General features: G+C 46.5%; 4 protein-coding genes across 4 annotated transcripts; 3 read left to right on the forward strand and 1 right to left on the reverse strand.

Annotated features, from left to right (window-relative positions):
- Positions 1-13157: 13157 nt before the first annotated feature.
- LOC117840189 (endo-1,4-beta-xylanase 1) lies at positions 13158-15314 on the reverse strand. Its single transcript, XM_034720647.1, has 2 exons — positions 15179-15314; positions 13158-15049 (listed from the first exon to the last, which is right to left on the reverse strand). Exons 1-2 carry the CDS (start codon positions 15194-15196, stop codon positions 13403-13405), a joined length of 1665 nt encoding a protein of 554 aa, XP_034576538.1. The 5' UTR covers positions 15197-15314; the 3' UTR covers positions 13158-13402.
- Positions 15315-25295: 9981 nt separating this feature from the next.
- On the forward strand, positions 25296-30746 carry LOC117839502 (uncharacterized). The gene is made up of 3 exons (XM_072290883.1): positions 25296-25477; positions 27593-29046; positions 30385-30746. Exons 2-3 carry the CDS (start codon positions 27960-27962, stop codon positions 30423-30425), a joined length of 1128 nt encoding a protein of 375 aa, XP_072146984.1. The 5' UTR covers positions 25296-25477; positions 27593-27959; the 3' UTR covers positions 30426-30746.
- A 1187-nt stretch (positions 30747-31933) lies between these two features.
- On the forward strand, positions 31934-33543 carry LOC140221174 (uncharacterized). Its single transcript, XM_072290491.1, has one exon. It carries the CDS (start codon positions 32203-32205, stop codon positions 33541-33543), a length of 1341 nt encoding a protein of 446 aa, XP_072146592.1. The 5' UTR covers positions 31934-32202.
- A 15232-nt stretch (positions 33544-48775) lies between these two features.
- Positions 48776-53092, forward strand: LOC117835053 (uncharacterized). Its single transcript, XM_034714403.2, has 10 exons — positions 48776-49337; positions 49472-49646; positions 49730-49888; positions 50149-50245; positions 50401-50471; positions 51019-51070; positions 51450-51498; positions 51582-51719; positions 52496-52615; positions 52702-53092. Exons 1-10 carry the CDS (start codon positions 49141-49143, stop codon positions 52829-52831), a joined length of 1188 nt encoding a protein of 395 aa, XP_034570294.1. The 5' UTR covers positions 48776-49140; the 3' UTR covers positions 52832-53092.
- The last annotated feature ends 5660 nt before the right edge of the window (positions 53093-58752 follow it).

Below are 58752 nucleotides of genomic sequence, written 5' to 3' on the forward strand. Positions count from 1 at the left end.
GTTCTGGCTGGCCTCGCCCGGACGTCCGACCCCGACGAAGTCTTCCGCTAGCTTTCTCTGTTGATCTTTGTTTGTAAACCCTAATGTTGGATTTTATGGTGGAACCAAAATGAGTAAAACTTGTTTAAAATCCGTGGACTCGTTGTATTCTCTGTAACCGCTCTCCTTGTGTGGGTTGCTGAACTCGATCCTGTTTAAGTGGTTAAATCGGATGAAGTCCGACGGCGCTTCGTATTGGCTCGAGTTAACCAGGGGTGTCGCATGTTAGGCGGCTAAACTCTGATTAATCAAGCTAATCCGAGGTGGTTCCGCCACAGCTGGTACCAGAGCCGAGTTTAGCATATCAGAGAACCCAATGAGCCCTAAACACTTCTTTGAAAATATAAAAGTTGCAATAACCTTTCGAAAATCTCGTACAAACGTTAAGGATGACTTAGTGCGAGAGGCCCTAGGGGATTTTGGGGTTGTTTCAGGTGACTAATAAGTATCTGGTTATGTTGCTAACTCCTCCAGCACTTCGCCACGTCTATTATACGTGTGTCGAGTTCCGCATCACGAGTATGCGAGGGTTGATAGGGAGTTCCATTCAAAGGACCCTATCTTCGCGGTTGTTTTCGCCCACGTCTATTATACGTGCGCCGGTTCCGTATGTGATCCATACGAAGGTTGATATGGTTCGATTCCAACGAACCTATTGGCACGGTTGTTTCGCCACGTTTGTCATACGTGTGCCGATGCCGCATCACGTGTATGCGAAGGGTTATGTGGTTCTATTCGTAAGGAACCTATTTCCACGGTTGAGTGCTGTCCATGCAGCCTGAAACGCATGGGTGCCGTTCCTATAGTGAACGGTAATGTTTGGGAACGCTTTCGTGAGTGCTGGCACGAAAGGTTCGTGTGTGTGTTTTCTGCAGGTTGCTAACCGCGCTCGTTAAGACGTTGCTAGAACCGACTAGTTAATATAGGGAGAGACGTATTGTTGCCTTGTCACCGGCGCTGACCGCGTAAGACCCAAGGTTCGGGCAGTTGTTTTTGGTTAAGAGTACGGTAGGTCGTGCATGCGTCATACCGAAAATCTGTAATGTTCTCTTCTCAACAGCAACCCTGTCCGACAGAGTTCTTTTGGATCTAAGGATTTCTAGCTCCTCTTAGTTGCTCTCGGTTAAGCCCTTCTGCTTCTCTATCCGATCCCTGATCCTCGGAGTTATCTCACGTGGCTTCGGTTTTCTTGGTTCCAGATGGCTGCTCCCGGGCATGTGGTGTTTGGAGCGGACGGTACCTTCCAATCAACATGCCTACATTTCGAGGGGTTTCCCGCGATCTTGTGGGATACGTTGAGATGGTTTGGGTATCAGTCCCCACCCCTGTATTCTGGGCGGCTGTATGTGGAGCAGGGCATCCAGACGTGCCAGGTGCAAGCACTGGTGCCACCCCCTTTTGCGCGGCCCGACTGGCCCTCTCTGGGCATCATAGCCTACGGTCTTTCTCCGGAAGATACGTGGGAATCCGCCGCTCTTCAGTTGCTCACGCAGTTCTGTCAGTTCCACCCTGTGGAGATCACCCTGGACCCGATCGGTCTTTTTCCCGTCAGGAGTCGGTTGGACCCGGCCTGGCTGGACCGCATCGGAAACCTCGAGGTGTTGGCCACTACCTTGTGTGGGTTGCTGAACTCGATCCTGTTTAAGTGGTTAAATCGGATGAAGTCCGACGGCGCTTCGTATTGGCTCGAGTTAACCAGGGGTGTCGCATGTTAGGCGGCTAAACTCTGATTAATCAAGCTAATCCGAGGTGGTTCCGCCACACCCCTCTGCAACCCTTTCTGCCTCGCCTCGTCTCGCTCGCGCCCTCGCCGGCCGCGCCAAGGTGCCCCGTCGCCACCGTGGCAGAGTTTTGCCTCTGCTACCTCAGACCGCCTCGCGACCCGCACCCATCATCTCGCCAGATCCCCGGCTGCAAGAACTGATGCCTTCCGGTTTTCCCGCCTCTCCACAGTCGCGCCACCAACGAGCTCACTCCACGACGATACCTCCCTCGCCAACCCCAACTCCGGCTACGACAGCTCCTTTTCTCGCCCCACCAGTGACGTGCTCCGGCAATGCCGCTGTTTCGCGCTCGCCCACGCCGCCGCTCGCCCTGTCACTTCGCCTGTTGCAACCTCGCTTGTAGCGCCTTTCTCCCTGTCACACCAGTCAAATCCGCTGCTTGACACGACCAGACCACGCGCGCCTCCCCCAAATCTAAATCCTGGCAAAACCGTCGAAGACCCTGTCTCCGAAGCTCTGTTCTGCCGCCCATTGCTGCTCAATCGCCGCCATGGCAGCGCACTCCATCGTTTTCTTCCCGGTCTTCGTGCTGCTCGAAATCTATCTCTTCCGCGCCGCTATAAAAAGGGAATACCAGAGTCCCACTGGAGTTCCTTTGCCATTGTTGTTTCACCACCCCTACTCTGAGCGCACTTGAGCAATCCCGCAAAAACTCCTGAGATGTTCCCCTCTCCGCTCAAGTCCACTTCTCCCCAATCCACCCAGCCGTCTGCTCCTCCGCGTTGTGCTAGAGCTCTCTTATCGCTCACAAGAAGCTCCTCCGCCGCCGGAGCACCGTCAACCTCGCCGCCGCCTAAGCCTTAGTGCTTAAGTCCTTCCATCCAAGTCTGTTCCTTCCCGACTCCAAGCTGCACCTATAAACCTGAAGGTAAACTGCCGACCCCTTTCCGGTTCGCTCGATCCCTTTTCCCCTCTCGCCCGACCCTGTCTGTTTCGCCAACCCTTATCACCTCGCCCGAGGACTCGGCTGTATCCTTTTCCTTGACCCGAGGGTATCTGTGCAAAATATCGGGGACTCCCCGGTGTTAAGTCTGAGGACCCCGGCACAGTTATTCCTTAACTTTAAGGGTCAGATCCTCAGTATATCCCCATCCGACCCTTTTATCTTGTTCTTCCCCAACTAAAGTGAACTTCCCCCACCATTTCTGTAGCCTTGCTACAAGTGTCCGAGCTTTAACTTGCAAGTGTTGTTGACATAACCGTGAAGTTGCAACTCAGCCTTGTTTGTGGCTTATTTTTTCAGGTGAAGTTGCAACTTCAGAGCTTGCTGCTGGCACTTGGCCACCCCAGCTCCCTCCGAGTTGGACGGTCGAGTGGGATCCTTCCTCGGACGGCAGGGAATGGGATCATTGATGTCCTGGCTGGCCTCACCAGGGATGTCCGACCCCGACGAGTAGCTTCCGCGATGTATCTACCTCCTGTTGTTTTCTTCAAAACTTGTAAAACTCTAATTTTTAACTAAGGTGTCATGAATTGTTAATTAATTAGTGGATCTGCTGTATTCTCTAGAACCACTCACCTTCGTGTGGGTTATGCTAACTTGGTCCTGTCAAGTGGTTAAATAGGATGAAATCCGACAGCACATCGAGTTAACTTGATTAAGGCATGAGGATCGCATGTCAGGCAACTTAACCGTGCTTTAGTTAAGTTAATCCGAGGTGGTTCCGCCACAGCTGGTACTAGAGCTGGTTTAGCAGGATAGAGAACACAATGGATCCTAAAACACGTTCTTTCTGAATAAAATTTGCAAGAAAACTGTTGAAAAATCTCGTACGATCGTTAAGGATGACTTTAGTACGAGAGGCCCTAGAGGATTTTGGGTTTGTTTTAGGTGGCTATTACTTATTGGTTATTTTGCTAACCCCCATCACTTCGCCACGTGTATCATACGTGTGCTGAGTTCCGCATCACGAGTATGCGAGGGTTGATAGGGAGTTCTATTCAAGGGACCCTATCATCGCGATTGTTTTGCCCACGTCTATCATACGTGCACAGGTTCCATGTGTTGATTCATACGAAGGGTGGTATGGTTCGATTCCAACGAGCCTATCATCACGGTTGTTCGCCCACATCTATTATACATGCGCAGATTCCGCATCTCGAGTATGGGAAGGGTTATACGGTTCTATTCAAAGGGGACCTATTTCCACGGTTGTTGTGCTGTCCATGCAGCCCTAAACGCATGGGTGCCATTTCTATAGTGAACGGTAATGCTTGGGGATGCTTTCGTGGGTGCTGGCACGAAAGGTTCAGGTGGCTGTGTTTTCTGCAGGTACACTAACCGCGTTCGCTTAGGAAACGCTGCTAGAAATCGACTAGCTACTAAGGGAGAGACGTACTTATTGCCTTGCCACCGGGACTGACTACGTAAGACCAAAGTTTTGGCACTTATTTTGGTTAAGAGGACGAAGTAGGTCGTGCATGCGTCATGAACAAAAAAAAATCTGTGAAATCACCTCTCTAAAATGACTTTGCCGTGGAAAAGCTCTTCTTCGGTTTAAGGATTTCTAGCTTCCTTTCCAGCTTACGCTCTGGTTTGAATTACGAGTGCTTTTCTTACCCGATCTGTCCTTCTTCTTAGAGTCTCTATCTCATGTTGTTTTGGTTCTTGGTTCCAGATGGCTGCCCCCGGACATGTGTTTTACGGCACTGAGGACATTTCCCACTCTACGTGCCTACACTTTGAGGGTTTTCCTGCTATTCTATGGGATACCTTAAGATGGTTTGGGTACCGATCCCCACCTCTGTACGTGGGACGGGAGTACCAGGAGCACGAAGTGCAGAGGTGCAACGTGCAGGTGGTTGTACCTCCACCCCCTGTGCAGCCCGAGTGGCCCCCGCTCGAGGTCTTGACCTATGGTCATGCTCTGGAGGACACCTAGGAGTTGGCTGCCCTGCAGGCCCTCACCCAGTTCTGCTAGCTACATCCGATTGAGGTCACCTTAGACCCAATCAGCTTGTTTCCCGTCAGGGATCGGCTGGACCCGGCTTGGCTTGACCACATCAACAACATGGAGGTGTTGGCAACCTCCCATTCGCTGGTCACCATCTCTACCACCACCCGGTGCATGTCAGCACTATACCGGCTGATTGAGCTTCAAGGCCGAGCTATGGCTGTCTTGGCTCAGATAGCTGTGGATACCCAAGGGCATTTCAACGCCGCCAAGAGAGGCTTGGTGGAACGGTCATATCAACTCATCCAGAGAGGCATACAGATCCATGACATGCAAGCCAGGATCTCTGAGCTCGAAGAAGAAGTGACAGACATGGAGGATGGCATGATCCAGCTTGCCGAAGAAAAGATGGAAGTTAAGATGGAGCTCGCAGTTGCTAATGCTCATTTTGACGAGCACCACGCCGAGCTCGATGCTATCCATGCCCTGGAGATGCAGCTGGACGAACAAGAAGACCTTGCTGAGGTAGTAGGAGTGTCCAGCATGGACATTGAGGATGGCGACGCCCCTTCTCCGACTCACAGTGTTCCCTCATAGGTTGAGAGCTGTAGGAATCTAATCTTTTGTTGTACTCCTCAGTAACCTAGATTTTGGATAGTGATGTAATAGGTTAGCCTTGAGTTGAGTGTTCCTCCTATGTTTGGAATAACCGCAATGAAATGATCATAGTGGAAGCAGTTCTTGTTCTTGACCCTTTGCGACACGCCTTGGATGCCACGTTGTGCGAGTTTTGTGCTGTAACCACACGGGAAGGTTCTGTGGGTCTGTCCCAAAGTTGGCCGACCCAAATCGCAAGGTCGGATGTGCTCGACCCCTGGCGGCACGGTTTCGTTTCGCCCGACCCGAGTGCCTAAGGTCGGATATAGAGGAACCCATGGGATACGGTTGGACTCGTCCGAGGTTGTGTGCAGAACCGAGCTAGTTGCTAGCTGAGATGGCAAGGAGAAGTGTATATCTCCTTAATGAGAAATGTTGTTGTGTTGCACTATCGGCAGGAGTCGTATTTGAGGATTTAACATATACGTTCCCGCATAATTGGAATACCTCTGAGCTTATGGAATTAATGGAACGTTGACTCTTGCAGATGGCGCACCGCACCCGATCTGGCTCTGTGCCCAGCGGTAGCGAGCAGAGGCAGGATCTTCCTCCACCTCTGCCCCCACCTTCGCTGGAAGCCATCCTAGCGGCTCAAACTGAGCTGCTAAGGCACATTGTACAAGGGCAGCAATAGCAGCCCCATGGAGGGAGAGCTCATCAACAACCTCAATTTGCTCGTTATGAGGACTTCTTGAGCACACAGCCCCCGACCTTCCACAAGACTGAAGACCCGCTCGATGCAGATGCATGGGTTCGTACAATCGAATCCAAGTTCGAACTCCTCACCGCCCCGTGCCCTGACCAGAACAAAGCTCGGTTCGCGGCTCAACAGCTGCGTGGTTCCGCCCAGCTTTGGTGGGATCACTACCATGCCATGCTACCGGCCGACCATGCTGTTAGCTGGAACGAGTTCAAAACCATCTTCAGAGGGCATCACATTCCAGAAGGTCTCCTGGAGCGCAAACTCAACGAGTTCTTGGCCCTTACCCAAGGAAGCCGTGACGTCCTACACTATGCACAAGCTTTCAACGACCTGTGCCGCTACGCCGGCTATCATGCGGACACCGACGCGAAGAAGAGGGATAGGTTCTGTAGAGGCTTGAGCCTGGAACTCAAGGAGAGGTTGAATCCCATAAAGGTGGATACCTACAATGAGTTGGTGAATCTGGCCATCTTTCAAGAGGACTGCATGCAGGCTCTCAAAGCCGACCAGAAGCGGAAGGCCTCAGTGGCGTTACCGAGCCCGCTCGCTCGACGGTTCAGGATGGTTCCCCCTCAAGTGCCCCACAGGCCCTAACAATCGGGATGATGGATTGCTCGCCCTCCACCTCCTGCGGCACCTCGTTTCCCCGGTTTCCAACCGCAGGCGCCCCGGCCGACCTTACCGCCGCCGCACCCTGTGAATAGCAACCGTAGTTTCACCTGCGGAAATGAAGGGCACTTTGCCAAGGACTGCCCCAGGAACAAGAATCAGCAGACTGGCCAAAATACCACGGCCAACAGAGGAAGAAGGCCCAAGGTGCAAGTTCGCCAAGGACGGCTCAACTACACCAGCCTGACCGAGCTCCCCGAAGGTGCGCCAGTGATGATGGGTACCTTCCTTATCCTCAATCAAACTGTTGTTGTTTTGTTTGATTCGGGAGCCTCCCATAGCTTCATCGGGAGTAAGACTAGTGAGAGATGTGAGCGTTGGTCACACTAAAGGATCATATGTAATCTCCACCCCGGGAAGGAAGATAGCCTCAGACAAGATAATTACCCTTGTACCTATCCAGCTAGGCCAAGCTCTTTTTAGGGAGAATCTCATCATCCTTAACCTAGAAGAAATAGATATCATCCTTGGGATGGATTTGATGACCCGACACCAAGTGGTCCTAGATGTAGCTGCCCGAGCTCTCCACAACAACTCACCCTTGCATGGCAGCTCTACCCTATCCTTGACCCACCCTGAGTACGCAATTCCTTGTATGTACCCTATATCAGAAGCCCGGATAGAAAACCTTCCTGTTGTCTGCGAGTACCCGGATGTGTTTCCAGATGACTTGCCCGGCATGCCGCTAGATAGAGATATCGAGTTCGCCATTGAACTGCAGCCTGGCACCACTCCGATATCCAAGAGACCCTATCGGATGCCACCCGCCGAGCTGGCCGAGTTAAAAACCCAACTACATGATCTGTTGGAGAAAGGTTTCATCCGACCCAGTACTTCACCCTGGGGTTGCCCAGCCTTGTTTGTGAAGAAGAAGGATGAGAGTCTACGCATGTGTGTGGACTACCGACCTCTCAATGCGGTGACTGTCAAGAACAAGTATCCACTTCCCCGCATTGATGTCTTGTTTGATCAATTAGCTGGAGCCAGAGTGTTCTCCAAGATTGATCTTCTTTCCAGTTATCACCAAATCAAGATCAGACCCTGTGACATTCCCAAAACTGCCTTTTCCACAAGATATGGACTCTACGAGTACCTGGTTATGTCTTTTGGACTCACCAATGCACCCGCCTATTTCATGTATCTCATGAATTCGGTGTTCATGCCCGAACTGGACAAGTTCATGGTAGTGTTCATTGATGATATTCTAGTGTACTCTAAGAGTGAAGAAGAACATGTCGAACATCTTCATGTGGTTCTTCAATGGTTGAGAGATCATCAGCTTTATGCCAAATTCTCCAAGTGTGAATTCTGGTTAGAGAGTGTCAAGTTCTTGGGACACACCATCTCTCGAGAGGGCATAGCAGTTGACCCCAGCAAAGTACAGGAAGTCATGGACTGGAAGCCGCCCATTTCAGTTCACCAGATCCGAAGTTTTCTTGGACTAGCAGGCTGTTGGAGGTATGCCCTAGAGGCAATCATAGAGATGATGATATTCCATTTGTATCCATGATTTGTATATTGTGTTCATTGAATATCCATTAAAGGCTACTTGAATTGATTTGCAATTATGTGAATTGTATGTGAAACTCTTTACTTGTATGGTTATTCTAAAGTTGTCCCTAGTCGGAGTTCATGTGAGGACACACATGAATATTAGACTAGCACATGTATTAGTTGATGACTATGTTTCACAAGTCATGGACATGGAGATGTTGAACTAATAATGTGGACACATGTGGAGACATGTGCTAGGACTGACCCAACACGAGAAGTAGTTCTCTCTTTAAACAACATATACACTTTGTCCTTAGACCTGAGATTGTCGCATGTATTCTAGATGTGGATCGACCTACTTAGGGGCTATCAAACGCTACGCCGTAACAGGGTAGTTATAAAGGTAGCTTTCGGGTTTGTCAAGAAGCATGCTATGAGACATGGTCAATCAAGATGGGATTTGCCCCTCTCTGATTGAGAGTGATATCTCTTGGCCCCTCGAGTGATCGGATCCAAAAATGCATGGCCATGCTACGTACGGTTAAGAGTTAACCTACAAAGGGATTCCGAATCACAAGATCGAGAAAGAGTGGTCGGCTTGAAGCTAGACCAAATATCGTGAGGCAAAGGGAATAGCATGTATATTATGTTGTGATGGTTCGTCTGATATGATCTTCGTGTGCGTATAGGAGTTGGCACGTCTTGCTAGAGGCCGCTACCGACTATTGGGCCGAGTAGGAGTACTCGGGCCATGTCTATACGTATCTGAACCCATAGGGTCACACACTTAAGGGGCTGGAAGCCCAATTCGGATCTGATCCGAGTTGGATTAGGTTTATAAGTACTAATGGGCCTCGGACCCAGAGGCCCGTTAGGAACCTCTATAAATAGAGGGGTGAGGGCGCCCTAGGGTTCACACCTTTTGGCGAAACACATCTGCCGCGCCTCCCACGCCCTCGCCTATTGCAACTCGTGGATCTAGCAGTCCGGCTTGCGACGCTTCCTCCCTGCACGTGTGGATACCTTGGAGGTGTTGCGCCTGCAGCACTTGGACGAGCCGCCGACGAGCCACGACGAGCCGCCGACGAGCGACGATTAGCCACGGCACGAGGGCGATCTTGCTGCACGTGGACGAGCTGCTGAGGAGTTGCTGGATGTGTGATCGACTACGTACGACTACGTTGATCGACTACGTATGACTACGTTGATCGTCTTCACTGCATCGACGCAAATCTACATCTTCCGCACTAGTAGTGCGTCGAGTGGTAATCCCATGATCCTTATACGGCAGTTCTTCCTAGTTTTACGCGGTAGAAATTTTGATTTGCACTAGTGTAGCCTACCTCGTAACCCGACACAGGCTACTATAGGTGCTTCATTCCGGATTTCTCCAAGATAGCTAAGCCGATGTGAACTGCTAAAGAAGGAGGTCAAATTTGTGTGGAGCAACAAGTGTGAAGAAGCCTTCAACATCTTGAAACACTTGCTGACCTCAGCCCTAGTTTTGGCTCAACCCGACCCTTCTAGGCCGTTTGACGTATACTGCGACGCCTCTAGCACTGGAGTTGGGTGTGTGCTTATGCAAGATAACCGAGTCATTGCCTATGCCTCGCGGGCGTTGCGACCTCATGAGCTCAACTATCCAACCTATGATCTTGAGTTGGCAGCAGTGATTCATGCCTTAAAGATATGGAGACACTATTTGATGGGCACCCACTGCAATATCTACACCGATCACAAGAGCCTCAAGTACATCTTCACTCAAGCCGACCTTAATATGCGCCAGAGAAGATGGTTGGAGTTAATAAAGGATTATGATTTGGAAGTGCACTATCACCCCGGCAAGGCCAACGTGGTGGCCGATGCTCTTAGCCGCAAGATTCATTGCAATTGCCTGATGGCAACCGACTTCACTGAAACCCTATGCTAGGAGATGGGAAAGCTCAGTTTGGAAATTGTTTTCCCTGGAACCCTCGGTCATATATCCCTTGAGTCTATTCTAGAGGATCAAATTGGGTCAGCACAATTAGAGGATGAGGAAGTAAGGCAAATCAAAAGGAAGATTTCATGGAAGGATGAAGGGTACAAGCAATTCCGACAGGATGAGAATGGGAGAGTGTATTATGGAAATTGACTTGTTGTACCATTCGACCTCAATCTGAGAAAGCAAATCCTAGATGAAGCTCATCTCTCCAAGTTCTCGATCCATCCTGGCAGCAATAAGATGTATCATGATCTCCGTCAAACTTTCTGGTGGAGTGGAATGAAGCCAGAGATCGCACGCTATGTTTCGGAATGTGACACTTGCCAACATGTCAAAGCCAGCCATTTGAAGGTAGCGGGTACCCTGCAGCCACTACCTATTCCCTCTTGGAAATGGGAAGACATCAGCATGGATTTCATTGTTGGACTGCCCCTTACATCGCAGCGACATGATTCCATCTGGGTTATTGTGGATCGTCTTACCAAGACTGCCCACTTTCTTCCTGTTCACACCACCTACCTGACCAAGAAATATGCGGAGTTGTATCTTGACCGCATTGTTTCTCTACACGGTGTGCCTAGGACGATCATATCTGATCGAGGTGTCCAGTTTGTAGCGCGTTTTTGGGAACAGCTACAAGCATCACTTGGCACCAAGCTCATTCGTAGCTCTACTTATCACCCTCAAACCGATGGTCAGACCGAAAGAGTAAATCAGATCCTTGAAGATATGTTGAGAGCATGTGTCATCCATTATGACAAGAATTGGGATCAGTGCTTACCCTTAGCAGAGTTTTCCTATAACAACAGCTAACAGACCAGCTTGAATATGGCACCGTTTGAAGCCCTATATGGTTGGAAATGTCGGACGCTGTTGAATTGGTCACAAGTTGGCGAAAGGCAGACCTATGGCCCTGATTTAGTAGTGGACGCAGAAGAGCAAGTGAAGGTAATTCAAGCAAACCTCAAGGTCGCTCAATCTCGACAGAAGGGTTACTCCGACAAGAGAAGAAGACCCCTACAGTTTGACATTGGTGATCACGTATACCTTCGAGTCTCCCCGATCAAAGGAGTGCAACGGTTCAGAATAAAAGGAAAATTGGCTCCCCGTTATTGGTCCTTATGAGATTGTGGAAATCTGTGGATCCGTTGCTTACCGGATCCAACTCCCAGAACAGCTTTCGGCAATACATGATGTTTTCCATGTATCCCAACTGAAGAAGTGTGTCCAAGTTCCAACTGAGGCCTTGGAACAGCAGCAACTTCAAATCGAATCCGACTTGACCGACACCGAGTATCCAGCCAAGGTCCTCGACCGAAAAGAGAGACATACCCGACGACAGACTATGAAAATGTACAAGATACTATGGAACAACCACACAGAAGAAGAAGCAACCTGAGAAACAGAGGAGTATCTGAACAAACACTTCCGAGGTTTTCTTTCCACCCAAGGAGGTAAGGACTGCACACCCCCACTGGTTACCCTTACACCCGAATCTCGGGACGAGATTCTTTTTAAGGGGGGTAGGCTGTAACGACCTTGGTTGATCAGCCGAGTTAATCTTCAACCGAAAGTCCCTAATCCCTCTGTCTCAGGTCCCCTGAGCTTAAGCGCTCCAAAACCGGTTCTTAGTCCCGACCCCTGAGAACCCAACCAAAACCGCCGGTTCCTTCTGAGTCCCCAAAGGCAGTGTTCCTTTCAATCTTGGAGCTGTGGAACAACTGAGACTGACTGGTGGACCCGAAATCTTTCTCCCCGAATCTCCCGAGGCAGACGCGCCCGAGCAGCATGCGCCCGCTTGAGAGCCCCCCCACTGCGTGGCTTGATCTCTCCGACGCCCGCCGCTTCGCCCAGTCGCCGGCCGCGACAGGATGGATCCACGCGCCGTCCCCCCCAATCACAGCGGAAGCCCCTCTGCAACCCTTTCTGCCTCGCCTCGTCTCGCTCGCGCCCTCGCCGGCCGCGCCAAGGTGCCCCATCGCCGCCGTGGCAGAGTTTTGCCGCTGCTGCGTCAGACCGCCTCGCGACCCGCGCCCATCATCTCGTCGGATCCCCAGCTGCAAGACCCGATGCCTTCCGGTTTTCCCGCCTCTCCACAGTCGCGCCGCCCACGAGCTTACTCCACGACGATACCTCCCTCGCCAACCCCGACTCCGGCTGCGACAGCTCCTTTTCTTGCCCCACCAGTGACGTGCTTCGGCAATGCCGCTGTTTCACGCTTGCCCGCGCCGCCGCTCGTCATGTCACTTCGCCTGTTGCAACCTCGCTTGTAGCGCCTTTCTCCCTATCACACCAATTAAATCCGCCGTGATATGGAGAAACCTAAACCCTAAAACTGGACTCGATCTACTAAAACCTATTAGAAAGATGGATCCCACTCCCTCCAGCCTCCGGCGAGATGCTGGAGGTGGGATGGAGGTGGGAAGGAAGGGGGACTAGTGGTGGTGGAGGCGGAGGGCCGGTGGCGGGATCGCGGTGCCGCCCATGTCACCCTTCGGGATGACAAGGGGGCGATCTGTTTTTTGCGTTCACCGGTACGAACCGAAGGTAATAATAATAAGACTCATTTATACTGCTGTATATTGCAACCAACAGTACTGGTAATGTTTGTACTATCGGTTCGTTAGCCCAGGGGCCAATCCAGGCGAGAACACCGCCGGGTCAGCTCTATTGCGTGCAGGAGCTCCTTTGTTGAACAGTATTAGACAGTTATTTTCCACTGTATTTATCAAAGTTCATTGGGGTCAGCTGACCCCGATACGTAAACACCTCTAATCCGCCCCTGTTAGCCCATGATTTTTAGGCCCTCACAAATCTAAACTAACAGAATGTATATCCGTTCTTTAACCAACCGTTTTTGTTGTGGTGAATTTGTCCTGTACCTTTTAGAAGTTTACAATGAAACTAGAATAGGACAAGTGATAATCCTCATGTATATATATATATAGAAAACGACCAATAGCTCGTTTACTTTATTTATCTCAGTTGGGCTGGGCTCAGCCAATACAACACATCACTCTTACAATACACATTATACTGGGATATTAGGGGGTTTGGATCGATCAAGTACCCTATCCAAATAGGTCCTGAGTGGACTCATGTTTGGTGAGGGGGACTTGCTATGGTAAATTAATAAGTACCTATAAGGTAATCGTCCATAGACCACAGTGTGTGATAGTCATATATCCATGTCCAGCACGAGAGCCGCGTCGCCTTTGTCGACGGTGAATGCCTTGAGCATCTTCCCTGTCGCCGTCGTGACCTGCGCCACGTACGAGCCGTGGAAGCCCCTGAACTTGAACTGCCCATCGCCGTCGAGGCGGCCACGCGCATCGGAGGTCCACTCCCTCCGGAGCTCAATGAACCTCTGTCCGGCGTCATTGACGGTGCCGTCGGCGTTGACGAGGGCGGCGTCTTGGCGCCACATGTGTCCCTGCATGAACCCCCAGAGCACGACGCCCTGCACGGACGGGTGCGCGTACGCCTCGCGGAGCACGACCTCGAGGTCGTCGGCGCGGAGGGCCTCGTCGGGCTCGCCGACGTCGAGCTCGGTGATCCAGACGGGCAGGTCGGTGGCGGAGAGCTTGTCGAGCGCGTCGCAGATGACCTCCCCGACGGGGTTGCTGACGTGTCCCTGCAGACCGATGCCGCCCACCTGCGCGCCGCCGCGCTGCAGGTCGCGGATGAGGCCGATGTACTTGTCGGGCGTGGCGTTGGGGTCGTTGCCGCACTCGACGTTGTAGTCGTTGACGAAGAGCGCGGCGCCCGGGTCGAGCCGCGCGGCCTCGCGGAACATGAGCGCGGCGACGTCGTCGCCGAGGCGGTCGCGGAAGAAGCGGCCGTGCAGCATCTCGTTGTTGACGTCGTAGTGCGGGAACCTCCCCGCGTAGCGGCCCAGGAGGCCGCGGATGCGCTCCTGCACGATCTCCATGAGCTGGTCGCGGTCGCCGCCGATGTCCTTGATCCACTGCTGCACGTCGCCATCGACGGCCCAGAAGATGCAGTGGCCCCGCGCGGGCTTGCCGGCGCGGTCGCAGAAGTCGAGCAGCCGGTCGGCGTCGCCGTAGTTGAGCTGCCCGCGATGCGCCTCCGTCCAGTACCACTTGAGCTCGTTCTCGAAGACGGCCCAGTCCAGGTGGTTGGTGAAGAAGTCCACGAAGACGGGGTTCTGGATCACCTCGCCGTTGATGCAGCTGCCCAGCGGGAACCCACTGTCCAGCTGCACCACGCGCACGGACGCCCCCGCCGCCCCGCCCAACTTGAGAACCACGTCACGCTTGCGCACCTTATCCGTCTTGTCCTTGAGGTAGCTGAAGCGCGCTTTGCGGTCGATGGCAATGATCCGAAGATCCATGACCTTCACGTCGACGCCGGCAGGCGGCCCGTGCACGTGAACCGCGGCGCTGCGGGGGCTCTCCCTGAGCCGGAACGCGCCCTTGATCTCCGCCCACCTGCCCGGCTCGGCGCAGACGGCGCCGCCGTCGATGACGCAGCCCCCGTCGTCGTCGCCTACGCGGATGCTGACACGAACGGGGTGGCCGCCCTGCTGGTTTCCATCCTCCTCCTCCGCTGCTTCACCAGCCACGCTGATCCAGCCGGCGACACGGTACGTGACGCGGGGCCTGAGCGCGCCGAGAGTGATCGCCTGGCGCAGTCCATCCTCCTCGTCGGCGCGGGCCCCGGCGAGGACGTACCGGCCGCTGGGCTTGTGGCCGTGCCCGACGGCTGCCGTGGGGAGCCTCGCCGGGTCCTCGTGGTGCTGGGACAACGCCGTGCGAGCGCCGCAGGGAGCCCAGCCGACGGCGTTCACCTCGAACACGACATCCTGCATGGTCGACACATGCACGCATGAGGTGCGCACGACACAAAGGAAGTGAGCTAGACTGTATAAGAAATGACGGTGCAATAATGGAGGAAACGGTGCTAGCTGCATGTAAGTTTTTCCTGCACGTACCTGGTGAGTGCTGGCCATGGCTCGTATTAGGCGATTACCGGCGAGGCAGCTAGAGCAAAATGTTGGCCACCGAGCTGGACCCGGGAGTTCGATGTTGGGACGGAAGCAGGGAGCGCTTGTTTGCTCGTGTGATTGGTTTTTGTGTTGTGAGATTGAGGAGACGGGTCGAGGGAGATGCCGCATTTATAGGCATTCGGCCGTCAAGTTGTGGCAGAAAAAATATTGCGCTAGTTGCTTTGCAACAATGCTTATCCAATTGAGTTACGGTGAAGCAAGAACTACATCACCTCGCAGCACTCTCATTGGCTAGATGAGATTTACACAGGAAGATAACTGTCACTAGCTACTTCACAAACACATGGGAGTTGAATTAGATAGATTCTCTAATATCCTGGTGTGTGCAATGTACCATGTATCTCTGGTTCGCGTGTGACGAGTAGTACTCCTACTTGCCACCGTTGCAATTTCTCTATATTTAATTCCATTTTCAGCTGGAAACACTCGTGCAAACAAATCAAGAGTCTAGGCTCCAAATTATATTGGTGGACTGCACAACCATTTATCAAATGATTGTTAGGATTACACAGTTCTTTATTTTGATTCTAGCAAGTGCATATATGTACAATCAAGAATGCAAATAGCAACCGCTATGAACTACTCCAGTAGCGGCGGCGGCGGCGGCGGCAGCAGTAGTAGTAAAGCTTTAGCCATGGACACATAGCAAATTTACCAATACCATGGAACGGAGCATGCACATCGAGTATGTACAAAGTACTTAGCTTCAATTGGCGCCGGGTGCAAGTTGCAGCCGCCACCGGCACTCCGCATGATGCACTTGGTTTAGGCGTGGGGCGTCACCAAAAATCCATGCATAGCTTCAAGCCACGGATACCGGCTAAAAGCAAAAGCACATAGCTCGCGCATGCATGTGCGCGTATCTACATGTGGAGATACACCGGAACGTCGCTCTCGCTGTGCTGACGTGTACAGTACATTATTACTCGCCCTGTAGAAAAAAGCAACCGGGCGAGCTGGAGTTTAGATTAGTATATCTCCAGCTTTGGTCGACGACCGTCATCAGCTAAATTGGGTGGCTATCATATCGCACCTATCGGCTTGGTCGGTTTATTATGAGGCAATTTTTCACGGGCCATGCATCTCATCAGCCTGTGCGAACCAGTTTAATTTCCACACGGATCAAACGGCGTGTACGGTGTACCTGACCAACCCAGTCGACGCACACGCACGCTGCACTCCGATCAACCAACGGCCAGTTCAATTCATACACTTTAGTTGGGTAAAGGGATTTTTCGTCTACAGGACATTATGAAAAAAAGTGGTTCGGTCTCTAAGACAGCGTTCATTTATTTTGCCTAGCGGACGCTGTGAATATGTTAATTTGTTTGAAATAGACCATGTGTCATTGTTGGGGAAATATTAACGACATCCTAAAGCCCATGAAAACAACAAATCATAAAGGCCCAAGCCTGCCTAAGGCAATAAAGACGGCCGTCAGCCCAACACGGGAGGAGAGAGCCACGCTCTGCCTCGCCCGACCCAGTATCCCGGTGTCAGACGTTCCCGACCCCTTGAAGACCAAGCTCCGCCTCGCCCGACCCGCAGGCCTGGGATCGGGAGCGCCCGACCCCCCGCCGCAAGACTCCGCCTCGCCCGACCCAGGGCACAGGGGGTCGGACTCACCCGAGCCCACCAGATAAGTATCCGCCTCGGGCGCGGGCCTCGTGGGTCCCCCTATCGATCTCGCCATAAATGCGCCGCAGTTCTGACACGTAAAAAGGTGCTCGTGCCCCCGACGCAACCCGCCACAAGTACCCATGCGCGGCCGCACGGTATAGGCTACAGTGGCTGCGGCTTCCTCCGATTCGCTACAGGGCACTCATGGCCTGCGCCGCCCGGAGCAAGAGGAAGCCGCGCCCGTTCTCGCGCCCCGCGCATTCGGCGACAGGAACGCGACGTCCGGCTTCCGCAGGCCGTCAGCAAGATGGCAGGATCAGCCACCTTCCCCGACGGACACAGGTGCCACCACGAAACACCATCATCACGCCTGGCGGCAACAGCCACCAAGGAAACCGTCGAAAGGACTCGACGGCAGCCACCCTCTTCCGGGGGACGCACCGGCAGAAGCTGAAGGCCGGAGAGGACGCCGGCGGCCTAGGAACTTGGTCCCTCCCCTTGTGTTGTATTTTACTTGACTTAGTTTATCTCTTTTACTTTTCCTCACACCCGGTCTCACTTGTAACTCCGGTGGCCTCCTTGCACTATAAAAGGAGAACAGGGGGCCCTGAGACAAGGGACTTTAGGCCATCAGAATCCTCATACTCTCCTTTAGAGCATCAGTACACACCTAAGAGACTGGGGACCAGCTCCCTCTCTCACCCTCCTGTAACCCCTTGTAACGACCTTGGTTGATCAGCCGAGTTAATCTTCAACCGAAAGTCCCTAATCCCTCTATCTCAGGTCCCCTGAGCTTAAGCGCTCCAAAACCGGTTCTTAGTCCCGACCCCTGAGAACCCAACCAAAACCGCCGGTTCCTTCTGAGTCCCCAAAGGCAGTGTTTCTTTCAATCTTGGAGCTGTGGAACAACTGAGACTGACTGGTGGACCCGAAATCTTTCTCCCCGGATCTCCCGAGGCAGACACGCCCGAGCAGCATGCGCCCGCTTCAGAGCTCCCCCACCGCGTGGCTTGATCTCTCCAACGCCCGCCGCTTCGCCCAGTCGCCGGCCGTGACAGGATGGATCCATGCGCCCTCCTCCCCAATCGCAGCGGAAGCCCCTCTGTAACCCTTTCTGCCTCGCCTCGTCTCGCTTGCACCCTCGCCGACCGCGCCAAGGTGCCCCGTCGCCGCCGTGGTAGAGTTTTGCCGCTGCTGCGTCAGACCGCCTCGCGACCCGCGCTCATCATCTCGTCGGATCCCCGGCTGCAAGACCTGATGCCTTCCGGTTTTCCCGCGTCTCCACAGTTGCGCCGCCCACGAGCTCACTCCACGATGATACCTCCCTCGCCAACCCCAACTCCGGCTACGACAGCTCCTTTTCTCGCCCCACCAGTGACGTGCTCCGGCAATGCCGCTGTTTCGCGCTCGCCCGCGCCGCCGCTTGCCCTGTCACTTCGCCTCTTGCAACCTCGCTTGTAGCGCCTTTCTCCCTGTCACACCAGTCAAATCCGTCGCTCGACGCGACCAGACCACACGCGCCTCCGCCAAATCTAAATCCCGGCAAAACCGCGCCTGCGCCGCCTTGTCTCCAGTGCCCAATGGCCGAAGACCCTATCTCCGAAGCTCTGTTCCGCCGCCCATCGCCGCTCAATCGCCGCCATGGCAGCGCACTCCATCTTTTTCTTCCCGGTCTTCATGCTGCTTGAAATCTCTCTCTTCCGCGCCGCTATAAAAAGGGAATACCAGAGTCCCACTGGAGTTCCTTCGCCATTGCTGTTTCACCGCCCCTACTCTGAGTGCACTTGAGCAATCCCGCAGAAACTCTTGAGAAGTTCCCCTCTCCGCTCAAGTTCGCTTCTCGCCAATCCACCCAGCCGTCTGCTCCTCCGCGTTGTGCTAGAGCTCTCTTGTCGCTCACAAGAAGTTCCATCACCGCCGGAGCACCGTCAACCTCACCGCCGCCTAAGCCTTAGTGCTTAAGTCCTTCCGTCCAAGTCTGTTCCTTCCCGACCCCAAGTTGCACCTATAAACCTGAAGGTAAACTGCCGACCCCTTTCTGGTTCGCCCGACCCTTTTTCCCGTCTCACCCGACCCTGTCTGTTTCGCCGACCCTTATCACCTCGCCCGAGGACTCGGCTGTATCCTTTTCCTTGACCCGAGGGTATCCCGGTATTAAGTCTGAGGACCTCGGCACAGTTATTCCTTAACTTTAAGGGTCAGATCCTCAGTATATCCCCATCCGACCCTTTTATCCTGTTCTTCCCCAACTAAAGTGAACTTCCCCCACCTTTTCTGTAGCCTTGCTACAAGTGTTCGAGCTTTAACTTGCAAGTGTTGTTGACATAACCGTCTAAATGCTAACTCCTGCATTTGCATTCGTGTAGAGTTGCTTCTCACTGACGGCGTCTACGAGCTACACCCGGCGCCTGAAGACAGAGCTATAGCAGAGCTGCCAATCCCAGAAGCCGAAGCAGCCCCCGTTGAGACCAGTTTCCCTCCTCTCCGCTTGAAGGCAAGCCCCGGAGCATAAACCCATCTTTCCAAACTTGCGCATGCCTTCCTTCTCATGATTGTGCATTTACGTATAGGAGTTGTTTGCAACCATAGATGCATGCCATAGTTCCTTTGAAATGTACACTAGTCTGTTAGGTCGAGTAGTTGCAATGCTTAAATAGGAATCAGTAAAAGCCGAGTGATTTCCTGTCACTCGCGAGTTATAGGAGTTGGTTGTTTTCTTCTGTTACAACTATAAGGACAATGGACGGGGCAGGGTTTTGGTTAACTCTTTTGGTGGTCGGCTGATCGTCCTGTCTATTTATGGAACCTGTTAAGGCCCGACAGTGGTGGTGTTCGTGATCAAGTGTTTGAAAGTACTAATCTCATACCTAGTATGGGATGGGGAAGCCTAGTACCTGATTGAACCTAAACGTGAGCGGTCGCTCCACTGTCCTTGGAACGAAGTTCCCCTGCGGCCGCACGTGGTGGCAAGTGTGGTCAAAGAACGGCAGAGGTCGGGTCTGTGGAACCTTGCACCAAAGAAAGTGGACCCGACGCGGGTTAGGGAATTGATGGGGAAGGCCGACACAGGAAGCGACCCTCGGTGGTGCGCGGATGTCATGAGGTTAGGTTCACCATGCATGGTTAAAGAACTTGAATCGATTCGTCTACCTCTCACAGTTTGAGACTGCTTGATCATAATGCTACACTGAGTAATGAAGGAGTCTGATGATGACATGGTCTTGATGATGAGCTTATAAACATAAAGTTGGATCTATGTTTGCTTAGTGTAAGTTGCCAACATAGACTGGTAAAATGAACTTAGAATCTGAACTAAAACTTGAAAGCAAGGACCTAACATAGTCGCTTTTGGCAAAACAAACCCCTCAGCCAAAGAGCCGTGCATGTCTAGAAGTGGTGGAATAGTTTTTTCCCACGGTCGGTTAAGTCTTGTTGAGCTTAGTAGCTCAGCCTTGTTTGTGGCTTCTCTTTTCAGGTGAAGTTGCAACTTCAGAGCTTGCTGCTGGCACTTGGCCGCCCCAGCTCCCTCCTGGTTGGACGGTCGAGTGGGATCCTTCCTCGGACGGCGGGGAATGGGATCATTGATGTCCTGGCTGACCTCACCAAGGACGTCCGACCCCGACGAGTAGCTTCCGCGATGTATGTACCTCCTGTTGTTTTCTTCAGAACTTGTAAAACTCTGATTTTTAACCAAGGTGTCATGAATTGTTAATTAATTGGTGGATCTGTTGTATTCTCTGGAACCACTCACCTTCGTGCAGGTTATGCTAACTCGGTCTTGTCAAGTGGTTAAATCGGATGAAATCCGACGGCACATCGAGTTAACTTGATTAAGGCATGAGGATCGCATGTCATGCGACTTAACCGTGCTTTAGTTAAGTTAATCCGAGGTGGTTCCGCCACAGTCGTGCTCCTCTCCTCATCGAAGATCAAAACCGTCGGTGCCATCCCAACCCATAGCCCCCTCCCCTCGCTGCTGAGTCAGCACCGGCAACGCCCTCTCCCTCCATACCGGATTTAGGGATTGAAAAGAGCATCTCGACGCTGGCCATGAATCCGGCCTGAATCGATCTCCCCTTTCCCAAGCGGTGGAAACGGAGATGGGAGGAGTTACCACTGAAGATGCGCATAGAGAGCTTCTCCAATCCATTACCACAACGACACTCGACATACTCATGGATCTGGACTATCTGTAACTTTTTAGCTAGCTACATGGGCTGACATAGACAAGTGCAAAATATGCAAAATATCAGATTTATATACCTATTAAAAATACTTTCGTGATGCGTCCAAAAACTAACAAATGGATCCCCTCTAAAGACTTTCTTCTCATCCCTTTCCCTCCCAATATTGTTACCCGCAACCCGTTACTGTTAGGAAACTGATTTCGCTTTTTTTTCTCCTCACACAAGCATCCGTTGTAACTCAAATTTAGTATGATAATAGATGCTTGCTTGTTCTTTTTATTCATAATTTTGTTACAATGTTTCATATGTATTTACTGGTGTTTTTTTCAACGGAGGTACGGAAGCATGGGAACCTGCGGGAGTACAGGAAGTGTTCTCCTTGGGCTCTAATTTCCTTGACGCTTTATCAATCCAAAATGGAAAGGTCCGCTATGATCACTGGACCCGACTCAGGCTCCAACAATTTATCCAAACCAAATCCAACTTAAAAAAAACTACCCAGCGCGTCTATCACCGCGAGTCGAAGAAAGCCTGATAGACAAAAAAAACTAGCGAGGTTTTTAGAAAGTGAGTTCAATGGTTTTGAGTTTAAAATTAGATATAGTCCAAAGTTGAATTTGTTATTGGCAACAGCATAGATCCTATAACAAGCAAGTCGACCAATTATATGTAAATTGAATACATTGCATATTTTTATATATCTTATAAAATAGTCCGTTCCTAACAAAAACATAAATGAGATTATCTATACTATGAAGAGTGAAAAAATTGAGGATAATTTATACCAAGAATTATACTCACATACCCCTCATAAAGTACACACATGTCAAGGAAAAACAAGGTAAAAAGGACAACGAAAAAAATACACGCATGTCAAGAAAAAATAAGGTAAAATGGACAACGAAAGGGAGGAGGAGATTGAATATCCCAGCATCCGTTGCATATTGCGGCTCTAGCGTGTCTAATATTTATAATTTTTTATCACCGCATGTTTGTTTACCTGCTGTGCCCACCTACAACGTGTTCTAGTCCTGGGCACAAATAGCTCGTGTACCCATTCCACATTCATCCCTTCCCGTCACAACAACGGCTTCATGGATCTCAAACCCCCAATCCAATGATCCGTCCAAATGTTGACACAATCACCGGGCCTGATCCTCTACCTTTTCTAGGGTGTTTGGATCCTTGGGCTAAAGTTTAGTCTTTATCACATCGAATCTTCGGATGCTAATTAGGAAGACTAAACATGAGCTAATTATAAAACTAATTACACAGATGGATATGTTAAGTCTAATTAGTCAATGATTTGACAATGTGATGCTAAAGTAAATATGTGCTAATTATAAATTAATTAGGCTTAATATATTCATCCCGCGAATTAGCCTCCATCTGTGCAAATGGTTTATAATTAGTCTATATTTATATACTACTAATTAGTATCTAAACATTCGATATGACATGGACTAAACTTTAGTTCGTGGAACTAAACGGGACCTTAAGGGCTTCTCTTCCCCATAAGATAGCTCGCAGGTTTCCGAGCTTCTCTTTGTGGCAGAGAGGAAATCACCATGGGGGCAGTACTTCCCTTTCAAAACTCTCGCACACAATGAGTCTGGTCTTTCTATCAAGCGCCACCCTTGCTTCCCCAGCAGCGCCGATGTTGATCGGCATATTGTTGCGCAATAATAGTTAGTCACAAAAGTGAGTATATTAGCATCTTCAGTGGTCTTCCTTGCCCAATCCAACTACTATATTGGGAGTGTTCGTAAAAAATAGTGCCCTAGCCGATTCCCTTTACCTTTTTCCTTTTCCCAATAATTATTGGGACAAACCAATAATTCACCCAACTCTCTCAAAATAAAGGAAGAGTCGTAACTCTCTCAATACGATAGTTGAATTAGGATGAGATTATTGGGGAACTAAAAAACAACTCTCTCAAAAATAATGAATAAGATATTGAGATATCCAATCAATTAGTTATAATTAGTTATTATTATTGGGGAACTGTGAACTGGTTGGTCATGTTCCACCCTTGAAAACCTTACTATCTAAGCTACTGTGCTCTGTTTGTTGGAACATTTTGGAATGTTGGAAGATTAATAAAAAAATCCTATAAGTATCGAGAGTTGTTAGAAAATTAAGATGCAAGCTTCAGTAACAAAATCAAAATAAAAATCAAATGCTTTTCTTAGGGTAAATTGAAATATGCTTGGTACTCCCACCTCTCGACTGCAAGCTCGTGATGTGGTCTCTCATAGTCAGTCCATATGGTTGTATGGTCGCACGCCCTGCTCAATCGACCCGCTTCTTTTGGGCTTCTAGGCGGATTGCATGAAGCACACCATTAGTCGTAAAAAAAATTGTACGGATTCTCTAATGTGCTGAAACAATTAAGGTCACCAGCTGACTTCCCCTTGCTATCCATTATCCAACTAACCGCTGCTGAAGAATTAGCTTTCTCAACGCATGGCAAGTTGGCCTAGCTGCATTTTTAACCCAAATAAGGCCCAATTCCGGTTTAAGATGAGAAATAGGCAGGTCAACACATTCATCCCAAAAAAGTACCCTGAGACATTTTAGGATTAAGAAAAGTATTTTATAAACAGCTCCATGCTCCATATAGTCAAAATAAATCTTCATCGCAAGTCACTACATACAACAGATGGGTTTGTGCAGTTTGCCATAGAATTTTCACAGCTACGGAATCTCCAAAAAAAGCCATCAATTGGCACATAAGTGCTCAACACATTCATCCCAAAAAGAACAAAATAGCCTCCCATGTGACAGCAACTACTAAATTAGGATCCTAAAAGATCTTGAATCGACATATCATGTGGCCCTGCAAAGACAAAGTAAAAGTTGAAATAGAGCAATAATGAAACAAGTTTGAAACTAGTGAAGTCATTGCAGTCCATATGAGCTTATCCATTGATACTTGAGTTTCTATACCTCTACCATTCTCTTTGTGATGCATAAAGCATCTAAATTTGTTATTTAGCAAGTAGTAATGAATAAGAGCACTATACTGCAAGGGTTTTCAGCAACAAACTCCGATTTATTTGGCACTTCCTCGTTGATCTTTCGCATCTTGTCAACAAACTTATATGTCGTTTTGAACTTTTGGTTGAATCACCTTTTTCCTTTAGGCATGTAACAAGAAGCGCGTCTTCATCTTGTTGAAAATCAGGTTGGACATTTATAAATCACACAAAATACTGATACTTTGATCTTGTCTTCTAGTTGCTTTACCAAGGCAAAAGTGCCTTATCCACCGTACTGATAGACAAACTACATTCCCAAAAATTCGCAGATTCAGAAATTTGCGAGATAGAAACTTAGTAGAGCACATTCAATTTTGGGTTTTCAATGGGGCTCCTTCCTTTTTTTTGTCTTTATATAGTCGATACCTTGCTTCCCTCGTCCAACGCTCCATATAATATAATGGTTTGGCAATAACTTTGATCTTGTCAAGAACTTCCAAATCATACAAAACAGCTTGATCCTTTTAAACTGCTCACGTTGGTCATGACAAAAGTGTAGCTGAGATTCATTAGCCCTCAAATTTGAGGACTAACCAAGTTATGTACAACTTTAGGTCTAATTCCTCATGTGACTTAGTTTCAAAATCTTGCATATTTTGAAATATTCCTTTTGTGATGACATCAAATACTAGAAATTTGAGGCAAGTGGGAATATGATACTGGCTGCAGTGCTGGTCCAAGGCCAAAAGAATCAATATAGGTTTATGAAAAGTGATACATTAAAAGTGCAAACACAATTGAGTTTTCATTAAGCTTGGATCAGCTCTTGGCCTAGCCAATTTGTGGGTTTCGCCTCTGATGATTGTGTACGAGCGTTAGATCAATCACTTCATATTCATAATTTCGTGCTACTTGATCTAATGAAAACTGACTGGACGGCCATTCGGCGCCTAAGGGCACGTTTGGTTACAGATAGAGTTTTGCTTGACCTCGTTTTGCCAGACCTCACATGCCCCTAGGCAGCCTGTCAACCAAACCAAACTCATTTGCTGCTCCGACTTCTGTGCGAGCAAGGGGAGGCTTGCCACCGGATCCAAATGCCAAATCACGTCGCGCAGTGCAGACAGACGCTCTGTTCTGTCCTCGAACTGGGCCTTATTTGGGCTGAAAACTGGGCTAATTTTGCTGTGCTAGTTCTTCGGCAGCCAACCGTTTGGATGGGGGTAACGATGGGCCTTATAATGGAAGACAGCTATCCGGGAGCGGGCTCCAGCACGTTCAGGCTATCAGCGCCGCAGCTAACAAGGATCCCCGAAACCCCTGTCGCTCTGCCGCCGCCGCCGTCGCCGTTGCCCCATCTCTCTTGTGAACACCGGGCGAAGCGAAGCACGCCGCCCGAAGGGAATCCGTCGCCCATCTGCTTGGGGGCTTCGTTGGTAAGTAGCCCTAGCCTTCTTGGATGGATGGATTGCTCCAACATTTCTCCCCCAGTCTCGTTCCCTTCCTCGAGCAATCCCTAGATTGTTTTCTTGCGGATTTGTTCACTGTGTGGTCGAATGCTAATCGGTAGCAGTAGATTTAACCCCGTCAATTTTTTTCTGAGGTTTAGAATGAACTGAACCCCGTGCCCCTTGTTGAGTCGGATTTGCATCCTGTGACATCAGTGGAACGAAGCCGGGGATGAACAATACGCATTTGCCAAATTTCGTTTTGCCATGTATGGTCGCTTGTATTTTCGGGGAGTTTCGGTGACGAGTTGATCTGGTGCTAAGCAAGGAATGATCTGTACTTAGACCCCACACATTTTGCGCCACATGCAATTTATGACATGGATTTTGCAATGTGAATGCAAGAGATCACGAAAAAGAGGATAATCTGTGACAAAAGTTGTGAACATCTATTTATGTGTTGCAGATTACAACATAGGTATGCATACCCTTGAAGTTGTGGAGGGAAGGGGAGAAATTCACTTCATGTTCAGTTTTATAGTTTGTGATAGCCAGACCTGTGTAATAGGTGGTTGAAAATGGAAGAAGTCTACATAACCCCCCAAACTATTACAACTAGACTACTTCACCCCCCAAACTATAAAACTGGGTATTTGACTCCCTCAACCTTGCAAAACCGTTTATTTAGCCCCTTTCCCTGATTTTGCGTAGTGATTTTAGTAGGTGGACAGCAACACTGAGGTGGATCGGCAGACATGTGGGTCCAGCTGTAAGTAGGCATGGTAGCAACTCTGTTTCGTTCCCAACTCCGCCGCCAGTCGCCGGAGACATTTCGCATTCGCCCTGCCATCCAACTGTGGAGCTTGGCCGCTGTCGCCGCCCTGCGGACGCCCGTCCCCTGCAGCTAGCACGGGGAAGGCGGTCAAATGGTGTCAAGGACGGGCTTCATGTTGAGCCGCAGGGTCTCGTCCTGCGCTGTCGCGTGCGGTGAGGAGCGTGAGGAGCCGGAGGTCAACGGCCGCAGCGGGTTCACGGTGTGCAGGCGAGCTGTGCTTGGACATGTATTGTGCAGTCCGGTTGAGTACATTCTCCTTAAGTCGATGTGGAGACTCTAGAATCCAATACCATACCGCCCAGATTGAGCTTCTGAATGCTGGAACCGAGATCTCGTAACCCAAATCGAGTTTCTTAGTGCTCCAATTGAGATCCTGTCACCCAAATTGAGGTCCTTAGTGTTACAATTGAGATCCCCATCAGCTTTCCAACGCACAAACTGAATTTTGGCTTGCACAAATAGTCACCGACCTGAATCCCGTGGAGGAGAACCAAACCATGTCTGAGTACACGCAGCTGCCGTGCACGGCCATGGAGGCATGGAGGCACAGAGCTCGGAGAGTCTGCTGAGCTTGGTGCACAGAGACGACGCCACGACGCCGGCGCAAGCGCAAGGTCCACTCGTCCCGCATTGTCTCGAAGGGCCACGGGGCGAACTCGCCCGTCAGAGCAGGGGCGGATGCAGTGTGTCTCGAACGGTTGGCAGATCGAGTCTGGGGAAGGAAAGGAACGGCCTGGAGTTAGACATGCCCGCTTACAAGTGGGCCCCACATGGCGGCTGGTCCACCTCAACGTTTCTGTCCACCTCAGCAGGCCACGTGGCTAAAACCACTATGCAAAACCAGGGAAAGGGGCTAAATAAACGGTTTTGCGAAGTTGAGGGAGTCAAATACCCGGTTTTATAGTTTGGGGGGTGAAGTAGTTTAGTTGTAATAGTTTGGGGGGTTATGTAGACTTATTCCGTTGAAAATGAGTTGCTGACTCAGACTGTATATTCACAGCTGACTGTTAAAAGGGTTTTTTAGTTGCATTAGTTGACTAGGTTTCCACCTGAAGCAGGTAATTTAGCCCTAGTTCTCTATCACAATGTTTCGCAAGTTCTGTCTTGTTTCTGGGTTACATACTAAAGTATTCCTGTTCTTGGTAAATGGAAATGGGGTCAAGCCTCACCTCAAAAAAAATGAATAAAACATAGGTCTGTATCTTTGTTGATTTTGTACTGAGCACTTTCTGTACTTAGTAACGAGTGCAGAATTTATCTATGTGCAGGTCGATTTTCATCAGGAAAGTTGTACCATTAGTTGAGGAAGTGGTTCGAGAAAATGCCTATGTGTTTATGGATCAAAGGAAATTGAGTCAAGATATATCAAAGCACCTACAGTAGGCAGAATTGTCAAACCTTGCTGCACTATCTCTGCGTACTGCTGCCAACTTAACCACCTCAATTTAAGGTAAAGGGGAAGGCATTGAACCATCATGGTTCCTTGGTTCATCTTGCGACAGGTGTCGCCAACTTAATATCAATATTGGCATTGTGAACAAGTCCTAACAGGCTGGCGCTGAAAAAAATGTTATCCATGCCCTAAGCTTTTGCTTGTTGAGATAAATCACACTGCCCTTCCTTCCCGACATCGTCATGACACTACCAGATGATGTGCTTATTGATATCTTTCTCCTCCTCCCTCCACACCCCTCTTGCCTCCTTCGAGCGTCTCTTGTCTGCAAGCATTGGCACTCCCTCATACTTGACAATCGCTTCCTTCACCGCTTTCAGGCACTCCATGGATTACCAGTACTTGGTGTCTTCACGAACTCCACTCGCATCCCCCGGTTTCTCCCTGTCGGGGATCCTCCTAACCGTGTGGCAGCAGCATCTTTCTCTCTACCAGACATCCACTGGCATGTCCTTGGCTGCCGCCACAGCCATATCCTTCTCATTGGTTCAACTTGGAATCAGCTCCTTGTGTGGAACCCTATAAATGGCCATGAGCGCCTCATATCAGCCCCACCTGATGTGGATCCTCGTTTTAATTATGGGCATGTGCCTGAAAGCAACGCTGCTGTGGTTTGCGCAGCGAACCATGCTGACCATGGTTATTGCCACTCTTGTCCTTTCTTCGTAATATGGGTTTTCACCACCACGCGCTATGCCTATGCCACTAGATACTCATCAGAAAGTCGCAGTTGGGAGATGATGGCATCTTCACCAATACCATCTGATGTTGATTTCAGGCCTAGCATCCTTGTCAGGAACATCTTGTATTGGCCGCTCAAGTCAAAGTATATCCTTGCGTTCGAGTTGGTGACACATAGGTTATACCATATTGAGTGTCCACCAGAGACGCATGATATATACAGGAGGAATGTCCATATGATGAAAACAGAGGATGGTGGGCTTGGCCTTGCTGCTGTGACAAAGTTTAACCTGCGCCTGTGGGCCTGGGATACTGATGTTAAGGGTGTTACAGGATGGGTGCTGCGCAGGATCATTGAGTTGGATAAATTTCTCCCATTGGAACTGTTGTCTCTGCCTTCTATGGATAATCGTCCATGTGGAAGGCCTCCTGTCAGGATATTGGGTCTCGTTGAGGATGATGATTTGGTTTTTATATGGACAAAAACTGGGGTCTTTACGGTCCAGCTGAAGACAATGAAGCACAAAAAAGTGTTTGAGGCTGATGTCTCTGCAAGTGTTTATCCCTACACAGGTTTTCGCATTGCAGGTGCTTACAGTCTATGCCCTGTTTTCTGTTTCATCTTGCATGCACCTTGATGAATTTTTTGTGAAGTTCGGAATAGACTACTTTTCTGTTTGTAACTTTGAATTGGGTAGTTGAAGTAGAACTATACATATTATATTGAATATACTGTTTCTTTCCATGGTTAGATAGGTTGGAATGTTACTTATATGTCCTAGAATATGTTCATGTTTTGAACATGTAAGTTTGTTATTTATATTCTATGACTTATACTCCCTTTGCCTTAAGATATAGTTGTTTTGTACATTAAGCCGTTGGCAGAGTCTTCAAATTACTACTCAACTTCTAATTTCTACTTGAAATGTGTTATACATCGAAACAGATGGATATTCATAATCAATTTAGTAATACTGGATCTGTATGACCAATGAGAACTTAACAGTTTTATTTTTGTTCCTTGTATATATGGTACAATGATGGAAAGAATAACTGCAAATATTGTATCCAGAGAAGAAACATTGTCAGGTTATTTATTTTAAGTTTGTGATGTGAACCATTTTAATGATGGGCCATCTTGTTTTCACCCCTGTTATATGATAAGTGATTATACAATTGATAGGATATAGTTGTTGCCCGTAGAGTTTGTGGACTAATTGACTAAAGATTGCATGGTCCTGTCATCATCAGTGACATCTGCAATCTGCGTTTAAGATTGCTTCCATCTTTGAGTTTGAAGTTATTAATTTTTGTTACCAAGTTAAGGAAAAATGCATGGTTTAGCAGTAAAATATTGAGGGAATTCCTTATTTGACACTGGAAGATGAGTTAATTCCTTTCTTGACGCTGAAAATTTTTCCCTTCCTAATATGACACCAACTTCTAACTTTCGTTCCTTATTTGATATTTCCGTCACTTGTGTTAGTTAAGTCAGGTGAAACAATCTTCAAATCACCTCCAAAAATCATGAAACTTTTTGTAGTGATATAACAAATGAATATGAACCCATATTTATTAAAAGGACACAGATACCTTTATGGTTTTAAAATTAAAATTCACCAATTTATAAGTTATCTGAATTTCTATGGCACCAAAGCACTTTTAAAAATTATAAGAAAATAACTAGTATTTCTCACATCAGATGCTTGAACTTATTAAATTATTTCCTAGCAAAACTTACATAGAGTTATAATGAACCGTAAATTATTAAATTGGTTATTGCGCTGAAGTAAAATTTATCTTTTAATGTTCTCTACCTGTGAGTTCTGTTACAGCAAAATCATTACTTCATATGCACATTATTGCTCACTTCCTGTGAAGGTTTGGTGGCATCTAAACACATGTTTATCTGTTCTGTGCTGATAGGTGCCGTGGCACATGATGGTGGAAATGTTGCAGCTGAATAAATAGTAAGATAGTATCTGCCGGCTTCCTTTGGTCAACTAATCAGCAGATAAAATCAGATGACATCTGCTGACTCCCGTTTGCCGTTCATGCCTAGATAATAAGCAGTGAGACTGACATAATGCAATCCAATAGGTGCCAATAGGGCACCTTTGTTTCGTATATTCTGCTATGATTGTGATGTATCTATCTTATGTAACAACTCGTATCGATCATTTGGTGTGAGGTCTTAACTGTTTAACGCTCCCTTGTACTCATGTGGCTGTCATGTCGAATTATTTGAATGCTTGTGTTGTTGCGAGTGATGTGAATATTCATGGGTATACTCTGTTGGGCTGCATTGCACCAGTCTACTCTGTTTGTGAGTAGATGTCGACCTAGGTATGACGCATGGTATAACCATGGTGGAAAAATGTCTGTGTTGTTGCTTACGCTGGTATTGTAACATACTTTGACATATAATATGCTATTAGCTGGTTCTTGCTCCCTATAAATTGGTAGTCCTCTCTCCTCTCTGAGCCTGACATGGGAATCTTGCATTGTATAGCTGAACTTACCCTATAGAATATGCAAGTATTTCTCTAACTAGATTTCACATTGTAGCACATTATAACACCAGCACAACAAATAAACCCTGAATGTCAAGCAAGAGGTGACATGCCTGCGGGATGGAGTTACACGGTGGTCGTGTTAATCTCAGCCTGATCAATCCAATTGATGGCGCCTGGGACACTGACATACTGAATCGGATTTTCAAACCGGAACATGTTGGTATTGTTGAGCGTATTCCAATTAGTCTAGCCTTGCATTATGATTGCAAAAGGTACTTTCAGGTTCAAGTCGGCATACAAATTGGGTGTTGCCATCCGAGATCGAGATGAAAAGCTGAATAGAAACGCTAGCAGTTCAGGCCTTCAAGGTCATCTGAGAATGCTTGCACATCACAGTATTCACACACGCCCTGCCTAGTCTGCAGAATGCTGAATGAATAAGGATATGCTCTGTTCAAATGCAAACATGCGAGAGACGTGCGGACTGCAGCCAACCTTGGACAGCTGCGCCAGAGCCTTGCGTTATCAGTTCTGGTGTGGTTGCTCTGGAACGCATGGAACAAGGTGAATGCAACAGAAGCTGGAATAGAGCGCGGGGTCTATGTATTATTTTCCTTTTCTTGGCAGGAGCATTCCATTCCCTGCCAAGGTTAAGTAACTCGACCAGCGTGCCAAGCTCAATTTGTTGTAGGTACCCACTTCAATGGTGCTGCGTGTTTCCCGCGTGCTCTTTTCTATATGGACACGCTCACGTGTGTGCTGGTTGTATGAATCCTAGAACGTACCTCTTAAAAAAATATGGTAAAAATTGAAAAGTTTAACTTCAAAATTAAAACAGCTTATATACTTTTTAAAACAAAGTAATAAAAAAGGTCGTTGACGTGTATTTGTGCCATTATCAACTTCGACTTCCTGATCAAATTCGCACCCGCCTTGCAAGTCATAGATCCATGGTTAGACCTCCCGTACCACTGAATCTTTTCTTCGGAATCGGAAGAAAAAATAAAATAAAAAATACATGTTAGAAAATTTATTATAGTGTATCTAATTTTCTTTGGCTTTAACGTTTTTTTTCCCCTGGACAGGTAGCCTAAACCGTTTCGAAAGCCCCAAAGAAAACCGATTCCTAAACAAATCTAGACTCTACGTAGGTCATGACTCATAAAGGTCTCCTAATCGGCTAATCCTGACCGCATCTCGAGCCCTCAGCTCTTCCTCTGGCGTGGCGATGCTCCTCCGGTCTGGCAAGCGTCTCAAGCGAGCGCCGGGCGGCGGTCATGACGATGACGACGACGGCCTGCCCTTGGCCGACGAAATGCTCATCCTCATCTTCGCTCGTTTACTGGATACGGACGACCTCGTCCGCTGCGCCGCCACCTGCAGACGGTGGCGCCGCCTCGTGTCCGGCGAGGCCTCCTTCATCTGCCGCTCCAACCCGGAACAATTCGTCCCCGTCGGCTTCTTCAACCAAGGGGAAGAGTACGGTGTGATGGACGTCCCCCGCTTCGTCCCCCTGGCGTCGCACTTCCCGAGCGCCTCCGTAAACGCGCTCTTCGCCGACGAGCCGTTCCGGTCATCCCGCCTCGTCACGTCCCGGAAGGGCCGCCTCGTCCTTGAGCTCTGCCGCGCGTCGCGGCTTAAGCTCGCCGTCTGCAACCCCATGACCGGGAACGTGAGCGTCCTCCCGGCGCTCGCGGGGAGGGACAACCCCGGGCGCTACGCGTGCGCGCTGCTCACCGCCGACGACCTCACCAACGCCGCGGACCCTCCGGGCTCGGCGTCCTCCTTCCGCCTCGTCATCGTCTACGACCGCCGCGACTTCACGGCGTGCCGGACCTACTCGTCCGATGCTGGTTCCTGGAGCCCGGAGGGTATCGTGTCCGGCGCCAGGGTGAGCGGGAGGAGCCTGGCCCAGGCGCACGCCGCCGCCGCCGCCGCCGCCCGCGGTGCCGTGTTCTGGCGGGTCAGGGACGCCGTTCTGGTGCTCCGCCTCGACAGCACGCTGGAGGCGGCGCTGGAGCCCCTGCCGGAGGACTGGACGCGCGGCGGCCGCAGAGGCTACGGCCCCGGCGTGCTCGCCGTCTCGCCGGACGACGGGAGGCTGTGCGTGGTGGAGGCCAGAATACACGATGACTACTACTGGAAGCACGAAGTCAAGGTACGGGTCATGTTCCGGGAACACGACGGCGGCGGCGAAGACGACGTCGCCGTGCCGGGCGAGAAGTGGGTCGCGTCGCGGGGGACGACGCTCCAGCTGCAGGCGCCGAGTGGCTGTTACGGCCGGATGACGAGGGTGTCTCTGCGGGGGGTCTGCGAGAAGAGCGGGGTCGTCTTCCTCGCGGCCGTCTTCGAGTCGAGACCGAATCGGGAGACTCCGTACGCGCTGGACTTGGGGAGGATGGAGGCCCGGTTGCTCCGCGGCGTCCCGGACGTCGGGTGCCGTCTCGGGTCATGCGCGAGCTTCCATGGGTACGAGATGGATCGGCTGGCTTACGTGACGTCCCTTGGAAAGAGACGTGGCAAGGGCATGATAACCATGGACGTGGATGATATATATGACTTCTACTAGCCCATGGAATTAATTAGCTGACGAGATAAAGTGAAGTTCTTTCCTGTGCTGCTCTATTAATTTTTTATTGTGTCGCTGTTACAAAAGATCATGCATACGATTGAGTAAAATGCACCTGCGGTATATGAACTTGGTAGCGAGTGTCATTTAGGTCCTTAAACTTAGAAAATGCACATTGCAGACCCTAAACTTGCTAATTAGTTCATAAAATGCACCGGCAGTGCATGAACTTGGTAGTTAGCAAGTGTCATTTAGGTCCCTGAACTTAGAAAATGCACATTGCATACCCTAAACTTGCTAATTAGTTCACCTGAAGTCCAAATCTACATAATCAGTGTAGAATTGCTTGCATGACAGGGTGACTATGCACTGATATGGACATGACATGTGGGTCCCACATGTCAGGTCCACCTACCTTCTCCCCTCCCTTTCTCTCTCCCTCTTCCTCCCTCTCCATCGCCTGCCCACCGATAGGAAGGTGCTCGAGCTCGGGCGATAGGGCAGAGGGGCTCGCAGCCCCTGCCGGCCGCTCGCATAAAGCCGCTCTCCTCCCCAGTTGGGCTGAAGGTGCCGCCATCTTCCCTGCAGGACCGATGCTGCCGCCGTATCCCTGCAGGATCGATGCCGCCATACGCTCGCGTCGAGCTGCCGTTGTACATCCCCGCGCCGAGCTGCAGCTGTCTGCTCCGCCTGCACATGATTGCGATTCGACCGTTGTACGCCCACGTTGGGTCGCCACCATCCACCCCCGTGTCAGGCCAGCGCCGTTTGCTCCACTCGTGCAAGGCCTCCGTACGCATGTGCCGAGCCACCGCCGTCGCCATCCGCACCTGTGTTGGGCTACCGTTGCCCACCCTCGCGTTGAGCTGCGATCGCCGTCCTTCCTGCGGGCTCGTCGCTGTCCACCCGCGTCGGGCGCCGCTGCCCATCCACCCCAGCGCAGGGCCTTCGGCCACCTCGACGGTGAGCCTGGGGCTGCTGTTGCCTAAGAGAGTCATGGAGGAAGGGAAGGAGATGAGGGAGAAAGAAAAGTCGAGGTTATATCCCACCTAGCTCCACATCAGCAGACACATGGGCATTTAACGTAAGTCACTATGAAAAAGGACAATCTCTCTTCTAAACTGTTCAAATTGCTAGCAAACAGGTTTCAGCGGAAGATAACAGAGTTAATTCACCTAAAGCAATATGGTTTCATTAAGACAAGAACAATCAAGACTGCCTAGCATAGTCCTTTGAATATCTTCATCTCTGTCATCAGTCCAAAAAGGAACTACTAATTCTCAAGTTTGATTTGAAAAAGCCTTTGACAAAGTAGAGCATCAGCTTATGTTACAAATTATGAAGCGCAAAGGATTTGGTCAGATCTGGCTAAACTGGATGGAAAACATTTTCAACTTTGGCACTTCCTCAATCCTGTTGAATGGATTTCGTGGTAAAGTATTCCATTGCAAGAGAGGAGTCAGGCAAGGAGACCTCCTCTAACCTCTTCTTTCTAGCAGCAGATTTCCTACAGACTATCCTAAACAAAGCTAAAAATGAAGAACTTCTCAATCTCCCTATACCATCAAGAGCTGGATCAGATTTTCCAATAGTTCAATATGCTGATGATACACTGATAATGATGGAAGCTTGTGAATCCCAGCTCAACACCCTCAAGAACCTACTAGCCTCTTTTGCTGAGTCATCAGGACTATCAAAATCAGTGATGGTCCCAATTAACACCCGTGATTCAAAGCTTTCGACGCTAGCAACTGCAATTGGATGTGTCACAGGTTCCTTACCTTTCACCTACTTGAGAATGCGTCTTAGACATTGCAAACCAGCAATGAAAGACTTTTTACCCTTAATCAAAAGATGTGAGAACTGACTTTTTACCCTTAATCAAAAGATGTGAGAACTGACTTCTGGTAACCTCAAATCCTCTATTGCAAGTAGGTAGATTAACACTAGTGAACTCTATCATTACTGCCTTCCCAACATTCCTAATGTGTACTTTGAAGCTACATGTTACTGTTAACAAATACAGAAAGTACCATCTAAAAAGTAGCCTGGACAATGGTTTGTATGCCTAAAGAGAAGGGGGGCTTAGGAGTGTTTGACCTGAAAACTCAAAATAAGGCCCTCCTCTTGAAAAATCTCCATAAATTATTTAATCACTCAAATCTTCCTTGGATTCATCTTATCTGGGATAATTACTACAGTAATAACAGACTACCAGGAACAACAAAAAAGAGGTCTTTTTAGTGGAGAGAAGTACTCAAGCTGCTTGATCTCTATAAAGGGATTGCTATACCCGTGCGGGCTCTGAAAAATCCCTATATCTATGGAGTGATTTGTGGTGCAATATGGTACAAAAACTTTCTTTCCTAGAGTTATTCTCCTTCACCAAAAACAAGAATGTCACCCTCATGCAGGCCAAAGCAGCTGAACATCTACATTACCTTTTTCATCTGCCATTATCAATAGAAGCTTACAATCAGCTAACACAGCTGGAGCAGCACATACATTCTATACAAGAGCACAATACAGAGGATGTTTGGCAATACATTTGGGGAACAAGTCTTTACAGCTTAAACAAAGCATAGATTCTCATCTCAAACAAAGCATACAGGTTCATGAAAGGACACTTAGAGATGCACCCATATTATAAATGGCTATGGAATAGCTGTTGTCAACTTAAACATAAAGTTTTCTTTTGACTGCTACTTAAAGATAGATTGAGGACAAGAGATCTTTTACAGAGGAAAACAATGATCTTGGATAGCTACTCTTGTGTCCTATGCTCACAAGACACAACAGAAACAACACCACACCTATTCCTATGGTGCCCTTTCTCAAAGGAATGTTGGAATAGGATCAATCTTCATATCTCTAAAACTCTTTCAGGTTATGATATTTTTGTTTCGCTGAAGCATCAAATCAGTCAGCCTTTTTTTATGGGAATTATAATACTCATGACCTGGAGCATCTGGACTAGCAGGAATGTCATCATCTTCAACAATCAAAGGATTCATCTGTTGAGCTCTATCTTCAAACTTTCAAGAAGGAGTTTGCCCTGTTGTTGCACAGAGGAAAGAAGAATTTTTTTCCAGGAATAGAATTATGGCTAGATAATATGTTGTAATCTCATACTCCCCCTCCCCTCTCTCTTTTTTTATACTTTTTACTATTACCTATATTAATATATAATCAGTAGGGGCTATGCCCCTCCTGTTTCATAAAAAAAACATAAGTCACTATGATTTGGACCTCAGCTAAACTGATTAGGGCTTCAATGTGCACTTTTGAAGTTCGGGGACCAAGATGACATTCACTACCAAATTCATGTATCGCTTATGCATTTTACTCCATATGACTGATTGTCTCTTACATGTATTTTTTACTATAGCTTTCACTTTTTTGTTGAGAAACATATAAAATTTGAGAAACTTGGATATTAAGCTTGAAGTGCAAATTTTCTTCGATTTTGACATATGAGGAGCTGAAACTTGAGAATGGTTATACTGTGTTTGAATAGTGTACACACCTTTTAATTTTTCTCGGTGTAAAGTGTAGTGTAAAGTGTAAAATATAACGAGTAACATGAATAAGTAGGAAAAAGAACACTACATAACATCTCTCTAGCTCATTTGTTTCCCGTGCTCCCTTCGATTCCAAAGGTAACTTGCTTAGAACAATAACACATAGTCCAATGCAACCCTTTGGATTTGCAACTTTTTACAAAATAATCATTTTGAAACTAAAAACTATTTATTATAAAAGTGTTTCATAGTGAACCTATAGTAACATAAATCATCCATAGTGAATCTATGTAACTTTTCGTACATTGATTTATAAGTTAAAAGGTTTGATTAGATATAATCTATGTTTAAATATGAAGTTTAACCAACTAAAATTTAGCACTAGTCTATTCAAATAGAAGGGTTAATGGAAAGACTAAACTTTAGTCAAGCTAGGAGAGGTGAGGTAATGTGTGGTAATGGGAACAAGCAATCTAGCAACTTGGGAAAATGCCAAAATACCACTGTTAATGGCAGTTAGCATGCTAATTTATGAACCGCAAGCGCACGATCAGTTGTAGCTCTTCCCTTAGAGTAATCCCCCAAGGTTTATCAATCTGTGGAATAAGTGGATTTGCACGCTTAACTAAGCACTAATCTATCTACGTAACCGAAGGTTCTTTGCATAAGATAGGATTGAACTAACAAAAGAACTAAGCGATCTAGATTAAAGTAGATAAAGAGTATGGATGTAAAAAAGATAGATAAAATGCTTATCCTAGGGATGCAGGATCACTTGCAGATACAATTACCATGCATAAAAGAACTTGAAAGTGCATTTGGCCCCCTAAGTGGGTTTTGGTGTTGATGATGTGCACAATTATGGGACTAACACGCTTATCGAGTGTTTAAAAGATTTTAAGGTCAAGAGAAGGCAAAGGTATACAAAATAATTCTAAAAGAAGCACAACATACAAAGGCAAGACGGCATTGAGCTCAAAAGAAGATTTAATTCATCTTTTCTATTTTGAATTTAAGTTTAGGAACGTCGTACTATAAAGAGGGATGCGGATGGATTTCTTAGGGATGCAAAGGTGTTTCAATGAGATGCTAACCAAAACTTTGAGAGACACAAAGCACTCACGGACACAACCCTTAACCTTAAATTTCCGATCCCTATCGGAAGTTCCGACACTGTGATGGAAGTTTCGACAGGCGTTGGAAGTTTTCAGAAAGTCCTGATAGGGACTCTCTGTTTGCCTAGTTGATCCCTATCGGAAGTTCCACCACTGTGTCGGAAATTCCAACAGGCGTTCTCTGTCCAGTTGGGGTGTCCCTGTCGGAAGTTACGACACTGTGTTGGAAGTTCCGACAGGTACATTACCAGCACAGTAATGGCTAGTTTTTGGGGGCTGGGTATAAATACCCCTCTACCCCCTCCTTCATTTGCTACTGACCTAACTCGAGACAAACACTCCCAAGCATTGATTCCTCACTTCCTCACTCCCCTTTGAGCCAAATCCTTGAGTCCTTGAGCTAGGGTTTGAGTGAGAGTGAGATTGAGAAGGTGTGTGACTTGAGGGTTGAGTTGAAGTCCGAGAAGTTCATCTCAAGAAGCATCTGAAGCATCTCCGACTCTGATTCATGTTCTTTACTCTTCAAGCTTGCTTCTAGATGCCTAGGTGTCGCCCATTGAGCGCCGTCTTTGTGTGGTGCGCCCGGGAGCGTTTGTATTACCCAATCGTTTGTGGATTCAATAGTAAGTGACTCAATCTTCCTTTGTGGTTGATTGCGGGAGGTAAAGGGTTAGTGAGGACCCGACTCTTTGTGAGCTCCTCAATGGAGACGTAGCTCTCTTAGTGAGAGTGAACTCCGGTAACAAATCTTTATCTCACTTGTTGAATTCTTTACTATCTTGTGCCCTAGAAGTTTGTTTGTATCCGATCTCCTTATTTGTGTAGTTCCTAGCTTGCTCATCACCTGGAGTAGCCTCTACACTTTATTTACAATACTTTGATTCAAATAGAATTGGCAGAATCAGCTTTCATTTTGAATTTCGCTCTCCTTCTATCCTATCAGAAGTTCCAGTACAGTACCGGAAGTTCCGACGTGTCGAAAGTTCCGGCACTGCGTCAGAAGTTCTGACAGTTCTAATACCGCTGTGAGTTTTTCTGGAAAAATTTGAAGTATACCTATTCACCCCCCCTCTAGGCATCACAAGACCCTTTCAGAACTAGATCTAAGTGTTATCGTGAGTGGATGTGAACTATGCCCAACACTTTCCCTTTCGCACGTTATCACTACACGAGGGTACTCAACTATTGGATGATAAGAACACGTCATGATGATAGTTCTTGGTAAGCAAATAAGCAACCCAAAGTAGCTGGCCAACCATTACATGAAAAAGCATCATCAAGATATGATAGATAACAAACAGATCTTAAACAAGAGGTTCAACGATTACAAATCAAGATCTCCATACAACCCCGAGGACAAATAGAGACTTTACTCCATGATCTTACACAAGTCGACACAATTCTAGGTACTGTAGATCAACTGGACCAAAGATGACAACGATGAACAGGGGCAGGAAAGCCCTAGGCCGATCGGCCTGGGCACCTCCAAGCCGATCAGCTTGGGAGGTTTCTCCCTCTTCTGGTGCTCCACTTTATGGTGGCGGTGGATGGTGTTTACATGGTATTTTCTACTCTCTCTCTCCAACTCTTCTTTAAGTAATCCATGAGAGGGTATTTATAGTCTCTAATAGGTGGCGTCTCTGGGTCATTTGTCGATAGAAAAACCTAGAGATGTTGTGGACGTCACGCTGAAGAAACGGGAGGCTGACCGGGCCCAAGAATGGGCCAGGCCGATTGGTCTGGGCCCTTTCTAGCTCTCCTAGTCCTCTCCTTCCTCGTGCTGGATTCTCTCGATGACCCATGTCCAAATATCCATTAAGCTCTTTATGCAAACCCCATTGATTATGTCGTATTTCCTATCATAATGCAGTATACTCCAAAATACAACATGTATAATGGATTATTTCAAGTGCCAAGTGGCGGGTTAGTATAAGATCAAGCATGAAAATACTAGTTAAATAGCACTAAAAGTGTGTCAATAATGAGCGTCAAGAACCCCTAATTTTATGGAGAGGAAGAGAGAAACAAGAGCAAAAGTGATATTTCGTAGCCTTTAAATCTATCCATTACCCATATCTCCAAACATGGATGTGCTAAAGTTTAGCTAGCCAAAGTTTAGCTTGGGGTAACGATTAATCTAGTACATCCAAATATGGCCATAATCGTAAAATGAATTACCTTCACAAACTATCGACGAAGGATATGGTTGGATCCAAGTGCTAATGGGTGCTAATGGTTTGTGAAAAGATCAAAAGGGGGAGAGAGAAAGGGAAAGGTGAGGAGATAAAGGAGCAAAAGTGACATTCATGAATTTTAAGTCTATCCATTAGCCATGTCTTGAAAAGAGAGTGCTAATGGGTGGAAGCGCTCAACTTGAGATGGGCTAAACTTTAGCATTTACTAAACTTTAGCAATAGCACATTCAAATAGATTTGAAGTCCAATTTTCATTTCCATTAGACTTTTAACCCACGTGATGGTATGTCAGGTGTGGGATGGTAAATTGAAGGGAAAATTGTTTCATTAGCACTGAAAGAACGTCGATTCCGAAAAATACTATCAAAAAGCTCCGTCAAGTAAAATACCGCTAAAATATTCATCCGTCACCTAGAAATTCCATCATTTTGGCAGCTAATGTCGTAAACCCCATCTAGAAAATCTGCCTGGAAAAGGAAAAATGAGGCGCTATCGCCTCGCCGTCCACTCCACGCGCCGCCCAAGCTCCAACCGTCGCTCTAGCAAAGACACAACCTTTACCTGCTGGAGTTCATGGACGGGGGCGCCCAGCGCGTCATGCCGGCCTGCGGCCATGGCATCAACGCGCGCTGCATCCAGAGTTGGCACGCACCGGCCGTGGAGCTGCTGCATTGCTGCCAGCAGAAGCTGCACAGGCAGCCGCCCATCAAAACTTGATTGACTATGTACTTGATCTATGGTTGTGTACTTGATTTAATTTAGTATGTACGGAGTATAAAACAAAACTTGATTGAGGAATTTCATCATGGATTCAAGCTGAAGTACCGGGAGCGATCCCCACCGAGAGTAGATGCCGCGCCTGGCCATGGAGGAGATGGAGGCTATTGCGGCAGTGCTGGCCACCGTGAAGGCGCAGAGGGCCCTCCTCTTGCTGCTGCTGGTGGTCGGAATGGTGAAACTGGAAGAGAGGGAGCTCGAGGCGTGGGGCGTCGTTCATCCACGGAAGGAGGACGCGCACACTGGCCCGCCGCCGCTCGCGTCGAGCTACAGGCCGTCGATGTCCTCATCGAGCTCCGATCCACGACCTAGACGAGACGAGGCGCAGGCGCGCCACCGCCAGGCTCGGTCGGACCTCTGCCGTCGCCTCGGGCTCGCACCACCAACTGGGATCCCGCCCCTGCCCGAGGCTCCGTCGATCTGCACGAGCGGACTCCACCTGCTCAGATCTGCCTACGCCAGAGCTCAGGCAAGGAGGTGAGGGGAATTTCTGCAGGCGCGTAGCGTGGGAAGGAGAAGGTGAGGAGCTGCACAAGTTTCACACCGTCAGTTTCGAACGAATGCTATTTATAGATAACGGATCAATCTTTATTTTACGTGACGAATATCTTTCGATGGTATTTTTTGAAACGATGTTCTTTTGATACTGTAGAACCAATTTTTCCTAAATTGAACCTGTGTTGCGCTATCGTTCATTTTTTATTTTGCTTTTTTTCAAAGTAGTATGAAAAAATAATTGATTTTTAAAAAAATATTTAGATAAATTTGTCAAAAGTATTTTTTAGAAAAAATCATTTAACTTGTTTACGCTGTTTAATTTAATGCCCCACAGGCAACAGCTGACATTGCACACAGTCTAGGCTAAAGCCCTCATTGCAACCATGCTGATTGGAGTTGAAAACATGGACTTTGGATGTGTTTGGCATGACTATGAAGCTGAACTCCAGCAACTCCAACCAATTTTCTAGCCAAACATCCTAGACCCAAAACTTCATGGAGCTGTAGTGCAAATGAGGGTGGAGTTTTGGAGCACCTTTTTTGCAGCTCTAAAACCACCCAATATGAACCTCCTCGTGGAGTTGGTGGGTAATTACCCACCAATGCTACTGGTTAAAAAAATGGTTCGTTTCTTTTCTCCCAAGCCCCCTTGCCATGACTCCCTCCCGTGCATGTGTCTTCCTTCCCCGCCGCCGGCCGCCGTCTTCCTCCCCCACCGCCCGTCAACGCACTGCCGAGTGGCCCTTCTTGCTGCCCCTCCCGCCGCCGTCCACCATCCGCTACTGCCCTGCCTTCTGATCGCCCCGCTGCGGACCCTGCCGTCCCGCCGTCCGTCCACCTCGCTGCACGCCTCGGCCGTCCACCTCGCTGACCCGCCATCCGCGCCCACCCCGCCGTCCGCCCACCCCGCCGGTATAAGCGCGCCCCGCTAGCCCGCCGCCCCCATCTTGCCTGGGTGGGGCTCCTCCACCGCCAGACCAGGCCGCCACCCTGAGACACGCTTCCCGCGCATCCGCACCCCTTCCCCCACCACCGGCCACCCGACCCCCGCCGTCCCACCATCCGCACCCCTACCCGCGCCTTCTGAGGAAGAAGAAGATGGGGATAGAGAGGATGACAAGTGGGGTCTGAATTGGGGGGCAACAATGGCAATCCACACTGAAATCAATCTCTTTTTGGAGCTGAGAGCACTCTTCTGGCCAAACACTCCATCTAGACCGCTCCAACTCCACCCAGAGCTGGTTCCACCTAGAGTTCTGGAGTGGAGCAGCTCCATCTGGAGTTCTGGAGTGGAGCAGCTCCACCCTGAGTTGGAGCCATGCCAAATGGGGCCTTTATCGAGAGTAAGGCCCTGTTTGGCAAGACTCCAACTCTGGATGGAGCTGCTCCACTCCAGAACTCCAGGTGGAGCCAGCTCTGGGTGGAGTTGGAGTTGTCTGGTGAGGGTGTTTGGCTGGGAGGGTGTCCCTAGCTCCAGAAAAGAGGAGTTTGAGAGTAGATTGTCTTTCTTGCCCCTGATTCGACTTGAACTACTTATCACAAATATAAAATGAAAGTACATACATTGAAGTCCAAAATAATAATAAATTACATGTTCCAAAAATTTAAAATTTCAAAATAAATTCATAGTTCCAAAATAAGGTCGTTACAATAATCATTGCACTAATTCCATGTTAGGGCAATTGATGTAGCCATACTATCACGAAAGGTGTCCATAGTCACAAAGCTTGATTCCGAAGTTGATCCATCGGAGGCATGTTGAGACACGGCATACTTGTTGTATCTTTCCGGAATAGTAGGCATGTAGGTAGGATCTCTATCAAAATTAGCAAAGTCCACATCAATGCTAGCATGTTCACGTATGAAATTGTGTAGAACTATAGTAGCAGCAACAATCTTCTTTTGTGTGACCATTGAATAACTGGGCATCTTGTAAAGGATTTGCCATTTCATTTTTAATACTCCAAATGATCGCTCAATAACATTACTAACAGATGAGTGTATACGGTTGAACTTCTCTTTTAGAGTATTTGGTTTCATACCTTGATGCCACTCGGGTAAGTCGTACCTTTCACCCTTGTATGGAGCCAAATACCCCGGACGATTAGGATAGCCCGCATCTACAACATAGTACTTGCCTACACATATGTAAAATAAGATACGTTTGTGCATACAAATATGAAAAGGAACGTAAGGAAAAATCTTTACCTTGAGGAGGATGTGGGAAGACATTTACATCTGCTTCCAATGCATGGTACAATACACTAGTGTCATGCAAAGATCCCGGTTGACCCGCAGCCACATAGGTGAAGCGCATATCAAAATCACAAATGGTAAGCACATTTTGAGTTGCAATTCCAGTCTTACCAATATATCTCACTTGTTCTTCAGGTGATAAATACACACGAATATGGGTTCCATCAAGTGCACCAATGCAATCCTTAAAGTGTGGGTATGCTCTCTTGTCATTCCTAATCCTCTTGTGCACATTGCAAAAATTAGGATCTGTTGGTCTCAAGAAATCTTGTGCCATGGCAACCACACAATTTAGAACTTCATGAAATTTTCTACTAATAGTTTCACCTGAGTGTTTGAACTTATTTTGTCCTCTTGTATTTGACTCACACCCACCACATGTGAATAGGAAAATGGTCAACATTTCATAAGTATTCACGTGCTTCGATCATTTTAATCCGTACCTCTCAACCAACACATCATGAAGATCCTGAAAAATAACCTCATTCATCCGAAGCATTCGATGGTACTCCCTTGGAGTGTTTACCGTCTCCATCAGCCATCCCATTCCACTTTGTTGTGAAAACATAAATCTCGGCTGTGCCTTATCCATATATGAGTCATGATAACTTTGTGCTAGCTTACCACAACTCTCAACCATTTTAAAGAAATATTCACCATCAGAATCACTAGATTCATCAGACTCACTTGAAGACATCTGTGAACATTGACATAAATGAAATGTAAGATACAACTGTCATACATAAATAAAATGCAATAAAATAAAATGTACCACACATGCGACAAAAATAAAATAGTAGCATACACAAATGACATCACTCTCACTAAGCCAATTTCTATTTTTCATATTTATCATTGTACTTCCTCCTAAGCCAATTGAACCTAATCTCATTAGTAGGCAAGGTCATGAACATCTCCCTTTGCTCCTTCTTCAGAAACAGTTCAGACGCCATGTAATGTTCATTGCTATCATAGCTGGCCCCACAAGCAATCACAACCTCCATCACTTCCTCAATAGAATATTTTCCATGTCTCTTCGAAACATATTCATTAGCTGAACTTGCCATACTTGTTACTGCTTCTTGAATTAGGAGTGCATTTCCATACTTCGCTTTTTTACCACTCCTGTCAACAGGCCTTGCCAGTCTCTTGCCACTCGCAGGTGAAGGAGAAATACCAATATCCTCCTCTTGTGTTTCAGGAATGAAATCATCACCTTCTGGCTCAAAATTGGTTGCCTCATCTTGTATCACATCAACATTTTCGGTTGCTTCAACATTCATAACATGAGGAGACCAATGATCAATACCAATAGTAATAATGTCAGCAAAACACTTGGCTAATTCATCTTCATTCTCAAGGCCCTTCTTTTTGAACTTGCCACAACCCGGAATGTCCTGAAATAAGCACATAATATTATTATAAGTATTACCAACAGGTTTGACATATGCAAAAAAATATAGCAAATTTTTTTAACCAACTTACAGCTCTAGCTTTTTTCCACCATTCATCATCCATAGCAATAGTCTTCTTTATAGGATCCCAACCAGTCCCTGTTTGCCTTAGCATTAGTTTCTTCCATGCTTTGAAATCTTCCTTCAACTTGTCCCATTTGTTCTTGATCTTACCCTTGGTAGCCACAATTCCAGTCCTTTCCTTGAACCCCTTCTCAACCTCAGCATAACCAAGTGCATGAAGGGTGTGTTTGGCCGATTTCCTTTTTCAACTTGTTCGGCAAACAACACACACAACACTCGAGTGTTCTCCGAATTCCAATCAATTTCAGGCATCTATCGAACTCACAAATTTCATATTAGAAGGCCTCGAGTATATCAATTTCATACACATACAACAATAGAGTATATCAATTTCATACACACAGCAATAGAGTATATCAATTTCATACACACACATCACTCGAGTATATCATTGAACTCTAGAAAGGATAGGATAGCTACATATCAAGCCTCATTTATCAGTTATCAGTGGACAGAAACACACATAATTACACAAAGAATTGAGAAAAATAGAAAGAATTGAGAAAAACACAAGTGGCAACATCTGCCGAGTACCTTGTTCGAGCAAATGGTTTACTCCGCTTCAATCTCTTTTATTCGAGCCTCAACTTCTCGCTTATGCACCAATCCTTTAACCCATTGTATATGTATTTCCTGTGATCAAACATGTGAGTGAAGCAACCGGAAATAGATATAAATCACAAAAAAAACAATGTAGGAATAAACCCGTACCAAGGGATATTACAGTGAAAGAGATCAAGGTCCCAACTGCACCAAACAGCGTAATAGTAATGAAGTTTCGGAACAACTGTTTCTTCTTCACTTGGAACCTGAATTATGGAATAAAAAAGGACAATTATGAGTTACACACCACCTAGGTCAGTAAACAATATATGAAGCATCACCAAGGCTCTTAGCGCCAAATATTCATTGACATAATTGTAGAATTATTTAAACACCATAGTTGTTTTTGCTATCGAAGTGTTTAACTGAGTAAATCTTTTTGAGATTTTATTACTTGAAGCAACCTCCAAAAAACATCCTTTATCCAAACAGGTCCTAAAATAGCAATATAAAGAACCAAATATAGATATAATGATGATTATATGCGTCATGCAAAAGCATGTGATGTCTGCTGCTATCTTAATTAAAAGGGGGAAAGGAGACACAGTTCTTACAATTGTACCACAGTTTCCTCAACCACCAGTATGTCTCCCAACTCAACTTCTTATTAATTTCTGTGCTCTTTCTATCTTATTTTCGTTTATGGACACAGAGGAAAATTACCAAGTAACGACATAAAACAATCGCAGCGCGTAGCAATCGCTTGCATAAACACCATACCCTGCATAAATATGATCGGTGGCAGCAGGTATATGAAGAAGAGATCCTCGCTGAACACCAGCACGCGCGAGTGCTTCCCGCTCAATGCGAACAGGATCACGGCGCCAGTCCCCAGCCCCTGCACAACCCACAAGCATAATCATAATCAATCACCTTCGAATATAGTGTAGCTATATAGCAGACCATACATTTTACCATGCACTTGACATTATTATGACAAATATACTGTAGCTATATAGCAGACCATTCATTTAGTTCTATCTGTAGCAGTGGAAAATCGGTAATGAATTGTGTATAAAAAATGAACATAATGGTTTGGTTTGCAAACTCTTCGTAGATATACGTTTCTTTATTTGAGTGAATCGAATATTAGGCTTGTGAATGTATTCAAATAATAGCACTACTCTATGAATCCTATTTTCAACACTTAAAGGACATCAGCCTAGCTATAGCAATATAGCAGACCGTGTATGTCAATGAATTGTAGGGGAAAAAAATCGAATGTGATGGTTGGCTTACAAAATCTTGCTGATATATGCATGTTTATTTGCATGAACTGAATGCCGTACCTATAAAGATATACAGATAGTAGCACTACTTTATGAACCTCTCTTTCTGTAGATCGTCGTTTTCCAGCACTTAATAAAATGGCATCTTTTTAGCTACAGCAGACCATACATGTCTATCTTTAGCTGTGGCATTGAATTGTACAAAAAAAATTTAATGTATTGGTTCTGAATATCTCCATAGATACTTGTATTCTTGCATGAATTAAATGCCAAATCTGCAAATATATGCTACTATTAGCACTACTATACCTTACTTTCTCAGGATTCACTCGTGCTTATAAAAATTGCACTTCACAGTAGAGGTGGATGGCGGCGAAACTCCTGATGCAAAGGCACAATCAAATGTGTACTCCAATTCCAATAACACGACCGAGTTCTACATTGGTTTGACATGATTTTTAGTTAATGAAAAAAAAACAAGTTTCTGCCATACCTGTGGCCGGCGGAACTCCTCCTGAGCGGGCGGACGGCGGGGATCTCCTCCTGATGTGGAGGACGGCGGAGCTTAGGCGGCCGTCGGTGGATCTCTTTTGACGGCGGTGGTGGGCCTCCGGTCGCCGGCGGGAGGTTGGGCGGCTGTGGCGCGCGGGTGACGGCGCGCCAGCGGCAGATGGCGGGGCTCGGCGGGCGGGCGGGTAAAGGGGGCTGGCGAAGGGGCTAGGTCGGGGGGCGGGCGGGGAAAGGGGCCGACGAAGGGGCTAGGGCGGGCGGCGGCGGGCCTCCGGCCACCGGCGGCGGGTATGGCGGCTGTGGCGCGCGGGTGACCGCAGAAAAGTGGCGGACGGCAGAGCTCGACGGGCGGGTGGGGAAATAGGGCCGGCGAAAGGGCTAGGGCGGGCGGCGGCGGGCCTCCGGCCGTCGGCGGAGGTAGGGCGGCGGCGGGGCTAGGGTCGCCGGAACCCTAGCGGGCGGCGCGGCAAGAAACGGAGGCGCGGGCGGCGCGGCAAGAAACAGAGGCGCGGGTGGGGGAGAAACAGAGGCGCGGGGGGTCTCGAAGGAGAAAAGAACGAATCGTTTTTCTATGTAATCAGTGGTATTGGTGGGTAATTATCCACCAACTCCACGAGGAGGTTCAATATAGGGGGGTTTGGTGCAGCAAAAGAGGTGCTCCAAAACTCCACCCCTATTTGCACTACAGCTCCATGGAGTTGGCAGCTCCATGAAGTTTTGGAGTTGAGGTGTTTGGCTGGATTTTTTACTGGAGTCGCAGGAGTTGTGGAGTGGAGACGTGCCAAACAGGGCCTAAGTTGGGGTCAAATGGAGTTTTCTTTAAAGAAAAATATTTTGCATCTTACAGGCCTGGGCCTGGCCCAACCCATGTACGCATTCGTGCACCAGGTCGACTCTCTCTCTCTCCTCTATTGGACTGTGCCCACCCGGCCCTTGTCCAAGCATAAAGTGGTGGCCTCTCATTCAAATGCGAACTACGAAAAGCCCACCCTATCCTCCTCCCCTAGTCCCTCTATTGTACCCTGCACCGGAAGCCCACCCTATCCTCCTCCCCTAGTCCCTCTGTTGTACCCCGCACCGGCGGCCGGCGCCTCCAACCAGCCGGCTCTCCCGCTGCCGCCGTGAAGCTCACACTCTCACACACCACCATCGCCCCCACGCACCGCGGCTACACCCACCGCAGATTCACCCCACGCTCCGCCCGCCCTTGTATATCCAGCCGGTTTCAAGCGAGCGCGCGCCCCGTGGCCCAGCACGCACGCTAGGTGCTCGACGGATTGCCAGAACCCCACGTCACCTGGCGCTCCGCCCTCGCCTACGGCACAGAGCACGTCTTTGAATCAGATTCAAGGGGCATGAGGTTTGTGGTGACGAAAGTGTGTGGTGGTGGAGGAAAAGCGCGGGCGGGTGTGCTCCACATAGGTGGTGGCATCGAGACGCCGGCGCTGCTGCTGTCCACGCGCAAAGGACTGCCGTCATTCGTGTCCTGCGACCTCCTAGCCTCACTTCCCCTCCCGGACTCCCTCCTCCTCCATGTCTGCCCAACCCACTTGTAAGTCAAGTCTCCATCCTGGCATTCTCCAATTCGACACTGCATGCGCACTTGTTCAACAGAATGCTGTGGAAGAAGCTGTGCCTATCTCCTGGGACATGTAGATTCTGATCACCGTTCTTTTATTTTTGCAGTATAGAGGGCCCTCCAATGAAGACAATATCAAACATTGGCGGTTTGCACCGCATGCTGGGTTTGCCTGATCACATTCTTGTAGCTGCGGCAGGTGATTCTATCGAGAGTCTGCCATCAAGCGAAGCCACCAACAAATTCGGTGCCTCCTTTGATACACCTTCTGGCCGTAGACTGGTTGATATCTCTACTCCTTCATTTTCAACTTTGGGTGCACATTTTAGCGTACATCTAGATTCAATCTTGTTATACTCTTTCAGGTCAAACCATCTGACTATATGGAGTTAGTTTCCTGCATGAAGCCTAATCTATGGGCCAGTTTGGCGGATGAGGTACCTGCTTGGGTGACTGAGAAACGGAACAAAACCTCTGTTGACAGGACATTGCGGTGGCTTGATGCATGTATTTCTTTGGATGCGGTATGATGTTAAGCTATTTTTCAGCTGAATTGTTTCACATGACTTCATTATATGAGCCCAAAAAAAGATAACCTAGTGATGCTTCTGGAATTGTTATCAAGTTAAGGGGGCCTAAGGGGCACTTCACTAATTTTAGATGCCTCTTATCCAAGCTTATAAAGTTTAAATTGTGGCACAATTTTTTTACTTATGGGATTATCATTATCAACCCCAGGCAAGCCTTTTGTTGTTGATTATTTTTTCAACTTACTACTTTTCAGGCTGCTGGAGCAAATAGTTTTGGTTTTATTGTTGGAGGATCTAGCATAGAACAACGAAGGCTATGCGCCACTGAAGTGGCAAAGCGGAATGTTTCAGGTTATCTTTTATTTAGTTTTTATATTTAACTCTCTGGGGGAAGAATGGAAACTGTCCTAATTTAGGAATTGTTTTGATAATGCTGTTTTTGTTAATCAGAAAAAAACGTACTACAATCTTTGTACTGATGTTTTTTGTTGCCAAGTTTGATGCAGGCTTTTGGATTGGTGGATTTGGCCTTGGAGATGATATTGAAGAGCGCTGCAGTTTACTCAATGCAGTAACAGTGAGAAACTAATCCGTGATATATTTACGAGTTTTTTTATATCTTTGTGCAAAGTTTTCCTGCTTTTCATTTCTCTTTTAACTGCAAAAGAATCCAAGGATAAACTAATTTTCCACTTCTCCATGCATTTACATAAAAAATCCTGTTCCAAATGTGAATCTTCTGTAAAATGGAAGTCTGCCTACACGAAGAAAGCAGTATTGCATTCATATCCAGTACGACCAAATTGTTTTAACCATCTACATCTTAACATTGACCACACAGTATACTATATTGTTTGGTTGTCATGCTGAAATAGAAGAGTTCAGCTTTGATATGAAATGTCATAACATCCACGTTCAAACAATTTATGGATTTTTACTTTTTAATGGTTGTAGTCTGCATCTGTACTATTACTTTGTGAAGGCTTAAAGAATTTACCTCCTGCCCTTACCTAGCCTTAGATTGTGATCAAAGACACTTTTTAGATGTAGTTTTTCTTGTTGAGAAGTGTTCTTTCTTTCTTTTTTACATATCCTGGCTTTAACCATTTGGCTTTTCCTTCCAGGATTGTTTGCCACCAGAAAAACCTCGGCTTGTGTCTAGGCTTGGTCTTCCAGGTGCCTGCGATGTAACTTGTCTTTTAGCTTTGGATTTTCTTATATAATTTCCACAGGACCATGACTTAAACATTTGCTTTGTTTTCTTTATCATCTCATTAGTGACTTTGTACATTCTAGCTTCATCCCATAATTCACAAATCACAAGCTAGAGCTGTGCTGATAAAATTATCCAGATATTAGCCTATCATATGCCTGTAGAATATCCTGAATAGGATGCTGAGCACTGGTTGTTTATGGAGCTAATCTTTGCTTTCTTATAAGAAAAGCTTCATCTAGACCTTGACAATTTTGAAAATCTTACACCCTGATTTTTTTCTATTAGAAAAATATTTTTATAATGTCTTTTTGACACTTGAGTACCTTGTATGTATTCCAGAGGAGGTCTTGGAGGGTGTAGCTGCCGGTATCGACCTTTTTGACTCCACGTATGCACATTCATGTTTGTGCTATAGCATTAATTCATCAGTATGCTAAAAGAATTTGATTTTTCATACTTCGGAAATGACAGGTATATTTACCAACTTACTATGGGTGGTTTCGCACTGATCTTCCCTGTTGACATGGTTGGGAGAGAGATGCAGAATGGTCTGTTCAACAATGATGGTGGAGATTCAACAAAGATTAACCTGCGTGCAACTACATATCGGTAGGTGACCTTGTCAATGGAAATAACAACTTCTACCAAAACATACACCTCATATTTGAGCAGATGTGTGAATTTAGTCGTATACTTGTATGCCTGTGCACTTTAACAGTTATAAACAAAATTACAACTAAAGTGCCTCAGCTGTTTGTTGGGAATGTAAACTTTTGTTGGTAACAGTATGAAAGTGCTTTTGTTGTGTAGTAGACAAATGCTAATTGAGTGTTTTGATCAAGGAATGTTTTTAATTTTTCTCTGGCGATTTCATGTTAGCTGCATTTAAGCTTGGGGACAAGTGATACCCAATTCACCCAGAACAACAAAAAACCGCTGAATTTCCAAACTATGGCCACTATGGTTGATTAGCTCTGCTTAGTGCCTTAGTGCTCGTTTTGACAAACAAAGAGAGATTTGCATACAATCTTGATCATGATTTTTACATGTTTGATTTTAATATATCGTCACTTGAAAAGATAAAATATATTTAAATTGGTTTCGCAGCTAAAGTTGAAATGATGACCGCACAAGATGAAGTGTGGTAATTAGAAGGATGCGGAACAATCCAAATTAAAATTCATTTTTGTACAGATATTGAAGAATTTTTACACCTTAAATATTGAATCTGTTGGTTACTGTAATGATTATAGAGGATGTTCATCCCAATTGTAGGTACCATTTTTGTAAAGATACTCTGTATCGAACAATCTTTACATCAAAATGTTGGATCTGTTGACTTTCTGTTATGTGATTCATATTGTTTGTTATGTCTGTCCCTGCAGGAAAGATACGTCGCGGCTGGTTGATAGCTGTAGCTGCTTCACGTGCCAGAATCACACTCGTGCTTACCTGAATCATTTGCTCAATGTCCATGAGATGCTGGCTCAGATTCTTCTGGAGATGTAAGCAAAGTTGGATTCCCAGTCATGCATTTCAGTAGGGTACTAACATAGAGTGCGTGATTTCTGATCTTCTGTTTATTCTGCAGACACAATACCCATCATTACCTTCGTTTTTTCCGTTCCATACGGGAAGCAATCAATGTTGGAGAGTTTGATGTATTTCGGCAGCAGTTTGTTAAGAAGAGACGTGCCCATATCACCGCTGCTGTTCTGTAGGCGTGATCAAGGGTTTATCGGGCTTTGCTCACAAGACTGACCGATCATGTAAATCAGATTTATGTACACCTGAATATTTACTAGTCAACTCCAATGTCAATCGTCCTCAAATCTGAAAAGATTGTCTAGGAATAATTAAGGTTTCCCGGAGAACACGGAAGCAGATGTTAAACATAGAGTGTTCAATGGCTGCTGAATCATCTCTTTTGGATAAATTTCCAGGAACCTTGATTTGAATTCAATTGGCTTGTTGGGGCTGAATATTCTTAGGTTTATGACGATGCGTGAAGTTTTTCTGATGAACATCAGAGCTGCTGTAGTAGACTGCCTTTTTTTTCAAGACGAGGCTCAACCTCACTTCCATTCATACAAACAAACGGAAATTATAAAGTTCCACGATACAAGAAAGCTACAGGAAAAAGACACCCCGGGGGTGTACTCTTCCTGTTCCTGGGGCACAAGTTCTCAATCATAAAGGCGAAGGGTTCACATATGCAACAAGGCACACGAAGCCCCCATTTTAAAAAAGAGTCCTCATCATAAAAAGAAGATTTTTGACACCATCTCCCATGGTTCATGGAGGAGTGTGGGGTAGCCATCTTGTAAAGGTTAATTGCCCTCCCATGCACTGGATCCTCATGGTTCATAGAGCACTGGGAATTCTTGGACTTCAATCAACTTCTCATTGGAAAGTTCATAGAGCACTGGGAATTGAGTGCAAAGGGACTCCGCACCCATCGAGGAATTCTCCCAAAAGGGAGTGCATTGCCCATTTTTCGCTTCAGTTCTTCTACCACTTCAAGAGATCGCTCCATGGCGGTTAGTGGAGAGTAACTCCACAGTGGGGAATCATCCAACGTGTGTTTCACAGTGCTTACCGCATCATTTTTCAAGTATTTGGCCTTGCCTTCTTTTTTTTTTTTGCCAAATGCTTCTTCCGTTGCTATTCTCTACCACAACTTGAATAAAGAAGACTGATATTCATTTTCCTTATATATGCCTAAAGCCCTAAACTCCTTTTATTCTTACTTACAAAATGACTTCCCAGTTTTCATCTAAGGTCCTGTTTATATCCCACCAACTAAATATGACTAAGCTTAGCTGAGAATCTGTTTGAATCCCAATAACTACTCCTCCCGTTCCAAATTATAAGTGATTCCAACTTTCTTGGAGAGTCAAAGTATTCAAAATTTGACCAAATTTATATAATAAAATACTAACATTCATGATACCAAATAAGTAACATTAGTTTCTTCATTAAATATATTTTTATAGTATATCTATTCAGTGCCATAAATCTTTGTGATTCTCTCTATAATTTTGATCAAACATAAAATATTTGACTCTCCAAGAAAGTTGACTTATAATTTGGAATGGAGGCACCCAGCTCGACAGCCGAAGTTTAGCTGATGGGATCCAAATAAGACCTAACTAGATGATATTTCTTCTTCGGCCCCCACCTGCCGGAGGAAGGTTCACAAAACCAACACCTTAGAAGCAGAATGAGATATGCTTCTTGTCCTTTTTCTGGCAACTGACTGATCTGATTGCCCGTTGGAACATTTAACACCTGCCTTGCCACGCGTGCGGCCTTGAAACATTGGGCGCATCACCTCGCTGCTCCAGAGGATTGGCGTCCGCACCAGATGCACGCACCAGCTCCGGCGAGATTCACAGTGGGCGCCGCCACCTGCAGAGACGGCTGATGAGCTGCCGCAGCTTCCGTGGCGAGCCCGGAGACGGCGAGAGATCAGCTGCCGCGGCAACGTTTGCTGAGGCATTGGTTGTTGCACGGTGGGCCTCTCTGGTCACTAATCAGCCTGCGACACCAAACACCACTAGCGACTTATCATCTTGGCTAAATTTTTGGATCCACAGCAAAAGCGCGCTAGCACAGTAGGAAAAAGGCTACCCATAGTCAACCACATCTGCGATTTAGCCATTCTTTTTTTGCCGTAAGTAACACAATTTGGGTTTGTCACAGATTGCCTTATGTATTTGGAGATGCAAATCTCATTTTCTTTTACTTTGATTCCTATGCAGCAAGCTGATGTCCATTGCACGGTTCCTCTCCAAAATTCAAAGTATCTTTTTTCCATTCTGTGAATTTATGTTTACTTACCTTACCTGCTGTACTGCTGTAGTGGTGTCACTGAATTGTATTTGCCCATAATTTGAGTAGTCGTGTTACGGAGGATAGCCTATTTAGGAATAGGTAAAGGTAGCATGACTAATCTGTAACCTTTGGACATCTCTGTTACATATTAAGTTGCATATCTATATCTTAAATTTTATCAAATTGCATTGCTGATTCTAATTTTCTTCCCACATTTTCCTGCAATAAGGACTAAAATGTGATAGGCATACCTGAACGAAATGCATGCAGATTTGCATACCAGTGTTGGCCTATCAACCTTATAAACATTCCAGGTACATCATATCCCTTTAGTCACATGAGAAGTATTGCAATATATACTTTTTTTTTGCTAAATTATATTTTATAGGAATATCATTGTTAAAGATGAATGACCACCTTCCGTTTTCTCTCACGTATCTTGCTTGGCATTGCCTGAATGTTTGGAAACAGGTGGTCATATCTTCAATGCTTTTTCACGTGTTATACGGTTAGGGTGAGTGCTTCCATGTTTCCTAATCCAAATGATTCAACTCAAATGCTGTCACTAAGATAAGAGATCATGCCAATACCACTGTTGTCAATTCAATAACTTATTATTTTTTATGCACTTGATAACGTAATCATTGTGATTTTAAGCAACAAAGTACCAGTGTCAAGTTAGCAAATGAATATATTTCAACTAGCTTTACTCCTGCACTTCTGCCTTAGGCCTTGGAGTATGACTGAGGATGGAAGATGGATCAAGAGCCTACATTACATAGTTTAGTGTTTGTTTCCTCCCCTGCATCATTGAAATATCAAAAGGTTCTGTAGTTCAAGAGAGCTGAATTCGTGTTATTACTTAATTACCACTACGTTAGTATGTGTGTGAAGCAACCTATCATACTGTGAGAACACACAGCACGGAAGCAAATTTAAGTTGTGCATTGTTGAACCAGGTTTATATCCAATGTTGTTGGGGTGGGACTACTATGGAAATCCATATTTGGTAGTACTCCAATTGCATAAATTGGAGTACCGTAGTAGTAATTTGATCCCTGCTTATTTGATTCTGTTCCATTAGTTAGGTATGTGTGAAGTTCATCTGTGCGTTGCTGCAAGTTTTATCGAAGGTAATTAATGGTCCTAAGTTCTAATTGCATAAATTTAAGTGACCCCTTTTAAATTATGTAATATATTTTTCAGAATGTATGAAGGTTTGTAGTCAGTTTAATTTGTTGTTACTAAAAAGTGTTCTAATTTCTGCTCAGGCTCCTTGCAGATTCTGCTCTAACTTGCGTTGGCTCCTCACCGGAAGTCATGTACTTCCTGCTTTGTGCATATCTTTTTTGCTTGCAATGAAATTGTTGATGTACAGGAAATGCATTCGCAGTAAAATTTTCTGGTTACGCCATCTGTTAAGATTGAAGGTTTGACGAGGCTGTAAGCAGCTGTACATACGAGAGAAAAACTACCATTAGTGTTCAATACGTACAGATTGTTGTCTCTTATTATACAGCGTACTACTTTCGTCCAACAAAGAGTATCCCAGATCAAAATATTCTATATTTGATCAAATTTATATAAGTATTGTTTAAGAATTAGTACTTAATATAAGTATGACTTCTCTTAGGCCCGTTTGGATACCCCTTCTAAAGTTTAGCACCTGTCACATCGGATGTTTGGATGCTAATTAGGAGTATTAAACATAGGCTAATTACAAAACTAATTGTACAGGTGGAGTCTAATTCGCGAGACGAATCTATTAAGCCTAATTAGTCCATGATTTGACAATATGGTACTACAGTAACTATTTGCTAATGATGGATTAATTAGGTTTAATAGATTCATCTCGCGAATTAGCAAAGAATTCTGCAATTAGTTTTATAATTAGCTCATGTTTAGTCCTCCTAATGAGCATCGGAACATCCGATGTGACACTGCTAAAGTTTAGCACTTGGTATAAGGGGGTGTTTGGATATGAGGTGCTAAACTTTAACAGTGTCACATCAGATGTTCAGATGCTAATAAGGAGAACTAAACATGAGCTAATTATAAAACTAATTGCAGAATCCTGTGCTAATTCGCGAGACGAATCTATTAAACCTAATTAATCAATCATTAGCAATGGTTACTGTAGCACCACATTGTCAAATCATGAACTAATTAGGCTTAATAGATTCATCTCGCGAATTACACTCCATCTGTGTAATTAGTTTTGTAATTAGCTTATGTTTAATACTCCTAATTAGCATCAAATATACGATGTAACAGCTGTTAAAGCGTATCCAAACACCCTCTAACTATAAGGGCACGGAGTTCGTCAAATGAGTGGATTGTGTCACAGTCAAAGCAAATAATGGTATCTTTTGGAAAACAAATGCCATCGCAATCACCTCGAGAAAGACAAAAACCTTCCAGGCAGGTGGCTTACTCCCTGCGTGACCTAAGCCACGTCAACAAGGAAGAAGGTGGTTAAGTGGACACCTCAGCACATGTACTGTCGCCGCGGCGCTAGCAGCCAAGCACGTAGGGAGCCAGCAGCGGTGATCTATATAAATAGATTAAATTAAATATCCACCATGTACGATGAAAAAAGTGGTGGCTTTATGACGTTTGGAGGGAGCATGCTTCCAAGAAAAAATATGTGTTTCTTAAGTATAGACAAGAAAAATAATAGGGTCTATGATTATCTCCTCTTTTTCACTATTGGTTCTGCATATACAGTGTTAAGGGAATTAGGGTGGAGTTTGTTCCATATAATACTTGCTTTGTGCCCGTCTTAGGCGCAAATCACACATCAGTTAATTGCTTTATGACCTTATAAAAGCGGAGTAGGAGAGTTATTTCCTTCACGATAATGTCAGAGAACAGTAAATTGGAAAATGGCCTTAGAACATCAATACAATTTCCGATACAACTCCGCTTTTATTTCCCAAAGAATCCAACATGACTAATGAAATATATAAAAATATATCATTCCAATTAGAGGGATTATGTGACTAAATGTTTTTATGACGAATGAAGTAACATCGATATTATATTACCAGCTTATTGATATCTAAGATATTAATATTTGCGCTTATCAATTTATTGAAAACTTACAAATTGCTTCTTTCGTATTTTGCTACAAGAATATTCTATTTTTATCGCAACAAGATCTTAACCAACAATTACTTTATTAATATATATATATATATAGGCATATATATATATATTTATATATTCTGTAATACAATTTTGGTATAAGCCTACTTGGAACTTGGCTCTTGAACACCCGGTGGATAACGAGTCGAGCAGAACACAACGGGGAACTCGCTCATTATGCTAACAAGCAAAAAGTTCTGCTGGCTCGTTTGAAAATTGCACTAAGGGGGTGTTTGTTTCTTTGGTGTCTCCTAAAATTTCTGTCACATCGAATATTTAGATACTAATTAGGAGTATTAAATATAGACTAATTACAAAACCAATTGCACAGATGGAAACTAATTTGCGAGATGAATCTATTAAACCTAATTAGTTCATGATTTAACAATGTGATGCTACAGTAAACATGTGCTAATGATGGATTAATTAGGCTTAATAGATTCGTCTCGTGAATTAGCCTCCATCTGTGTAATTAGTTTTATAATTAGCTCATATTTACTCCTTCTAATTAGCCTCTGAATATTTGATGTGACATGAATTTTAGGAGATCCTAAAGATCCAAACACCCCCTAAGCCAAGCCGAGCAGAGCCAGTCGCGTTCTGACGTGGCACCCGTTCAAGTCATGCTTTTCATGCGGCATGTAGCCTTCGGACGTCC

The sequence above is a fragment of the Setaria viridis genome, chromosome 9 (genome assembly GCF_005286985.2).
Source record: "Setaria viridis chromosome 9, Setaria_viridis_v4.0, whole genome shotgun sequence".
NCBI lineage: Eukaryota > Viridiplantae > Streptophyta > Magnoliopsida > Poales > Poaceae > Setaria > Setaria viridis.

Bases quoted from the DNA above. Each gene is read 5' to 3' on its own strand.
- LOC117839502 (XM_072290883.1), top strand. From the start codon at position 27,960: ATGACACTACCAGATGATGTGCTTATTGATATCTTTCTCCTCCTCCCT. The intron at 29,047-30,384 runs GTGCTTACAGTC...CTGTGCTGATAG, and splicing joins CACAGGTTTTCGCATTGCAG to GTGCCGTGGCACATGATGGT.
- LOC140221174 (XM_072290491.1), top strand. From the start codon at position 32,203: ATGCTCCTCCGGTCTGGCAAGCGTCTCAAGCGAGCGCCGGGCGGCGGT.
- LOC117835053 (XM_034714403.2), top strand. From the start codon at position 49,141: ATGAGGTTTGTGGTGACGAAAGTGTGTGGTGGTGGAGGAAAAGCGCGG. The intron at 50,246-50,400 runs GTTATCTTTTAT...AGTTTGATGCAG, and splicing joins GGCAAAGCGGAATGTTTCAG to GCTTTTGGATTGGTGGATTT. The intron at 52,616-52,701 runs GTAAGCAAAGTT...TTTATTCTGCAG, and splicing joins GCTCAGATTCTTCTGGAGAT to ACACAATACCCATCATTACC.